Source organism: Mesoplodon bidens, assembly GCF_964165515.1.
Source record: "Mesoplodon bidens genome assembly, chromosome: 13".
In the NCBI taxonomy this organism is placed as follows: Eukaryota; Metazoa; Chordata; class Mammalia; order Artiodactyla; family Ziphiidae; genus Mesoplodon; species Mesoplodon bidens.
The window spans coordinates 71,821,656-71,893,744 of record NC_138169.1 but is presented as its reverse complement, the minus strand read 5'-3'; positions in this window follow the sequence as shown (position 1 = coordinate 71,893,744).

The window sequence follows — 72,089 nt, the reverse complement described above, 5'->3', positions numbered from 1 at the left end:
TGCTTAAATTGTACACAAGATTTTGTCCCCATTTTTGTGTCCTGATTGGATATACATATTAGATTATTTGGGAGCATCTCCCAGCATTGATTAATTCATTTGTTCATCCAGTAAATATTTCCAATAAGCATTTACTGAATGTGGAGTGCTTTTAGACACTGTAATAGATTTTAGATGCAGCAGGGATGTTATGATGTTTACAAGATGTGTGGTTTATGCATTATAGAAGTCAATATACATAAAAGTTTATATATAGGAAGAAGTGCTAAATGCTGTGAGAGAATCAGTGAATGTTCTAGGGATAGATTGTACTTGCTTGAGATAGAGATTTGAAAGGACTCCCTAGATGTGGTATCTGATGGAGGTTTTGAATGATGAAGAGGATTTGGACATCCAGATACAAGCTTTTGGGCAATGGAGGCAGAGAGAGCAGTATGACCAAGTAATAGAGCCAGACACATGCAAGGTCTACTTTACTTCCTGCTTTACTTCCTGTTTCTGTTCTGTGATCCTGTTTCTGTTATGTGATCTTTTTGCCTTCAGTATAAAGATGTTTTTAAAAGTAGAAGAGCAAGAAGGAAAGCAAAAACTTAAAATGCAAAATGTATTCACATTTATCAAGCAAAGAGCAGTACATCTGAAGCTTTCCAAAATGAAGGGTCTGACAGCCTAGACTGGAACAACTCAGTATTGCACTGAGCTCAAAATGCTCAGCTAAGATGATTAACAGTTCCTGTCTTGAGGGATGGATGAATGATTCCCTCCACGGCATCCAACCTCTCCAATAGGTACCCAAATTCTTTAGTCTATTGGATATGAGAGGCTTTCCTTGAAGAGGTAGCCAACTACACCAAACCTCAAAATCCTGAAATGAAACACACATACCATAGTAGGCACTTTCCCAAATGGTACCTTGTCTATTTTACGGCACTAGAACCAATCTATCCAACTCTGCTTGGTGTTATTTCCTAGTACAGTATTTTCTGCGTGAGTCCTATTTCCCCCGATAAATTAAAGCATCCTTGAGAACACACTCTCCCCGTTCACTCAACGTCTTGAAATATGATATTGATCAGAATCAGTACTCATCAATACTCATTTATCGATGATTTTTAAAAGAGAGCTATGGCCATGCTTCATTTTTTGGTGATGTTCTGTGTTTGTTTGCTTTTGCTTCATCTTAGAATGGTAGGTGCCTTAGGAATGAGCATCCAATGAATGTATGTGAGTTAACTCAGGCTAAATCCTACTTTAACCTTAAGTCCAGTCTGCTCTAGGTAAAAACAGAACTCTCTTTTTATTTTTTGTGAACCCCCTCCAGAAATACAAAGCTGCCACCAGAAAAGATTATCCAATTTAATCAAACTCATGGCACTTTAGTTTAAGTTAGCAAATATTGTGCATAAACCAATTAGCCAATTTGACATGACTAGGGCAGATGAGCCCTCTAAACTACCCATAAAGTCAACTGACCAGTATTAGCACTTGATTCAAGGCTTGGTCTGGGAGAAGTTAGGCATTGTGATGCCTCACATTAACCAGGCTGGCTCTGGGGAGAAGAATCGGTTCCTCTTACATGAATGGGACCAGCATCTTCTGTGACATACAGCTCACACATACCCTAGGCTTTAAAACTCTAAATGAAGGTTGGACTTGGTTAGGGCCTAATGGCTTGTGTGCCTAAAGTAACTGGGACATCCATCCAGTGATTCTCCAGGGAAATCTTGGCTGACTCTCTCTGCTCCCCAGAGGCCATCTGCTGCTTTTCTTAGAGAACTTGCTGCCAACAGCCTGTCCTGGGAGCCTTGGCAGCCAAGAAACTCCCCTTCAGTCTAAATATCTTGGATAAAGGAAAATCCCAGCCATGGATGAAGTAGACTGTCCTCCCCCTCTGAATTTTAGGAACATTTTATCAACTTACTCTAAAGGAAGTTGTGTATGTCTTTTTGCCCTCAAAGGAAAAATTTCATTCAGAAGAATCTTCCCCAAAGAAGTGGACATTGGTTGGGTACAAGCTACTCAGGAGAACTGGCAAGCATAGAGGGTCTTAAGACTGCATGTGTACTCAGAGCCTGCCAGTTCTGTGACTCATGACATGGCAGAGGCTGAGTTGGCAATGAAACCTTTTCCCAACCAAATGTCTCCTGCCCTCACAGTCGAATTCTCTACCCACTTCTGAGACAGTGAGGTCTCTGGGAGTACAAGCAGTCTCTTCCCCATTTAGTTACCTTTGTTCATTTGTAGATGTTTATATTTGCAGATGTATACGATGCATTTTAAACAGCATATGCCAAGTGTGAGCTTAACCATCACTGTCTTGTTTGATGAGAGAACCTTATTCTCGTGCATGATTGTAGCACTGTTTCACATTTGGAAAATTCTTTATTGAGGCTTCTCTTCAACTCTGGCTCTGATGCTGGAATATAAGCAAAACTAAAGTTCGATTTGAATTCTAGAATACTTCTCTTAAATCCAACCACTTTTTGACACAAACACTCTGATGATGGTAGAGTGACCCTGAGCCTTCCTTGCCCATTCCTATCCTCACGCTTGTGCTCATGCTGTTCTCCTAGCCTGGAGTTCCCTTCCTCCCCTTGACTAATCTATTCCTTCCCACCCTTAGAGGCTTCCTTGAAGTACCTGATCCCAGTTTTCCATGACCCTTCTCTTTGTGGAATCATTATCAAGTTTGGAGGTTGGGGAAACCAAGTGTAAGACTGCCAGTTGGGCCAGGCCAGTCATGGTATGTTTATCTTAGTCATGAGAGTAAATATGAGGTCAGAGTTCAGGTTGTCCAGCCAATCAGAGGACAATTTGGGGTTCAGTGTCTATACACGTGGACTAAGAATAATGTTTAGTATGCTGGGCCACTCAGAGATCAAAAGCAGCAGAGTTTGACATATGCAAAGAACTCTAGAACAAGAAAGTATTTAGAAATCAGCTTCCAGGACTTCCCTGGCAGTCCAGCGGTTAAGACTCCGCGCTTCCAGTACAGGGGGCACGTGTTCGATCCCCAGTTGGGGAAGATCCCGCATGCTGCAAAGTGTGGTCAAAAAAACAGAAACAAAAACTTGTATCTAGAAATCAACTTCCATCCTTTACAGGAGATCCAGAGGCCAGAGAAGTTAGATGGCATTCCGAAGATCACCAGATTTTGTAAGATGGAGCCAGGACCAGAGCTCAGGTAGCATGGGCTTCCAGAAATTTCATCTGTGTTTCATTCAGCTACACAGCATCAGGATATTTACAGAGTTTCTGACTCAGTAAGTTTCAAGAATCAGCACTTTTAACAAATACCACAAGTGTGGCCGATGCGTAATAAATTTTGAAAATGGCTGATCTAGGTTTTCTGGTGAATTCTCATTGTTGTGTCATATGGGACGGACTATTTGACTTGTATTTACTATTTTTAATATTTTGTGTGCTGTATATATGAGTGACACATACATACCTATAAAAGGCTAATTTTCTTTTATATATCAAGATTTGAGTGTTCAAATGGACCTTATCCTTTTTAAAATAGTTACTTTGAGAGATTCTGCAATTATCCCACTGGCTTCTATGGAACATATCTAAAAAAATTACTCTCAGAGCCTGGGGCACTTTTATCATCCATGGATCCTTCTGTTTTTTCTTCTCCCTCCCCTCCTTCTCCTGCATAGGGGATTATCCTCCATCCTGGATTAGCCTGCTTGTTTCCAGTTGGAGTGATTTATGTTGTTCTACTTCTTGAAAACTGCAGGTTACGTCTAAAGGCTTGATTAGCACAAGGTTAAACATTGTTAACAAGAAGACCTCATAGGTATTGCTGGATACTGCATATTACATCTCAGAACATCACTGAGCAGGACCCATCAATAATGATCTAATATAAGATGTCCAGAACTTTCCATTGTCAAGATTTCCCTTTTAATCTTTGCAATTAACAAGTAATCAATGGGATGGCACTTGACACCTTGGGACTAGCGTTTTCTCCTCACAACATTTTATCCAATGGTTTTGGCTCCCTGTTGATGTTCCCCGTCTGAATCAATGCTTTCATGGGTGGGGCTTCAATTGCAAAATGATTTAAAACATTTCTATCATCCCTTCTACCTTAATTAGTTGATATTCTTTTGTAAAGAGGAGCTTTCCCACAACAACTGGGAAAAAATTAAAATTTCTCCTTTAAAGATGTTAAAACGGTAAATTCTTTATGAGAAATATTCCAAGTAGATGAATCAACACACGCTTATCATGCTATTTTGAGTGGTGTTTCGAAGGAGTCAGCTCAATGGTGATCTGCAGTCGTGCATCTGCTCAAGCCAGCTATGTGCTTTGGTCAATGACCTGTACATTTCAAATTCTATTTAAGCCTTGACACCTTAGGTTAAAATGATGCAAAATTCATTAAAGATGACTGAGTCTACAATACCTGGTTTAAGAAGACTCTAATTATGTATTTAGTCAATTACTCTTGAAGATGACCAAGTTAATTCTGTGCATGTTAAGAAGTTTCTCAACTCAGTATTTATATAAATGGCCTGGAATGAGCAGAATATCAAGTAATTAGTATACATTTTTAAATGCCCAAAGTATCCATGTTTAGAAAGTTAGTTATGTATTTATGTGCTATGGGTGGGTGGGTAACTGATGGTCATTTTTATAAAGTTCACTGTTTTATATCTTTTCAGCGTATTACTACGGTTTGTCATGAGCCATAGCGGTAGACCTGTGTCACATCTCCTTTTGCAGACACAGCAAAGGGTCCCTCTTTTCGTTCTGACCAGCATCTGATAAATTTCTTATTTGGGCTTCCCTCCTTTCAAGGAACGGAGGGAAATAGACCTACAGAAGCCAACTGCTTGCTACAGGAACTGTTATGCTTTCAACTCCCTGAATTCAATGGGAAACAGTAGAAACCCAGGGTCAAGGCTGGCAAGTCTCTCTTCTAGATGAGAACATTAGAATTTGCAAGTAAGGCACATTCATGGAAATTAAAATGAGGCTATCAGTTCAGATGGGAATACCCAAGACAGGTTTTCTCACTTTCTGGATCCTCATCGTTTACTGAAAATGGACTTCTTAGGAATTTATTATTTATTTAGTTTCAGATATCTCTATGGTCTTTCATCTAGAAGCATAATATTTTTTTTTTTAATTTATTTTTTTGTGGTACGCGTGCCTCTCACTGTTGTGGCCTCTCCCGTTGCGTTGCACAGGCTCCGGACGCGCAGGCTCAGCGGCCATGGCTCACGGGCCTAGCCGCTCCGCGGCATGTGGGATCTTCCCGGACCGGGGCATGAACCCGTGTCCCCGGCATCGGCAGGCAGACTCTCAACCACTGCGCCACCAGGGAAGCCCCCATAATATTTTTTTAGAAGATTTAAAATAGAAGATCTCTGAGTACTACAGGCTATTTTTTTTTTAATGGGATCGATTAGCATCAGCTGCTAAAATCCTTGAGTGAAATAAGAGAAAAAATTATTTCTTGAGCTGATTATGTGCTCTGTGGTGTGCTGATACACTGATGATCAAATAATGAATATATTGATAGGTAACGTTATTCATCAGAAGAAATCTGATCTTTAGAACACAACTGAAAATTATTCATTACAGGACGGTTGGTTGACTTTAGGGATACAATAGAAGCCAAAAACCACAGTCCACTTCAGGAACAGTTCTTGCCACAAAATTTTAATACATAATGACTCAATCAAAATTAATTTAATTGACATTTATTGAACTATCAATATATTGGTTATGACAGGCTAGGCAATGGCTACAGAGAAAGACAACTCCAAAATCACCGTGGCTTAACCCAGTAAAAGTTGATGTCTTGCCTACAATGCGAGGTACTGTTCTCAATGTTTTACCTGTATCATCTTCTTTAATCTTTTAAATGGCTTCTGAAGCAGACGGTGTCCTCATCACCCCCATTTTATAGGTAAGGAAACTGAAGGATGGAGAGATTAAATAATTTGCCCAAGATTGCACAGCTAGACAGTGGAGGAACTGGGCATTGAACTCAGCACTCTGACCCTAGAGCCTTCTCTCTTAATCTCTGCACTCTACTTTTTCCTAGTTTAGGCATGGGAGCCAGTGAGCTGTTTGATGAGGGGGAAAGAAAACAGACTCACCAAGGAAGTATAAACAATTCAGCAAGTAGGGATAACACAAATGTGCACATGGGTACGTTGGAAACTTATCTCTGCTAGTTATTAGCTATGACCTTGACATTGCCTGTCTGGCTTTATGGAAAATGAGAATGAATAAAAGCCATCCCATTGCGTGTGTGTGTGCACGCGCATGCCCATTCATGTACACATGTGTGCTCGTGGATATGAGAGAGACAGAGACAGAGAGAGAGAGAGACAGTGCGCAAAAGCAGAAGGTCTGATACTTAATAAAGTTTTATTCCTTTGCAAAGGTTTCCTTTCAAATTTCATGCAGGGCATTTTAATTGACTTTTCCAGCTTTCAGATTATAGTTCTTGATACTTCTACGCCTCTCCTCGTTTTCCTCACCTTCCCCAAAGCAAGTTCCTTAAGTTACTGGGAGACCCAAATCAAGTCTGCTCTCTGAGAACGTGTGCTGTCACCGTGTATCACCGACGTCCTCAGGATTAATGATGGCACGAGGAATAATCTATCTATCTATCTATCTATCTATATGTATCTTTTTTTTTTTTCTTTTTTTTGCGGTACGCGGGCCTCTCACTGTTGTGGCCTCTCCCGTTGCGGAGCACAGGCTCCGGATGCGCAGGCTCAGCAGCCATGGCTCACGGGCCCAGCCGCTCCGCGGCATGTGGGATCTTCCCGGACCGGGGCACGAACCCGTGTCCCCTGCCTTGGCAGGCGGACTCTCAACCACTGTGCCACCAGGGAAGCCCTATCTATATGTATCTTACAGAAAGGGAACTTACAAAAATGGTTATATCTTGCTATGAAATAAAGACAAATTCAGTCTACAGGTATTCAGATACCTTACAAAAATGGTTATTTCCTGCTGTGAAATAAAGACAAACTCAGTCTACAGGTATTCAGATACTTGGCTATTTCAGTGACAGGGAAAAATAATCTCCAGGGAGGGATTTACATCGGAAACTCCCTTCTACTATTTCTGTCTCCAGTGCCTGTTACTGAGATAGTCTTGACTTTTACAAGCCTGGTATTTGGACCGGAGACAGAGGCAGGCAGGGAACCCTTCACATCCCCATATTTGTAAGCCCCACACTCACTTCCCACTCAGGGATCCTCCTGCCTAGAATTCCGGCTCCATCTCCTCTGGGCTAATTACAGAGATTCGGAGTGCCGGCGAGGTGGACACGACTGCCTTAGGAGCTGAGTTTCTTTCTCAGCCATACAATCCTTGTGTACCCAGAGTCTCGAAATATAGGACAGAAACCAGGCTTAGATGCCACTCGTTGTATGCAGGTGGACATCTGGTAGGAGGCAGTGGGAGATATTCTTCCCCAGAGCGGTCTCCATGCAGAGAGCAGACTGTTTGGGTCCTAACACTTTAGGAGGCAGGTTTCACTGGAAACTGGGTAATTGTGCCTATGGGGTGTATTCCTCAGATAAGAGAGCAGATCAGAGTACCATTCTGTTGTTCTCATTGTTTAAGTCAAAAATTTTAAAAAGTCTTCTCAGATCTAATTATTTGGTGAGACCATCATGAGGCTTTCCTTAACTTCTCTATCCCAACTCCTCCACTGGCACTTCACCTGGTCCAAAGGCCGGTGATGGACACCTCCTATTGGTTGTACACTGATTCTTGCTGCCCTATGGGGAAGTATTCAGTTTGAAGAGTCTTAAACATGTTTTCAAGGGGGATGAGTTTGAGTGCAAGATAGATAAGTCAGTTTAAAAGTGAAAGCTATGAGAGAGAAACTTAAATTTGGGGGAATAAACATACACTGGATGTCTTTGAATTGTATGCAATGTGTATGGTGAATATCACCCCACACCCAAACCTAGACAGGGAGGGACTGAATAGCTGTGGGTCTTTCCCTGTCACAATGATCTCTTTGAACAATGACTCTGGTGACAACTTTCTTTACCAGTAACCTGAAATGCTGAAATAGCCTGGCACCAGGATATATGGCTTAGAAATAAATTTACTTTCTGCTTGGCTTGGACTGGAACTTGAAGAGAAGTCTGTGGAAAGGAGGAGAAATGGGAGGATGTCCCAGGTAGATATATGAGCAATGGGGGAAGCAGGAACCCTCAGGCCATTTCCTCAGTGACTAGTGTTTGTAGGAAGTAGTTGAAGGTAGATTTGGAAAAGTCGGTGGGATTCCGGTTTGACTGATACTCCTAGAGATACAGGGTATCCCATGGGTTTGCACATTAGAATCCTCTTGGGAGATTAACAAAGATATCATTAGTTGGGTCCAACTTCCATAGATATAAAGTCTGTGGGTGGGCAACCCAGGCATCTGTATTTTTTTAAGCATCCCATCATGCTAATGGTAGCCTGCATTGAGAACCAGTGTCATAAGCAAAGAGAAGCCAATGAACATGGGATCAGGGTTTATGTGTGTTGTAGTTTAGGGTGAACCTGCCGATCTCCAAGTGCTATGGCGTGTGAGGGACTGATGGGGCTTGTAGATGTTAGTGTGAACAATTTTTAAAATGTTATACTCGCAGTATTTTTTTTATTACTTGTAAGGAGGTGATGAGAGATGGCTCAGTAATTGAGTTTAAGAAATTAAATGCCATGCATTTATGCATGCAAATACTTTCCATTATGAGTATGTTTGTTTATTGATGGAGCACAGTCTCACAGCCATGGGAAGAAAAAGTGCTTAACTTGGCTCTAACCTGTTGAGCTGGCTTGCTCTTCCTCTGATGTGTTTTTAGTACCACGCCTACCCATCCATCCTCATTTTCCTTTAGGAATTTGGTGTTGTGCCATGTGTCCAGGAAGGGTTCAGTAGATGTTAATTAACTTTGATTTCCAAGGAGGGAAATTCTACAGAGAATGCTGATCAGTTCCTTCTTTTTTTTGTGCTGGAAGTAAAACAAGAAAAATCGCAGCAGTAGAAAGTATCTGTTGAGTCTGAAGTGTGTGCGTGTGTGTGTGTGTGTGTGTGTGTGTGTGTGTGTAACCTGCTTCCATTAATAAGAAGAGAGGGTTGGGCCATAATTTGTGAAGCTAATGAATGATCTCCTGGATCTTAGCCTGCTTCTCCACCACCAGGGGCTGGAAAGGGGAGCCAGTTGAGGAGCAGCAGAGTAGATTTCTCAATGTGCCGTGGGTTGTATGTTACACCTCTCACCTTCCCTTCATGTCCTGACTTTTTTTTTTTTTTTTTTTTTTGCGGTACGCGGGCCTGTCACTGTTGTGGCCTCTCCTGTTGCAGAGCACAGGCTCCAGACGCGCAGGCTCAGCGGCCATGGTTCACGGGCCCAGCCGCTCCGCAGCATGTGGGATCTTCCCAGACCGGGGCACGAACCCGTGTCCCCCGCGTCGGCAGGCGAACTCTCAACCACTGCGCCACCAGGGAAACCCCCATGTCCTGACTTTTGAACCGATAATTCAAATCTCCATTTCCTTAAATTACATTCATTCTTCTTCCCAATGCAATCTGGCTTTGTCACAGAATTGCAAATTATTTTCTTCCTTACCCAGTTGTTTCTTATTTTGGAACATGACGTTGCAATCTACTGTCACCCAAGCTAAAGCCTGAAAGCCACCCTAATCTTCCTCTTCTTCACCTCCATTCCCACAGCCATTGCCAGTTCAAGGTCCTCTTTCTCACATTGCCCTGCATCTAGCCTCTCCTACCTCCAATCTGCCCCCGATTCCTCTGTGCATGACTCATTTTTCTCAAGCACCTGTAGGAAGAACTTTCTTGAAATATCTATATGCCTTCTAATCCCATCAACACCTGTCTGCCCTTCCCTTGTTGGTCTTGCAGCAGTCATGACCCCATATCAGAGACTCAGCCCTGCTACATTCCCATACAGAAAAACCTCTTGTTAGTGATCAGGACATCTGCAAACCCCACAAAGCAAAACTTCAAAAGTGGGACATCTGGAGGAGATGCAGCTGCTGTGGATGGAAAATCTCTGATTCCTCTACTGGAGTGGGGACGAGCAGAGACAGTTTGAGGTTTTCTCCCCACTGGGTATGTGACAAACCCCATTCATGGTGTGAGATTATTCAATAGTTCATTTGAATTTCTCTCCCAAGTTCATTTTTGCTGCCCCCAAGAAATTGTATTTTCCTCTAGGATCCTAGAAGAGCCTTACCTTCTTCCTCTGGACTCCAATGTGGTAGATTTAACTCAGCCATCTCTTCTCTTTTTTCTATGTTTGTTTTTGTTTCTTTGTTTTTTATCATCATCTCAGGCTCAAGATTAATAAAATAACGGTGTGTATATAGAACTAAAAGTTGTCAGTTTTAGACCACATGGAGATACAGATTTAGGGATTATGCAGTGATTAGTAATTCTTTACTGCATGAGCATTCCTTTTTTTTTTTTTTTTTTTTTAGTTTATACACTTTATTCTTCTTAGCCATCCTCCAGAAAGTTCAAGAGTTAATTAGTTCTCTCCTAAATTGCTCTCTTAAATACAATCCATGCCCCATTCATGGAAGCAAAAAAGTTTTTCTCTTAGGTTGGTGTTTCCTCCTAAGGCTCTCCTATGCCTTAGTATCAGGGAGTTCATAAAATCAACACCCTTAGATTTTAATTTGGGGGATCCTGTAGGATTCTACAGCCCTAGAGAACAGAGCAGAGGACATGGCTGTATCTTGTCTTTCCTCTCTCTTTTTTCAGGCATTTGTACATGGAAAACAACTAGGAAGAAAATCTGGGTATTCAGTGCCTATCTGCTGGCAACAGTACTGGGCAACCATTTTATTCAATTGAAAATTATTACTATTGGCCTTCAATTCATTCCTTCATCTCGGTGGGAATAAAGAAATCTGGTAAAGTATGAACATGTATATTTGTGGCCTGATTCATCCATTAAAATAGATTAGGACTTTGTACTCATGCCTTGAATCTTTTTTAGGGAGTTGGTGGCCTTCAGGACTGGACATGAGGGATAAATATTTTCAAATATTCATAACTGATGAGTGCAAAGAACTGCCTTTACATGTCCCGTGTGTTTTGATCAATTGCTTAAAGGTATGTGACTGCCTGAATGACATAATGCTCTCCCCAAGACACAGTTGCATTTTTCATGGACAACTGAGAAGTGGCACTATCCACTGGTGCCTTCTGGGGGAATTGTTTGAGGTCAGAAGTCCAGCTCTCTTATGGTAGAGACAAATAAAATTCTTTGTGGGGTTACAAAAGTGTACTGAGGACAGGGATATGGGTGGATATATCTTGAAATCCATTCATGTGCTTTTATGCAGAAGTGGGTTTCTCCAGTGTTGCACCTGAGATGAAATCTCAAGCTGGTCTCATTCAGTCTCCAACCCCCTGCCCTTTCCTCTAAGTTGAGGTGTGAAGGTACTCTCCTCTATGGAGTCAAGGTCTCACTTCCTTGAGGCTTACAAGTGTCCTAGACTTTTGAAGAGGGGGGCTGTTCCACATAGGGGAATTTGGCTGAATGGGGCAGTCTGGAGGGCTCGGCATGTTCCATTGCTGTCCAAGTGCAGGCGGTTATGCACGAGATGTCCTTGAGGGACAGCTCGAGCAGCCCCCCTGGGGAAGCAACACTGGTGTTGCTCACTCAACTGGAGACAATCAGAGGAGGCAGGATTAGCTCCCTCCAAGTTCCCTGGCTCTGGCCACTGAAGGTGCTCACTCTGAGGCTGGGTTCTCTCTCCAGGTTGAGTCCCACTTCTCCAAGTGGTCCTTTAGGTTCAGGGAGCCCCATTGGTCTCCTCACCGCCCACAAATTTTGTAGAATGCCTATCTGGGCAACACAGTGTTCTTTCTTCTACTTCTTTTTTTTTTTTAAATAAATTTATTTATTTTATTTTTTTATTTTTGGCTGCGTTGGATCTTCGTTGCTGCACATAGGCTTTCTCTAGCTGTGGTGAGCAGGGGCTACTCTTTGTTGTGGTGCATGGGTTTCTCATTGCAGTGGCTTCTCTTGTTGTGGAGCAGGGGCTCTAGTTGCATGGGCTTCAGTAGTTGTGGCTCGAGGGCTCAGTAGTTGTGGTGCACAGGCCTAGCTGCTTTGAGGCATGTGGGATCTTCCCGGACCAGGGCTCAAATCCATGTGCCCTGCATTGGCAGCAGATTCCTTACCACTGCGCCACCAGGGAAGCCCCTTCTACTTCTTTTCTATTCTCTTCTCAGTTTGTTTATGGATAAACTTTTGAGTTGCCCTGTGGGTGTATTAACACTTCTAGATTGGACCCAATCATCTCGTCCTTGTTATTTTATCATCATCTCAGAGAGACTCTAGATTGATGAAAGAATGTTGTATGGGACTAGTGAGTTATTGGTCTTAAGCCATGTGGGCGGTGGGGATAGTGATTCAGGGACTAGGCAGTAATTAGTAATTCTTTACTGTGTTCTCAAACATTCTGCCAGCTCTATCCGGGCTTTGCCTTTTGATATGCAAAAACTTTTTCTCCTCTCAAAATCTTGGTTCTTGAAAATTAAAAGCAGTGACTTTCACTAGTATTTTAGAAGTTGAAAGCTGAAATGGACTCTTTCATGTCGCTTTCTTACTACAAAAATCCTAATTCTCTCTGAAGCAGAGGGGACCTCTGATTGAGTTATCATTTCCATGCACAGGAATCTGTTCCGATTGCTCTCTGTCTTCTAACTCTTTCTAGCTCCTCAGTGTCTATAAGACAAAGTCCCAACTCCAAAGAGATTTAAAGGCATTCGTGGTCTGCATCACACTTCTTTCCAGCCTCATATCCTGCCTCCCTCCCAGGCTCCCTTTGCTGCAGTCATTTCCCAAAGATGCCTCACTTCTTCACAACATCATCCCTTTGTTCATGCTTATTTTCCACTATGGTACATTTCTGACCCTTCTCCATTTGGTGGGCTCTTACTTAGTCTTTAAGGCCCAAGTCCGATATTATTTCTCCTATGAAATATTTATGCATTCTCCATGTAGACTTAATCTCATCCCTCCGTCCTCTGAAAGCATACTATTTATCACAAAAGCATAGCATTTATCACCTGATATAATAATTAACTACATCCTTCCTCACTATATTGTCAACTCCTGAGGCAGAGACTATATCTGATTAATCCTTTCAAGTGTAGTATCTACTATGGAGACTAGTAGAGAGTTGATTCTCCATAAAAGTTTGTTGAGTTAGATACTAGAGAATTCTTTACAATAAAAATGTGTTTGGATTATGTTAATTTGGAATTTATGAGTTAGAGTGTTATTGCCATTTATAAGCAAACAACTAATCTACTAATTAAAATTAATCCCTCTATTCATTAAAGCAGGTCCCTAATGCATTTCACTTGTCAGTGTTTTGTTAACCTAGAGTTACTGTATGCATTTGAAATTTGTAAGCTTAATGTGTTTAAAAACCCCATCATTTACAAATTGGTTACTCTTCTCATTAGTACAAATTTAAGAGATTTTAAGATATTCCCACCTGGAGATATGCCATTTCCAGACCTATAATCAGTCATGAGGATCTCATGAAAACCCCATAGCTCTTCTGGCCACTGAACTGAGTTTCATTTGCTAAGCTTTCTGAAGGAGAGGGACAGATTTTTGCCACCACATTCTGCAGAAATATTCCTGATTCATCATTTGGTTAATTCACAATTCCCTTATGAAATGAATTACCAGTGTGTCCACTTGTGTGCCCAGCCCTTCCTAGGGGACTTCAAGCCAATACCATCTGAGAGGACTTTGAAGCTCTCACTTAAGGTTTGGATCTGCAGTGAGAAATCTTCCATTCCAAACATGGTCTGTATTTGGTTCAGACAAAGAGTCTTTTTGGTCATGATTCTTCAAAAATGTTGCCCTCCAAGTGGCTGTTCATTTTCATCTAGTAGTTCCTTTGAGAAAGAGATGATGAAGGAATGGGGGTTTTCATTCCTGACTTCAGGTGGTTGTTCTACTTCCTGAAGTCACATTATAGTGAAGACAATCAAAGACTACAGTGTAATCATATAGGTCTACATCAGTCATGATCATTCTGCAAAGGGAGGAACCCTCCCTCTCCAAAGATATGTGCTCTGTGCCAACGAAGGCATGCTCTGTATGGGCAGTGAATGCCAAGTGATGGGAACAGATGTAATGGAATTATTCCAGCAGTATTTTTTCCATACTTTAAAAGTCATAGAGAATAAAAAGTAATAGGACTTCAACCTCCATTTTAGAATCAGCCTGATTATTTTAATTTTAAGAGAAAAGCATTCAGTTCTAAAAGTACCTAGGAGGCATGGTTCTGTTCTCTTCCAGTCACCATTTGCTATTCCCAGAAAGAGTATGAAAGAACCTTGAGGTCACTTCTGAGTTCCAACTCCTGGGGTAATTGATTTGATCTCCATGATTTCTAGATTCTAGACCTTAGCAAGCTTGGACTCTGAGACCTGATAGCTAAGTTTTTCCTTATTTGATGTCAAAGTTTCCAGACCCTTGGAAAGTTATTGACCTTAGATAATCAGGGAAATGCTGACCTCTATCTTGACTTCCTGATCTCCTGAAACTTTTTCTCACCCTGTCCCACCTTGACTCACCATGGCCCATTGTGACTCACTTTGATGTTTTGGCAAAGGCTGTGACATTAACCATCAGGGTGCTGATTTAGAACCTGGGTTTCCTTTCTAACTTGTTCCCAAATCTGACCCATTCTTCTGATCTTCTCCTATCCTCTGGCACTTATGCTTGATGTGATGCTTTGTAAGTTGGTGGCCTCTGGAACAGATACAGAGGTAATGGCACATAACTATGATGAACAGAGGCCTTTCTTAAGGTTGCGAATTTCAGTGCAGGGAATCATATGTCTAGCTATAGCAGCAAATTAAGGAACAGCAATGTCGAGAATACATGATACTCACATTCATTTGTTGGTGCCGATTTTGTGTGTGAAACTAACTGTAAAATCTGACATTTTCTTTCAACCTCTCTATTTCACCACATCCTACTTTCAATTGCATCATAGTAGCACAACAAGTAAACTATTTAGATAAATTAAGTTTGCCCTTCAATCATAAAACTTTAAGTATTTTTTGATAGAAGCCTTTCTTTCATATATTATGCAAAACCCTGTCTTCCTAAAAAAGTTATGTTAAATGAAATTTAAGTTTTTTAAAAAAGATTCAAGTTCATCATTTCAAATGCCTCTGATATAATTGTTGCTTAGTTTTTATTGCTTTTATGTTCCCTGAAACCTTCACAGACTCACTTTTCTTTCGCTATGTAACAAACGTCCCCAAACTGAGTGGCTTATGACAATAATCATTTCACTATCTCTCATGATTTTGTGAGTTGACAGGGCTCAGCTGTGTGGTTCTTCTTTTCCATGTAATGTGATGGGGGCTGCATCCTGGGGGCTTGACTTGGCTGAACATCCAAGATAACTTCCTTCCATGGCTGGTGCTGGCTTTGCTGGGAACTCAGCTGGGGCTGTTGATCAGAGGGACTCTGTTCTCCTCCATGTGGTCTCTCTAGGTAAGTAGCGCTTCTCACAGCATGTCCACTGAGTTTCAAGAGAGCAACCTAAAAGGTAAAGGTGAAAGCTGCAAGTCTCTTAAGGCCCTGCTCCAAAGATACACAGTGTCACATCCATCAAATCGTATTGGTCAAAGTGAGTCACAAGGCCAATCCAAATTCAATTAGGGTGCCATCTTTGAGGACTTGTTATTAAAAATATCAAGCAAGTTTTCTTCTAGCAATAAAGCCCTAATTTCTGGAGGGATTACCCTAGTGGCTCAGACCTGGGTAGACTGTCTGTTGCTTCCAGTTTTAATCCCTGGTCCCTTGACTTGCTCTTGTAGCTGAATACAACCGAGATATCAGATTCAGTCATTGGCCTCTGACCTTCTGGTCTAATGCATCTAGTTGACTACAAATTAGATGCTGCTCAGCTTCTTCCATGCTAACTGCCTAAACCATCCTTAGATATTTTCCCCTTTCCCTGTCTCTCTCAATGTCAACTCCCCACTTGCTGGGCCTCCTCTTATTCACTGAAAAATCTGATTTCTCCTTCTGGGATCTATTTGACTTGGATCCAAATATCAGTCTGAACTGACTCACTACTACCTGAGTTCCACTAATGCAAGAGCTTTGCTTGGAGGCTGAACTTAGTTGCCTAGAACCTGTGTCTGCCTATGTAAGGGTGTTCACTCTATCTGATTTGTTCCTAATGCAGTTTAATTCTGAAGACAATAAAATTGTTGGCCAGGTCATATTTGCTATTTATTTATTTCAGAGTGCCCAGGTCCCCTCCCCAGGGCCCAGTTGGTCATACTGAGATAGCTACATATGTTTATGCTCCTTCCTCTGTGGCAATATTCCCCTAGTACCTTATTTATGTTGACTCTGGCATGTCAGCTTGTAAAACCAAAGAATCTTTGCAGTAAAATAATCTTGCAAAAGTCAGTCATACCTTTAACACTGGTCCTCTTTCACCAATTTAGGAATATCCACCCTCTTAAAAAACGTTAGCATTCTATAACACAGGCTTCTGGGTCATGTCTATTCATCTTATTTCATTCCCTTCCAAAAGAAACAGAACACGGGTTGGCATAAGGTGGATGTAGAATGTTTATGTAATGACATAGTTATTTTAAGATGTCTGACTAGGAAGCAGCTTGTTGCTGCTAAAATGCTTAAAAGAACACCCCAAACTGCCAGGACAGACTATTAACAAAATGTCATTTGAGCATGCATAATGCCTATGTGTATATCTTTAATTATTGAAGTCACATTTATTAATAGATTTCTTTAACCTCGTATTCTGGACAGGTCCCAATTTCAATGAGTGAATTCTTCCTGTCTAAATTTTCCTAGCACCAGATAGTGAAAGCAGAATAATACCCTAACCCTGATTTCCCATGGTCCACTCAGATAACCAATAAACATTTAATGGTGTACAAACTGAGTGTCCATTGATGAATATGTATTTTCTGCAATAGTGATTCCAAAGAGTAGATAATGTATATTTATTGATTTGATTTGAATTCTAACCCAATTCAGTGGTAACTCATCTTGTAATTTATGGCACTGTACACTAATATAGTACAATATTTCAAGTGTTAAGTATGTGTCAAACACTACTCCAAGTCTTTTACATATATTATCACTTTTGATACTCACGACAAACCCATGAGGTAGGTTAGGTACCATTATTATCCTTCCTTTATAGACAAGAAAACTGAGGCACAGGGGATTAACTAACTGTATCGTGTAGCATTGACAATGCCTCTGTCTTACCAAAATGTAATTCAACAACAAAAATCTCTGCATAAATCTCATAGGTGTCTCATCATAAGCAACTTTATTATTCTTTTCTAGTACCTAGGGAGATGTGGGTTTGAAGAAGCAGGAATGAAAAGCGCAGGGCAGGAGACATGGCTGAAGTTTACAAACTCTTCTTATGAACTCTTTCTGTAGAGGATAGAGGCTCATAAACTTATATGAGTGTGTATGTGTGATACATACACACACACATATATATATATATATATTCTTTAACACCATACACTTACAAGTGTGTATAAGTATTATGAATGGGCCAAAAAGTCTTGCCCAAAATAGGAAAATCTTTAAAGATTATAAAACATTTCTTATATAAAGGAGGCTTGCTCTAATGAATCAAATGAAGAATTATAAGGGCTTGTGTTTAAATCTAATGAGAATCATTTAAAGGGCCTTGAGAAACCATCAGATCTTGGTTTGTGCCACCATTAAGCCAGCCAGGCTGTATCTATGGTCTCTTTAACTCTGACATTTTTGTGAATGTATAACTATGAGAAAAAGTGAGAACAGCATACATACCATCTTTGCCTGCAGAGGATGTGTTTACCCTATTTGTCTGAAGCAGATTTTATGACTTTGGTGGCTTTGGAGAGCTCTAAATAGTTCTCCCACTATGGGAAAAGCCGGAAAAGTTATACTTTTGGCTACCCTCTGTTTCTATATGGGACACCTGCCAATGTATTTATATATATGGAGACATCTTTTTAATTTGTGTGCGGACTGTGTTCCAAGTAGCATCCTTTGCTACCCCTGTTCCTTGACTACTTGCAGGTCCTGGAGCTGCCCGCCCCCATCCCCCCATATTTAGGTACTTCTTTATTGTCATTGTCTGCACAGTGACCTTGTTGTCACAGCCCAGCAAGCCCTGGGTCTGGATCCCCTTCCAGTGCCACATGTGAGTGGATTATTTTGCCTTATAAATTATTCCTATAAAGATTAGTCCCATAAATGCCATTTCCATGACTGGGGAAATGGGAGAGATTTCCGAGTTAACTGTATCTTCTACGTTCTGCTGTTCAAGGTTCTTGGTAGAAATTCAGTTGATTTGATTCATCTGCTTCTGAGCAGAAGGAAGAGAAGGCCAATATATCTGTGCTATTTGCTTTGGCAATATTAGGTGTTAGTATTGTTGTTTAGCTTAAAAGTCCCCCAAAACATTAATGCCAAATTGTCAGGACATAAAAGCCTTAGAGAATGATTACATTCAGACACCAATAAATCCTCATAGATGCTCAAAATAATCATATTGTAAAGTAGATCATAATCTCACATTTTTTCCTGGCTTCCAAAGCAAAACTTCTCCAAGTCCTTTTCAAACCCTGCTTTCAAAACTTTGACCCACCCTCTGGAATCTCTTGGATTAAACAGAAAATAAACAACTCAGAGTAAAATCACACACGCTGGACTCCAAGTGCTTTCTGTGAGCAAGGTTTGATTCTATTGGATTGCTAGCAAGACGACTACAGTTCTTCTGTACTTTTAAAATAAACAAATATGTTTCATGAACGCAAAAGATCTGGAAGCACTGTTAGAAGTATTGAAGTCTAGCCTAGTGAAAGCAGTTAGAGGTCAGCTGAAGGTTGGCTTGTCGTTCCTAGGACATTTTTCTAGGCTGGGAGCCGCACAAAGAGGAAAACACAATTCCATATTTGCCGTTGGGACACAGATGGACAGCATACAAGCTATGCATTTTCATTAGCAGCCATTGGGATGCAGCTGGAAGGGCGGCAGGAAAAGACTGTCATCGGGTTTCCTCACCTGTCCTAGGACAAGGTGTATGGCTCTGCCTCGAGCGCACGGCTTGGGCAGGGATGTCAGAGATGGATGAACATCATTACGTGAGTGTGTGGTCAGCACTCCCGATATGGAAGCCTCATCCCTTTCTCTCGATTTGCTGAGGGCATTCATCAAGACCTCGGTGGGGAAAACTGCCACTGTTGACCAAAAACACCCTCATTACTGGTGGTGTTTCCTGTTGTTGAGCATGTTCTGCAATTCACATTTTATTGTTTTAGCTGAGGCAAGGCCAGGGTTGACAAAATGTGAGTTTTTCATTAGTGGTCTCATTGTCCTACCTTTCCTGTTCTGATAAAGAGGCTGATCCAAAGGCTCATATCTGACTGCTCTATAGATGCCCATCTCCCACGGGTATATCCCTGGACATTAATGGTACAGAAGCAGTGGGCTGCAAGGGTTACCCCTGGCCTCTTGCAGCGGTCCCCCTGAATTGGCTCTCCCCTTACCACCTTCTGACAGCACTCACTTAGGTGGGAGTGAGTGTACTGAGCACATTGCCAGGACGTGTATGGGGCTTACCCAGTACATATTATAAAGTTTACAAGGTTTGTTTGTTTTTGTTTTTGTTTCTCCCATCCTCCTTTTGTGGAACCTCTCACTCTGGACCCACAAAGTTTTGCTAATAACAAATGAAATCTTAAAGAAAACCCATCTCTTGTGTGAGTAGGAGGGGAATTTATTTTGAAAGTTATAGTTCATTTTCAGGAGTATTTAGTCCATTTTCAGGTGCATTTGGCCCAAATTGTCGTCCATTTTCAGGACTATTTAGTCCATTTTCAGGCATACTTAGTCCAAATTTTAGTCCAACTTCAGGAGTATTTAGTCCAAATTTTAGTCCATTTTTAGGAGTATTTATATTTTTAAGGAGGCTACTGGAAAGGGCAATGCTTATTGCAAACGATCATTCAGTAGTAATCAAATTCTGGGTATTACCAAGGAAATACATTTATTCAGGGATGGACTCCACCCATGTTAGATGGATGACTGTCTTTTTAAAAAACCAATATGGCACATAGGACTGGAAAGCGTCTTCTGCCAATTTTGTTTTTAAGTCTGCTTTTTATCTACCCTTCACAGCCATATTTCTGTTCTACTTAACAGACAAACAACCCTCCCCAAATCCCCCCAAAAAACAAAACACACTGGAAGCCAATAATTGTACAGGAGGTCCAAGAAGACAAGAAGTGAAACTATTGAAGAAAGATATTAAGTGGCTAAAGCATGAGGGTGGCTTGTATTTATTTAGGGACGATCTGGATGCTTTACACCTGGAGCAGAAAGCATTCAATTAATAGGACTTGTCCAAATGATGAAAAAAAATTTATAATGTGGTCCTAACTCCACTTTCCTGATGAGGAAAATTTAACAGAACTTATCCCTAAGGGCTTACCTTTCAGCTATTTGTACCACTTATTTCATTTAAATACTTCCAAGGTATGTAAAAAAAGACATGATCTATTTCAAAAAGTGCAATTTACACTCCCAAGGTGTCCCATATTAGCTAGCACTTTGGCAAAAAATAAGCAGACCAGTAGGAAAGGAAATGACAGTGAAAAAAGAGTGAGTGTGGGCATAGATAGTAAATGGGTCAGGTTAAAATTAAATTAATTCACTGTCTTTATGCTCTATGTTAAACCAGGAATCCATGAAAATTAGATGCACAGAAATAATGTTCAATGTCTTTCATTCAAAGTTTCCACAGTATTTTTTCTGGTTAAAGATGTTAAACTTCATATGTGGAATTTTTTCAAAGGAAAAAAGACTGAGCTTAAGGTAAATGTTTGTTTTGTTTTTCTGATTATGAAATAATGCATGCGTTTTATAAAAAACGAATTACAATATAAAAAACAATTAAAATGACAATAATCTCACTACCAAGAAATAAGAACTGCTAATATTTTGATATATTTCCTTGTAAACATTTTCTTGCATGCATGTGCACATAAAAACACACACATATATGTTTCACAGAAGTAAATATTCTGTATTTCATTTTGAAGCCTTTTTTGAATATAATTAGAATATTAGAATATATTAAATAATTAGAATATCCCCATACCATTTTACATATTCTTTAAACAGAGTCCACTTAATGTTCTTTTATTACACATTGAGATCAGTCTTTATTTTTTTATACCATAATAAAAGTTATGATGAACATCCTAGTACAACAACTGTTGTACATTTATTTATTACTTTATTGAACTTTTAAAAATATATATTCTGTGCAACATCAATTTTATCTTTTTCTGATCTAAGGTGTATGTTTTTCTTATTATGTTGTAATTGTTCTTTATACATTTATGATATCAACATTTGGTTAATATTTGTTGCAAATGTTTCCCCCATTTGTCATGTATCTTTTACATTTTGATGCTTTTACTGACATACAGAATTTGTGCCAAATTTATTGATTTTTCTTTTGGTGTTTCTTCCATTGCTTTTAAGTTTTGAAAGTCATCACTCCAAGATCAATAAAATATTCACTTACATTTTCTCCTCATTTTGAAAATTATGCATGAACTTGTTGCTTACTGTTTTTAAAAAGACAATGGAGAAATCTAATATAAAAACAGAGGTACTTTTGTTTCCCACCCTCTCCCTTCTATCAATCCTGATCCACAGACGCTCCTCCAATTTTTACTTTTTATGTTTCATTAATTAACATCAGCTGGAATTTATTTTGTTGTGTGGTCTGAGGTGAAAACCTTATTTGAACATTTTTTTGTTCTTCCAGATAATGAGCCAATTTTCCCAACACCATTGTTGAATAATTCATTCCTTCCTCCTTGGCTTGTAAGGCCCATATTTTTTGAGTTACAAAGACAGGAAACTCACAATGACATTATGCAACAGAAATAACCTGCCTTTGGTGCTTGAATACATGACTAGCTAAGCACGTGGTTGCTTATACAGCTACACTCTGTATAGAGGCAGACCATGTCGCTGTAGGGCAAGCAATTGGATTGTCCATTTTTAACAGAATGTTCTAATTTGCTGAACCACACAAGTCTTTCATTTTTCAGTTCAGTTCAGTTCAATTCAACTGACTTAATTTCAACCAGTGTTTATTAAATGCTTATTATATGCATTCACTGTATTATGTGAATTATGGTTGATCCAGTTTTGGATTTCAACCCAACCCATTAGTAACTTGTCTAATAACTCAGGCAAAAGCCAAATAAAATTCCCCAGACAGTTCTGGAAGAAAAGGAGGAGGCTTTGCTGAAATAATTTTAAATGAAGATCTCCAGGATTTGAACTGATAGCTTTTAGGGCTGCAGGGTGCCTTTGTGTTCTCATCTCAAAAGCCAACAATGACAAATAATCCAAGTCATTTTGATTATGCCAGGGGAGCAGACTGAAAGCTTATAAGCACTATTGAGCTAAATAAATAAATAAAGCAACATATGTAAGTCAAGGAAACACATTCCTTTCCCCATATAAAAACATAGGAAGACAAAGCTGCCTGCTATGCTCGGATAACTACCCATAGTTCATCAAGTACAGAGGAGCGGGCAGAAACAACATTCTTATCACAGATGCCACATGAATATCTAAAATAATCATGTCCACAAATATTCTATTTTATTTGTATTTCTATTGCTTATCTTTTCTTTTCATCATGTTAGTATTCATCTTTTCATAGAATGGTATAAAAACAACCTGATGAGGTTATATATTTTTTGGTTCCTATTAGAGAAAACAAAATTATTCATATGATCCCATTAGAGTATGACAGAAAACTGCTGACAGGATGGAAATGTAACAAAGGTGTGTTTCTTCTGTTTGTAGTTACACTGCCTTTTTTCTTTATCACTCCTGACATGTTGCCTATCACACCAGGCAAAGTACAGGAGACTGGGCGATGTTATCTGAAAATTTCATTCCTCCAGGGAGTTCAGGAGCACCTGCTAATTGCCCAACACCACTGCGTTTGCCTTCACCCACTTCCTCCTGGGATCTCCATGGGGCAAAAGTTCCCACAATCCACATGATGATTTTTTTCAGTTTACTCAACATCATTGTTTTTAAATTCAGTTACAAGAGTATTTTTTAAACACAATGTATTTTTACTACCTAATATTCAGCATGATTGCAACTTTATGTTTATTTGTGTGAATAGTGTCAGTTTTATTGTGTAAATTCAGTATGGAGAATTTTGTGTATTCTGGTGTTTAAAACAGTGCCCATAATGGGAACTCAATAATTATTTATTGACTGAATGTTGAATGAACCAATTATAGGAAAGACAGTTTGCTGGAGATAGGGAGACACAAAGATGTGTGACATATTGTTTCTATTCTCAGAGTACTTACAGTAGAACTGGGAGCCATGACAGACACAAAATGAAATAGGAGGAGAAGCCAATAATACAAGAGATGTCTTTCAAAAGCATACAAAGTATCCAATTAAAGGTACCACAGTCTGTGCTTGTATCAGAGACAGTGTTTAACAAATGAAACACTCCTACACATTTTTCATCCCCCTCATAGTTAACAGGACCAAGACAGTAGTGCTAGCTCCATTCCATGGAACGTGAATGCAGTTTTGTGTGGATCTTCAGGATGGAGGTCAGTATGACCCTTCCATCTTGCTCTTCCTCTGCTGGGGCAAACTTAGAGACCATGGCATAGCTATGATATGCAAGCAGCCTGGATCCCTGAGTCACCACTTGGAGGACTGGTGCCCTGTGAAGTCACTCAATCCACCACATCTTATGATGTGAACCAGAGATAAACCTTTATATTAAGCCATTGATTTGCTTGTGTGACAGCTAGAGTGAAATATCCTAATAAAATATCATTTTCAGGAGGTTGAAAGGTCATAGAAGGCTTCTGAAAGTGGTGGATTAAGGCTGGACTTTACTCAGTGTTTAAAAATTGCTAAAATTAAGGAAGATCCAATGGCTTTTTTTTGGGGGGGGAGAAATAGACAAAAATCCATCTTAAATTTCATATGGAATCTGAAGGGACCCTGAATAGCCAAAACAATCTAAAAAGGACAAAGCTGTATTTCTCACATTTCCTGATTTCAAAACTTAATTCAAAGCTAGAGTAATCAAAACAGTATGGTAGTGGCATAAAGACAGACATAGACATCAATGGAATAAGACTGAGAACCCACAAATATACTCTCACGTATGTGCTCAAATGATTTTTGACAAGGATGCCACAATGATTCAGTGGGGAAAGAACTGTCTTTTCGACAAATGGTGCTGGCAAAAGTAAATATCCACATGCAAAAGAATGAACTCAGTCCCTTACCTTGCATCATATACAAAAATGGATGTAAAATGGGTCAAAGACCTAAATGTTAAGAGCTAAAACTATAAAACTTAGAAGAAAAAATTTGAGAAAAGTGTTATGACATTGGATTTGGCAATGATTCCTTAGATATGACACCAAAAGCACAGGCAACAAGGAAAATAATAAATTGGACTGTATAACAATTTTAAAACTTCTATACATCAAAGGAAGCTATCAACAGAGTGAAAGGACAACTTACAAAGTGGGAGAAAACATTTGCAAATCATATATCTGATTAGGCGTTAATATCCAGAGTACGTAAAGATCTCATACAAATAACAACAAAAACACATACACACACGTAACAACAGCAGCAACCCATTAAAAAATGAGCAAAAGATTTGAATAGACACTTCTCCAACAAAGATGTACAAATGGCCAATAAGTACATGAAAAGATGCTTAACACCACTAATCATTAGGGAAATGCAAATCAAAACCACAGTGAGATATCCCCTGACACCCATTAGGATGGATACCATTCAAGAACGAAAAACAGAAAATAACAGTGTAGACAAGAATGTGGATAAATTGTATCCCTTCTCCACTGTTTGTGGGAATGAAAAATGGTGTAGCTGCTGTTGGAAACATATGGAGTTTCCTCAGAAAAATTTAAAATGGAACTATTATATGATAGAACAATTCCACTTCTGGGTATATACCCTCAAAGAATTAAAAGCAGGGTCTCGAAGAGATATTTGTATACCTATGTTATAGCAGCATTATTCACAATAGCCAAGAGTTGGGGGCAGCACAAATGTCCATTGACAGGTAAATGGATAAACACAATGTGGTCTCTACACACAATGGAATATTATTCAGCCTTCAAAAGGAAGGAAATTCTTGGCTTCCCTGGTGGCGCAGTGGTTGAGAGTCTACCTGCCGTTGCAGGGGACACGGGTTTGTGCTCCAGTCCGGGAAGATCCCGCATGCTGTGGAGCGGCTAGGCCCGTGAGCCATGGCTGCTGAGCCTGCGCGTCCGGAGCCTGTGCTCCGCAACAGGAGAGGCCACAACAGTGAGAGGCCTGCATACTGCAAAAAAAAAAGAAAGAAATTCTGACACATGCTACAACATGGATGAAACTTGAGGCTATTATGCTAAGTGAAATAAGCTAATTACAAAATACTGTATGATTCCACTTATACAAGGTATTTAGAATAGTCAAATTCAGAAACAAAAAGTAGAATGGTGATTGCCAGCATCATCGGTAGAAGGAAATGTGGTGTTTTTCAATGGGTACAGAGATTCAGTTTTGCAAGATGAAAAGACTTCTCGACATGTGTTGTACAACAATGTGAATGTACTTAACACTATTGAATTGTACACTTAAAAATGGTTAATGATAAATTTTATGTGTATCTTACCCAATTAAAAAATTTAAAATTAAGACAATAAATACAGATGGCAAATAAGCATATGAAAAGATGCTCCACATTATATGTCATCAGGGAAATGCATATTAAAATAGTAGTGAGATACTACAACACTCCTATTAGAGTGGACCAAATCTGGAACACTGACAACACCAAACGCTGGCAAAGATGCGGAGCAACAGGAACTCTCATTCACTGCTAATGGGAATGCAAATTTGTACAGCCACTTTGGAACACAGTTTGGCGGTTTCTTACAAAATTAAACATACTCTTACCATACGATCCAGCAATCTCCCTCCTTGGTATTTACCCAAAGGAGTTGAAAACTTATGTCCACACAAAAATTTGCACATGGATGTTTATTGCAGTTTTATTCATAATTGCCTAAACTTGGAAGCAACCAAGATATACTTCAGTAGGTGAGTGGATAAATAAACTGTAGGACATTCAGACAATGGAATATTATTCAGTGCTAAAAAGAAATGAGCTATCAAGCCATGAAAGTGTATAGAGGAAACTTAAATGCATATTACTGGGCTTCCCTGGTGGTGCAGTGGTTGAGAGTCCGCCTGCCGATGCAGGAAACACGGGTTCGTGCCCCGGTCCGCAAAGATCCCACATGCCACGGAGCGGCTGGGCCCATGAGCCATGGCTGCTGAGCCTGCGCGTCCAGAGCCTGTGCTCCGCAACGGGAGAGGCCACAACAGTGGGAGGCCCGCGTACCGCAAAAAAAAAGAAAAAGCATATTACTAAGTGAAAGAAGCCAATCTGAAAAGGCTTCTAGTAGGTGTGATTCCTACTATATGACATTCTGGAAAAGGCAAAACTATGGAGCAAGTAAAATTATCAGTGGTTGTCAAGGACTGGTGTGGGGACAAGTGAATAGGGGGAGCCCAGAGGATTTTACGGCAATGAAAATACTCTTACAATACTATAATGATGGGACTTTCCTGGTGGCGCAGTGGTTAAGAACCCGCCTGCCAGTGCAGGGGACACGGGTTCTAGTCCTGGTCCAGGAAGATCCCACATGTCGCGGAGCAACTAAACCTGTGAGCCACAACTAGTGAGCCTGCGCTCTACAGCCCGCAAGCCACAAATACTGAAGCCTGCGTGCCTAGAGCCCATGCTCTGCAACAAGAGAAGCCACCGCAGTGCAACGAAGAGTAGCCCCTGTTCGCTGCAACTAGAGAAAGCCCGCGTGCAGCAATGAAGACACAATGCAGCCAAAAATAAATAAATAAAATTTAAAAAATACTATAATGATGGATATATGTCATTATACACTTAGCTAAACCCATAGAAAATACACCACCAAAAGTGAACCCTAAGGTAAACTATGGACTTTGGGTGATTACGATTTGACAACATAGGTTCATCAGTTGTACCAAATATACTCTCTAGTGAGTGATGCTGATAATAGGGAGGCTGTGTATATTGGGGTCATGAGATATATGGGAACTCTCTGTACTTCCCTCTCAATTTTGCTGTGAACTTAGCACTGCTCTAAACAAATAAAGTCTTAAGAAAAAATTAAGGGGATGAGTTTTATTTCTTCCTATGTTTCAGCTATGAAATTAATTTTAGCAGAGAGAGGAAAAGAAATATTTCTATTCCTAGGAAAAGAGGCTCTCTGGATACATACTAGTCGCACTTTCAGTTCACTGCTGAATTTGGATAACTCTCGCCTGTAAACATTGTATTGGGTTGGCCAAAAGTTTCGTTTATTTTTTTCTGTAAGTTGGCTCTTGTAGCACTCAGTTGTCTTTAACTTCATTTGAAACAATTTTGTTTGATTGTATGTGACAGCTGTCATGTCAGCGTGCATTTAAAAAACGACTTATCAAAATTGGTGAATTTTTGTGTAGCCATTTTAATATTGAAGATGGAAGAAAAAAGCAACATTTTTGGCATATTATGCTTTATTATTTCTAGAAAGGTAAAAACACAACTGAAACACAGAAAAAGATTTGTGCAGTGTATGGAGAAGGTGCTGTGAATGATAGAACGTATCAAAAATGGTTTGCGAAGTTTCATGCTGGCGATTTCTTGCTGCACGATGCTCCATGGTTGGGTAGACCAGTTGAAGTTGATAGCAATCAGACTGAGACATTAACTGAGAACAATCAACGTTATACCACATGGGAGACAGCAGATATACCCAAAATATCCAAATCAAACGTCGAAAATCATTTGCACCAACTTGGTTATGTTAATCGCTTTGATGCTTGGGTTCCACATAAGTTAAGCAAAAAAACCCTTCTTGACTGTATTTCTGAATGTAGTTCTCTACTTAAATGTAATGAAAACATTCTATTTATAAAAGAAATTGTGATGGGAGATGAAAAGTGTATACTGTACAACAATGGAGACTGGAAGAGATCATAGGGCAAGTGAAATGAATCACCACCAACCACACCAAAGGCCAGTCTTCATCTAAAGAAGGTGATATTGTGTATATGGTGGGATTGGAAGGGAGTCCTCTATTATGAGCTTCTTCCAGAAAATGAAACGATTAATTCCAACAAGTACTGCTCCCAGTTAGACCAACTGAAAGCAGTACTCAACGAAAAGCGACCAGAATTAGTCAACAGAAAACACATAACCTTCCATCAGGATAATGCAAGACCGCATGTCTCTTTGATGACCAGGCAAAAACTGTTACAGCTTGGCTGAGAAGTTCTGATTCATCCACCATATTCACCAGATATTGCACCTTCAGATTTCCATTTATTTAGGTCTTTACAAAATTCTCTTAATAGAAAAAAATTTCAATTCCCTGGAAGACTGTAAAAGTCACCTGGGACAGTTCTTTGCCCAAAAAGATAAAGTGTTTTGGGAAGATGGAATTATAAAGTTGCCTGGAAAATGGCAGAAGGTAGTGGAACAAAAGGGTGAATATGTTGTTCAATAAAGTTCTTGGTGAAAATGAAAAATGTGTCTTATTTTTACTTAAAAACTGAAGGCATTTTTTGGCCAACCCATAGCTTGTTAGTAACCTTTAGTCAGTGGAACAATGACAAACAAAGGCTCTAATGCTCATGCTATCAAGAAACTTACCTGAATTCTCCATTGTGCTATGTGCTCATGCTTTTAATAAACAAGGTCCCATCAACGAGAACTAGAGGAGATCTGAGTTCTTACAATGGTGCCACTCCTAAGGCCATATGTGCCTGCCCATTCCTGACCTCAAGTTCCTCACTTCTAAGTAAAGGTAGTGAGCTCATTCTTGTTGCTATGTTCCTTCACAGCATAACTGGCTTATACTTGCTGCAAAGATATATATTTCTCTATATGTGTTTGTGGGGAAGTCTTTCTATTTTATTATTATATTATCATCATTACTTGTTTTCTAAATTATCAATATTCAAACACTTTTAAATTTTGGAATGAATAAAATTCTATCAGTGAGAATCCAAAGAGAGACCAAGACAGGTATAGAAATGGAGGGAATTTAATAAAGGGGATTCACTATAGAGTAGTTGGAAGAGCTGAAAATAGTGAGTTGCTGCTACTCTTAGGGTGATAGGATAAGGGGAAGAGATGGAGGTCCAGATACCAACACGTGGGAGCTGGAACCATGGAGAATGTCTTGTGGGAGCTGGGACCATGCCAGGAGCTGGAATGACATGGGAGCTGCTGGAGGACCTCCTGAGGTGTCATGAAGTGGACTTCTTCCCTCCTCCCACCCTCCAGTTTCCACCAGTGCTGCCATTGATATAACCTTAATGGAAGTCAATGAGCAAGGGAGCCTGGGAAATGTAACTTACAGAGACCAGCTCTCCAGAGAGCCAAAGAGGGGAAGGATGGAAGATGGACCTAAGAGCCACAGACAAATGACCAGTACAAATATAAAACCTCAAATACATGTCTACATATCAAGCCTACAGTGAGGTACACCACTTCCCCTATAGATGAGTAATTATTTGAGACAGGGATTGGAGGTCATTGGAAGACTTTTTGGCAAATACTTAAGGTGTGTGTCCTTTGAGCCCCAAACCTCTTCACATGGTCATATCAATTGTTCTTGGGTGAGGTCGTGGAAATGCAAGGACACTGAGAAATTCAGAACCACAAATTAATTGGGGTGGGAGGAGGGGACAGCATGGCAACCCCCTAAAGGAAATGGTCCTCAGTGTGGAAACATTTTATTTGGGACACAAGATGCTAGATTCAGAAGTGGAAACCTCTCAGTGTCCTTGGAGAATGAAAACACCCTGGCAATCAGAACCTTTCCTTCAGCCAGCAATAAACTCTTTTCTTAGAAGACAGAAGCTGTAAGGCACGTCTTCCTATTCTCCATGGATGAGTTTTCTGGTGGGACACTCTGAACCTCTTAAAAAATTCAGATCAAGTTTTCTCAGCTTTCACAACGTGATTTCAATCGCATGAACAGTGTAAAACACACCAACTCAACACAGCAACATAAAAGCTTTTGAAGTTGACTGAAAACGTTGTGGTTGCTTTTGTCTGTGAATGAAAAAAATGAAAGAATTGGACATTAGGCTCTTATCTCAGAGGAAACAAAGGAGAAGAAAGTGAAAAACTGAATATTCAGAGAGAGGAATGGAATTAGGCCACCTTTCATAATATTAGTGGAAATTGTTAAATCTTTATAAATCTCTCTTCAGAAACTGCCCTATCTGAATCATGTGGGCAACTTTTAGTCCAATGGGTCTCCTCTCTGGATGTCCTCAACCCCTAGTCCATCAAAGACTTTAGTTTTCCTCTTTATAATTTTGCCTCTTATTAATTCTAGAGATTAGTGGAAAAGAGAAAATGTCTGTTTCCTATGTGGTAAGATTTCTAAGGAATAATACCAACACTTCTGATAATGCCCCACTCTGCTGTGTGTGTGTGTGTATGTGTAGGTTAGTGAGAGCTACAAAATAGACATAGAACTTGCGAATTTCTTTCAGAAGTGTCACACTGGAACCATCCAGCCCCATCCAGGCTGCCCCATGTACTTCAAGCGATCGTCCAACTGAGTCTTAGATCACATATAACCTGGAAAAGCATTTCAGCCTCAGAATAATTTTAGGTCAAATGAGGCCTGGGGAGCTGCAGCTTAATTTGATCCATTGCAGCAGGGAAACAACAAAAGTCTTTTAGATATTTGGGGGCACTGGTCCCACCAGAAAGTAATATTTAGCACTCTGGGTCAATTCCATATTTAATTATATCAGTTAAGCAGGGAACTTATCTAATACAGGCTTTGTCTAAACGCTCTTTCTATATTTAACTCTGCATGCCATGAACTTGCTAGATAGGAAATTCTGAGTTTAATAATATTTAAAACCTTCTGAATAGAAGCACCACCTATACCTTGACTTGTGTTCTAAGAAACAGAAGCGTTCTCTCTAGATGTCTTGGTGGGAGCTGAGCTGAGCTGCCCAGGGTCTGGACACAGGCGATGCTCTGTGGGGATGAGAATGGTAACTGCCAGCGAGTGGTTGTGAAGGAGATGAGGCTCACAGGTACACGGGTAATTAGCCTGTGTACCTCTCCTCATCTTTAGGGAGGCAAAGTGGGAGCAAAGGTTCTATTGTAATTCACTCTCTCTGAGTTGCGCTTCCCTTTTCCACCTTTAAGTCTGCTCACAATGCTCATTGTAATCCAATTTTCCTTGCAGGGGAAGAGGAACACAACTCCCCAGGGATGCCCCAGTTTCCTGATTCCCTTTGGGTATCTTCCTGCTTCATCCTCCCCTCAAATCTGCCAGAGACTTGATTAGGACTTTAAAGTTTTAGTTTTTTTTTTATTTCCAGACAGGCAAAACCTTATCAGTCGGTTGGAATATTGCTGTAAAACCTTGTTTTGAATGGGTGTGTTCTGTCAGATTGATTGGAAATTTCTGCCTGGAATGTATAATTATCACCTAATTAAGACAGGCTTGCATTAGTCTCTTTCTTTATATGCCTTGAGACGTGCCAGTGGCAGGGTAAGTCTTGCTTGACTGACAGCTGTCAGTGGCCCATATGGAAATGACAAATAATGTGACAGGCTGAAGGTAAAAAGTTTCACCCTGACAGTGACCTGTGCCAGTGTTCCTTTTCTCTATTCTAGGTTTCTAAGGCAGATGCCTTGGCCATGTGGTGCATTGACTTGTCCATGAGAAGGTTGTGTTCTGGGCAATGACTGTGGAGACCTGTCAGGCTATCCATCATAACTCAGATGTTGAGCTGTCTGGGTTGGACAGACCACACCACTGAATGATCCACTGCTCTGCTCTGAACCACTCAGATGCCTGAAAACAACTGATTCTACTCAGTAGCGCTGAATCAATGCCCACTGAAGCCACACCCAGTGTATTTAAAATGATGTAGCCATCTTTATAAAACCAACATGGAAGATGTTATAGGTAATAGCTCCTTACGGTCTTATTTTTTAAATCTGGTGTGTGAAGTCTAATGGTGTTTCTACAGCCCCCAGGAGGGAGAGTTCCCATTTCTTTTTTATTTCATTCATCTTGAACAGCACCCCAAATTGATTTCTTGGAAACATCAGCTTTTTAATTTATTTATTTATTTTGTAAATTGTTAGTAGTGTCTTTTTAATACATGTAGTCAAAGCACAGTTATTTGTACAGATGAAAGTAGAAATACCTTGCCAATAATTCTTCACTCATTTTTATCTGGGCTCACATATATAGATATTTTGTTGGTATTTATTTCAAAGATCAATCATTTTATGAAAAGTGTAAAGCCACAATGCTTTGCTTCTGTGGACTAGCCTTCAGAGATTATGCAGAAACTCATATGTGGGTAGAATTAAAACATTTTTCAAAATGTATAGATGGCTCTATTCAAGGAAACATCAGCTTTTGTCACACTACTCACCCACTCAGAGGCCTCCACTGAGTGGAAGACAGCCCGTTGCTGACAATAGAAGTCCAAACTCAACTTGGATTCAAGGCTGTGCAGGGACCACCATCAACCCATCAGTCCAAACACATCTCCTGCTCCCGGGAGCTCCACTTCACCAAATTCTCTCCTCCCAGTTCCCTGAACCCACCTCTCCCATTCTTAATTCCAGCCTTGACTTGGGCTTTCTTCTATTTCCTCCTCCTCTAAGTGGATGTCTCCCAGGAATCCTCACTAGACTTCTTGCCTTGACTGAAACTGGCTTTCTCTGGGGCCACAGAGTCTCCTGAAGCTCAAAAGAGCAAAGGTTGTTCATTCCCTATGCTCCACGTGACCCAGGGCAAGAGAGGGGAAGGGAGGACTCGGGCATGTTCCTTGACCCCCATGGCCACTCTGCCTTCACTGTGCTTCCACCCTGGTAGAAAGTCTCCATCTATTTGGATACTTATGGCAGCACCTCTCCAGACTACCCTCTAGTGCATAGCTTATTTTCTCTCTCATCTGTGGAGTCCATGCCACTCTATGCCCCAAACCATGATTTTGCTTTCTGACCTGCGATTCAAATTTCTGCCAGCCATCATAATAAGCATCTTCAATGTATGTTCAAGTAATCTGTCTAACCCCCCCTCATTTTTTCCCTTGAAATTGTCAGCTCCAAAGACCTTTACACCATATCTGTTGCAGTAGCGTACTTTTCTGGCCATACTCAGAATGGTTCCACCTTTGGAACCTCTAATTATATCTCTCTGTCCTCCCAACTCAGTCTTTTACCACCATTAGATGTGTTCATTAGCCTCACGGAGTCCTCCAGATTTTGGACCGCTTAATTTTCACTTATGTATCTAGCTTTGATCTCAATGATATGTCATTTCAATTGTTCACTGGCTGATCGTCTCCCTTATCTCTTTGGTCTTTAGGTACATTTACCCTGTAAGACACAGCTTCCTGATCATCCAACCACATGTTTCCTCTGCTCTTAGAAATGAATTTCTGAGCTAATGAAGGAAAAGAAAATGTTGTGGTCAAATAGTGCTTCATAACTTGAAACAGGAACACTGTGGTCATGTCTGAAGAGTGTTTCCTTTTAGAATCTTTAACAGGAAGTTCCAATGTGGTGTAGAGGAATGAACAGAGCTGGGAACCTGGAGGTTCTGTCTTTAATACCACAGTAATATCAATGTCACTTTAGACACCTTCCTTCCCTCCTTCCTTCTTTCCTTCCTCTTTCCATTAATAACTACTTTTTTCCTTTATCTTCTCCTTTTCCTTTCAAAAACATTGATTAATCATCTATATTTGTGTCTCTGGGGACACAAGAACAAACAGGACATAGGTCCTGTCCTCAAGGAGCTCACATGACGGTAGGTTAGGAAATTGTTTACTCTGGTGCTGTGCAATAGGAGAGTTGTAGTGGTGGAGACACAGAGAGGGGAGAAGCCAACTCTGCCTGGGAGAATTGTTTAAGGTTCCAGAGAGAAGATGGTTTTGATCTAGGTCTAATTCATCTTCTGAAGGCATTGATCCATACAGGTAGACTAACTATGCCTCAAGTTCAAGAGCCTGTGTCAATTTTAGTTTTCTGGGTTATTTCCTTTGGTGATCAACAGAGTGTAAACTTGCATCCTTTACTTGTGATGTGTAGGCCCATTGAAACATCCCAGTTATGACTCTTCATTCAGCCACCTTCTCTAGAACCGAGCCCTCAGAGGAGCTTATCAATGTACACAGCTTCCTCTAGAACACAGTGTCCAATATGGTAGCCACTGGACACATGTGGCTATTTAATTTTGAATCTAAATTAATTAAATTTAAACAATATTAAGATTCAATTCTGTGGTTGCACTAGCCACATGCCAAGTGTTCAATAGCCACATGTGGCTGGTGGCTACCGTAATGGACACAGGGATACAGACCACTTCCATCATTGCAGAAAGCTCTATTGAACTGCTCTGGTCTAAAAGCTACTTCTTCCATTATTCTTTTTATCTTATTTTCCAACAGATCTAACTGTGCTAGCCAGGCTAGACCATGAGTCAGGTCCCTTCCTTGCCATATCCCTAGCAGCCGGCCTAGCTCCTTGCCAGAGGGCAACAGGAACGGAGAAGGATGTCTTGGAGACACTTTATCTCATTCAATTTCATAACTGTGGCAACAGGCAGGTCCATCCTATGGTAAATATTGTCACTAGAAATTATTTACTGTACTCTTACTACATGCCAGGCACTCTGTTAAGTGTTTTATATGTAATATCTCATTTAATCCTCATAACAAATGTTTGAGAAGGGTATAATTAGTCCTATTGTGTAAATGAGGAAACCAAAGCTTAGAAAAGTTAAGCAACTTGTCAAAGGCCACACAACTAATAAGTGGCAGATCCCAACTCAACTCACACATGTCTAACTCCAAAGCTCCTGCACTTCTGAAACACATAACCTGCCACCAGGTTATATCAAAATTTCCTGGGGAGCTTTTAAACCAGCAGATGCCTGGGCTTCATCACAGACTTACAGACCAGTTCATGGGTTTTCAATTTTCTATGAATCTACTAGGTACTTAGCATAGGTAGGATAGGCAGCCTAAGTCATGCTCCCCCCTCCCCAGAAAGACCACGCACCTGGTCTGTTCTTGTGGATGTTCATGCCACTTGGGAATGCCCAGATCCAGGTAGGGCTGTCTATTGTTGCCTGAGCAGCTGGAATGAGACTGAAAAGCTACCCTTCTCTCACTACTCTTTAGGTAACTTCTTTGAGTCTCAGGTCACACGCAGCACCAGGCTGCCTCCTCTCCCTTGTTCTTTACATCCTGTACTATTTGGGTGACATATCTTTCTGCACCATCATCAGGTTCTGAGCTCAGCTGTCTTTGCACCAGCCCTACCTGACCCTCTCCTATCCACATACTCATTAATGTCTAGCATTGTGTTCTGCATAGAGTGACAGTTCAAAATAACTCTATTACAGTAATGAGAGATAGTGTTGTTAGAAATACATGCAAGTAATCAATGAGTATGGCTTTCCATTTTTTTATTTGTAAATTTCAGTAGTTGGACCAAGGTGCCTCAAGGTTACAAACAAGAAAGTATTTCCTAACAAACAATGATGATTTAAGTGTTTTGAGGACCACGTTTATTATTTTCATCCATATTACATGTTACATAATACATAATATAATGTTTCATTTTAATAAAAATCTGCTACCGACCTTTAAAAAAATTCTGTTAAATGGAGTCAAAGAGGAAATAGTTAAGCATCATTTTAGGTGGTGTTGATTCTAAGTAAGGGCAATAGCAGCTCAGAAAAGTGAAAGAGCAAAGTGACTGATCAGTCAGGAAGGGTTCCAAGGAGGAAGAGAAAATCTGGTACCCAAGTGGTATAAGTTTTGAAACTCATTGCATGGAAACAATAACTTCAATAAGTGTATTCTTTAGTGATATACCCATCCAGAGGTCTTTACTACATTATCATTTAAATTTAGTAATTTTTCCTGTTACAATTTGAATTAACAGTGGCAGATTTTGAGACTCTTCTATTTCATCCTATTTATACAATAGATTTATGTCACAAAATGTATTGCATCTAATATCCACTTTAATCTGTATGAGGTAATTTAGGACCATATAGTCCAATGACTACAAATATAATTGTAGTTTCAAAATCTGCTAAGGTCATTCGTTGAGGGCATATTCAATACTAGAATGATGTTTTAAACTTACTTTGCTTTTCATTAACACAACAGCTAGTCCATTTCTACAAACTTATGTAATAAAAATTTTTTCTGCAATTTGAGCTAGTGCTTGAAGATGAAAGTAACTCAATGTTTTAACTCAGTGAATCCTACCTGGGCTTTTAATTTATAAAATGAAAGGGAAAATAGATAAATCAAATATTGTAGTTGGAGGCTCTATTGAATGTCTCTCAGAAACTAAGATCAAGAAGAGTAAATCGGTATAGGGAAATAAATTATGAAATGAATAAAGTTTTGATTAGATATAGATATAGATATAGATATGTACAGTCAGCACTCCATATCCACAGGTGCCACATCCATGAATTCAACCAAACACAGATCAAAGAGATTCGGAAGAAAAAAATTCCAGAAAGCTCTAAAAGTAAAACCTGAATTTGCCTCACTCTGGCAACTATTTACATAGCATTTACATTGTATTTACAATATTTATTTAAAGATGATTTAAAATATATGTGAAGATATGCAGAGGTTATGTGCATATACTACACCATTTTATATGAGGGACTTGAGAGCATCCATGGATTTTGGTACCTGTGGGTATCTAGGGACACGTATATGTATGTGTGTATGTATATGTATATATCTTCAAGAAATTGAGAGAACACATTTTTTTCTGAGTACACATGGAACATTTACAAAAACAGACCATGATTTAGGCCTCACAGGAAGTCTAAATTTAGGCTCAGTGACGTCAGCAACATGGTGGCGTAAGATGTTCCTTCTTTTAATCCCCCTTTTTAGTCAACAAATCAGACATCCAAGCATGAACAAAAGCGCTTTAGTGTGTCTTTTGGATCTTAGGACCTTACTCCAAGGGACGCAAGAGGAATCTCGCCCACCAGTGCAGCTGGTAAGGAAGTCTAAGTTTAAAACAACATTTAGAGGAAAATTTATATATTTAAATCAATAACACTTGCCCAGATTATCCCATTTAAAAATTCAGTCTGCACCCTGACAGTCCTGATCTCCATTACCCTGCTTCGTGTTTTTCTCCCTAGGCCTACTCCTCCTAATGTAATTCACCTCTTTATTATATCTATTGATTATGACATGTCTTTCCCAGTTAGAATGTAAGTTGCAGAAAGGCAGTGCTTTTTGTTTGTTTATTCATTGATGTGCTGCCAGCTACTAAAACAGTACCTGGCAAATAGTGAGCACTCAATAAAATTTGTTGAATGAATGGATGAATGAGGAAAGGTTTTTTTTAAACAAAGCATAAACCCAAAAAACCCTGTAAATAAAGGTGTTTACATCAATATTAAGGATATCTCTTCAACACTACGAAAAGTCAACAGACTGATGACAGGTTGGGAGAATATATTTGCAATATCTAAATCAGACAAGAAACAGATATTTAGACTATATGGAGAGTTGCTGAAAAGCAATAAGAATAAGGCACAATCCAAATAGAATAATGGGTAGTCTGGAAAATACAACTAACCCCAAAACATAAAGTGGACAAAAAATAGGGAGATGGATGATGCCAAGGGTTCGTGGGATACAGGGAACCTTTAAGCAGTTCTAATGGAATGTAGACTGATCCAACCATTTTGGACAGCAAATTGGTAGTATTTATTCAAATTATAAATACAGATATCAACTCCACTCCTGGCTCTTAATCTCAGAGAAATTCTCATATAAGGGCCCATGTATGAGGATATTCATTGAAACATCCTTTGTCATGCCAAGACAGGGAGGATGTCTGGTGACCATCACAGGAGAGTTTGGAGAACGGGAATACAAAAAGGGGGTAAAAGGAAGTAAATAAATAAATAAAGCAAGCAAAATGCCTTGTACAATAATTGTATGCTATGAACTGAGAAGTATAATGAACTGAACCTTCTGAAACTAAGACCCAGATGAAAATAAATAAAATTAAATTAAAAAGTAGCTGTCCAAGGTGATTTCTAAGTTTCTTTACTTACTCAAATGATTATTCTATTTTCATACATAATTAATCTTAAATATTTTTTACAGTTAAGTGACAGCTTTATCAAAATATAATCAACCACAATAGAATACCATAAAATTCATCCTTTTGAAGTGTACGATTCAGTGGTTCTTAGTATATTTACAGATAAATTTTTTAATAGTTTGAAAATGTTTTGCAAATTCATTTTGGTGTAAATAGTGTACTCTCAATCAGCATATACTTTGCATTTAAATCATTTTGCTTTAAAATCTGCTTTCAATCATCATCTTTCCTATAAACCTCTCTAGTTGCCTTAAGTGAAATGTTCTTTCCCTTTTTTATCCCCTTAAATATCTTCTTTCTAATAACAATTATTGCTGATAATGATAAAAATTATACTCTTCATTGAGACCCAGTCCCCATATTGCATCAGGGATGTTGTAGGATATAGAATAGAAACATCAAGTTCTTAGTGTTGCATTTGGCAGGGACCAGATATCAGATGCTTGGGGCTTAGATGCTAGTATAACATCCATCAACTAGTCTCCACTTTTCACTGACGATATCTCTAAGGGAAACTGACAAGAAGTAACCCTGAATATTAATGTTCCAATGATAGAAGAATATCAGAACACTCTAAAGTGAAAGGCTAAATAACAAGTAAAACTCATAAAGAAGGGTGTGGGATTACTTTCTCATATGGTTTTTAGAAAAATACAATGGTTTCTCTTTACATACCATGATATAAAGAGTCACAATTTGTTGAGAGCAAAATATTTGTGTTTCAAAATCATTTCATTTAGTACTCACAGTATGAATACATGTTTGTATAAAGCCTAAATGGGATCATGGAATAGTTTTGTTCACTACTCATTTTGCTCAGTACCCATTGAAGAAAGATCTTTCCATAATTCTGCCCAAAGGAAAAAAGATGGATATTTGATGATTTTCCAGGGCACCTTTTCATGCTCAGTTTCTGAGATAAAGAGTTAGTAAGTACACTGGAGGCAAAGGTTGCATTTATAATCACCCTTTTTGAACAGATGTCCTCAGTCTGTTGAGGCTACGAAAGATTCGAGCCTGTGGTTTTCTTCATGAGCTCTCTGAGGTGGGAGAAGCAGAGGGTAGGGTTTCGAGCAAGTGGCTGAAAGGAAAAGCAGAAGCAGAAGTCAATTGTGTGTTTCCCTCTGCTCCCCTGCAGGAAATGATTTTCTCCTCAGGCCAACTCCTGTGGCGGGGACTGCTTTTCACTTTCTTATTTGTACTTAGAGGTGTGTGGTCCTCTGCATTTTTTAATGCTCTTAAAGCTCTTTCAAATTCAATATCTTACTTGATACTCACAACCACCCCATGAGATAAGTAGAACTATATTTTCACTTTACTCATGAGGTACGAAGGTTCAGAGAAGATAAGGCAGAGCCAGAACTCAAACTCTTTTGCCAGCTTTGAAGGTAGTGTTATTTCTTTGAACCAAAATGAGTATTATGCTTCCTTCCTCTCTTGTCACTGCGTAAACCTCTCACCCCATGATTCCCTTACCCCATATCACCACCACCACTGTGTTCAAAAACCAGGTTTTAACATTTATTTTAAAATTAAATACCACCATGATTCTCATACAAAGTTATTATTTAAAAGAAAAGAGAGAGAGAGAGAGGATAGCAGAAAAAGCAATGGGACAGAAGAGATCCTAAAAACTATAATTTGAGAAAATATTCCTGAAGTGAAAGAAGTCTCAAAACTGTATATTGAAAGGGAACACCTCAGGGGAAATATTTCTGAGAACATCAACTTAGAACAGCCAACACCAAGATGTATGCTAGTAAAATTAGTTAGTGGACCTTGAATAAAAAGGAAAAATAAAATCATTTGGACATCTAGGAACCACCATCCCAACAAACAGAACAAAACAAATATAAATTAAAAAGTTACTTATAAAGGAAAAAAATCACATTTTCATTAGACTTTTTGATTGTGATGGTTTATGGTAGATGATAATGTAGTAAGTTACTTTCATTTAGAGACAGAAGGGGAAAAAGGAGTCAGTGATTTTATACCCAGCTAAAAGAACTTCCAAACATAAAGGCTATGGACAAACTGTTATGAATATGCAAGAAAGAATCCAAGGAATATTCTTTCCATGAACATTCCTTAAAGACTTTATTTGTAAACATGCTTTGGATAAAATAAGTTGAAAGACATTGACCAAAAAAAGAAAAAAATTAACCCTATGTTACCCACAAAAATATACCTAAAGTCAAGAGACTCAGAAAGGTTTAAAAAAAAAAAAAGATAGACAAAACTATATCAAAGCAGGAGCTGCAATCTTATTTCCTGACAAGGTTGAAATCAGATCAAAATGCAGTAGAAGTAACAAATAAGTTTTAACATAAAAGCTAAAGTTTCAGTGAAGATAGAACAGTTATTAATATGTACCCAACGACTCATTAACAGTTTTTATACATCAACAACTTTAGGAGATTCAAGGAGGAATACCCAGGAATATTACAACTCAAAATGTAAACGATACAACCATCTCTTTTATGAGTACCAATGGAAAACATATAGGGAATATTAGTAATCAGAATCCAGAGCACATTAAAACAATAATATACCATGACTAAATGAGATTGTTTGCAAAAAGTTTCAATATTTTTAAAAATTTGATTATTATAATTCATATTTATAGTGCTAGAAATAAAGTTCATATAATCTCTCTGCAGATAAACAAAAAATATTTGAAAAATTTAATACCCATTCACAGTAAGACATACTCAGTAATGTAGGAATGGGTGGCTACTTGGTTAAAGAATGATGGTAGGTAAAGCTAGCTTCTTAATAATTAGAGAAACACCAAAGTCTTGTCTGCTAAGCCTTGGAACAAGTAAAGGATGCCGACTATAATCATTATTATCTAATAATGAATTAGAAGTATTAGTTGACATATAATTATACGAAAAAAGCTCTAAAGGCAAAAGAACTGGTGTACAAGAAGTAAATACTATCTCTTTTTGTGAATGATATGATTATAAATCTGGAGAAACTGAGAGTCAATGGGAAAACTGCAAAATTGTTATAAACATGTTATAAAACAAACCTTTAAAAGAATAGATTATACAAATATTCCAAAAGAAGATATAAAGGAAGACTTCATTGTAGACCCACCTTTTTCATGAATAGGAAAATTCAATACGGCAGAGATAAATTTAATCTAATATCAGTAAAAATACCGTACTTCTTTTCCTTCAGCAAAACATGTTGGTTATAAAGTTTACTTGAAAGACACAGAGCAAAAATAGCCATTGAAATTCTGAAAAGAAGAACTCTGGGAAACACTTCCTTAAATATTTAAATTTTTCAATGAATTTTGAAGGGTGAAGAAAATAAGACAATTATCTTTCAACAGTACAAATACTAGACAGAATATTTAGCTACATTTTTCTTTTTGTCTATCTCCAATTCTTTCTCAAAGATGGAACTTTTATTTATAAGCAGATTTAGGTTTCAAAATATCTTCTAACATTCAGGAAGACTTTATTAAGTAGATGAATCTATGCCTTTTTTTCCATGACCCTCCAGTTTGAAGAGACTTCTCATATTTGAACTAGGCCTAAATGTATTTTAAAAATAAACACAGACACAAATCAAATACGTTGATGTTGTCTCTGTACATATTAATCATGTGAGCTTTGCATAGAAAGTAAGCATAATATTGATGAAATAATGTTCCTCTTGGAAAATCTGTGTAACTGTAATATTAAGGCAGGACGAAGAATAAGAGCTCCTTTAATATGTGGCTGGATTTACCCAATATCAAACATCTAAATAAATGACCCAAAGTTCAATTTATCATCTGTATCTCTATGACTAGAATTTTTACTTTCATCTGTTTATATTAAGATACTAATGACTATAGACACTTTGCAAGGCCTTCTAATTTCAGGTACTTTTGAAATTTGCATTCTGATTTTTTTTTCCCCTTTAGGTTTTAAATCCTCTTTTGCATCCTCAGATTAATGTATGACTAATGCTACATTTCTGCCTTTCATACCATTTTACTGGTTGGCCATTGCTGTCTTTTAAAGTGGCAGGACTTTAATTGCTTTGGATTTGAATATTCTCTTATTCATTGCTGGGGGTTTGTTTGTTTGTTTGTTTGTTTTCCAGGGCTTGTCTTTAGTACCAGACTTATGGGACCCAACATCGTAAGATCCAAAGACACAAATGAGATAAGCTCCCCTGACTGTCCCCATCACAGGCAAAGGTCAAATTCACCAACCCACGTGGGACTTTCCTATGAAGCAAATGACAATTTGCAATTAGAGAAATAAATAACAAAATATTAACAATAATCATTTCTTGGTGGTTGCCACGGTAACTTGTCTTTTTAAACATTTCATCCCAGGACTTGTTTATTTTATAGCTGGAAGTTTATACATTTTGACCACTTTCACCCGTTTCTCCCACCTCCCCCTTTTAAAAAAATGTTTTGTGTTTTCCATGTTTTCTAATATTTCCACAAATATTACTTCATCAGAAAAAGTGGGTGAATGTCACTGGTCTTTTGAGGACAGTATGACAAAATTTCTTACCTTCAGAAGGCAGAAAACACTTCATTTTCCTCTAGCTCTTCCTGGCCACTCGTCTTCCCTGCTGTGTCTCTTGCAGTATTTCTAAGTGTTGACAACACTTTCATTTAAATTACAGTATATCCAATTATTTCTTATTAAGAACCTACAAGGTATTCTTGGTTTTCTAGGAGGATCAGATGGAGTAGAAGTATTCAAAATAAAGTATTCTCCACATTCAAGATATTTATAACTCCCCAGAGAAGACATAAGTGAAATAATTATAGAATATTATACAGCAGTAAAAATTGTGGACAGAAATGTGTGGTAAATGCTATAATTGCTTAGGCATTCAGAGAACATGGCCCATGCCCTCTCCCAGTATGCTTTTAGAACTTCCTTGATGTTATAAATTGCCTAGGTTGCTTGTTAAACATACAGATTCCTGGGCCCCATTCCAGATTGATTAATTCAGAATCTTTAGAGAAGAGGCCTGGGGAAACGTTCTTTCCCAGATGATTTCTGTTATCACAGAAGTTTGGGAAACTCTGAGCTAGAATGATCAGGGGAGATATTGGGAGTTGCCAGAACATGAGAAAAGCATTAAGAGATGGGCAAAAATTAGGCAGAAAGTTCACAGGACAAGTATTCAGGAAGGCTTCTTGGACGAAACATATCGGCAGGAAAAGGGAAACATACAAATAAATGAGTCCCTGGGTAAGTTGCAAAAGTGTATTTTATAGAGGTGCTTAACACTCGAAGTCCCAGTTTTTCTGAGTAATGAAAGTAATGTAACCTTAAGTACTCTCTCTCTCTCTCTCTTTCTCTCTAACTTGCTTACCCAGATTTTTGAAATGAATACTGGAGACAGGAGGAAGTGTTCAATTCATTGGCAGAACTGCGAGAAGCTATCACATACTTTTATCCATTCACATTAAATCCAAATCATCCATCCTCATACAATTTTTCTCTGCCTCCCTGATAGGATGAATATAAATCATGAGAGATAATTTGCAAAGAAGGCTATTTAAAATTGCGGCCGAGCAGTTCATGCATTACGATAATTCACTTCGGTGTAAAATTCAATTATTACTGACAAATAAAAGTTAGTAACTTAACCGTTATAAAGAACAGAGGAACAAGTAAATTAGGGGCTTCCCAAGTCTTTTACTCTCCACCCCCCAGTGATTCCAGAAGATTCTCAAACCTTGTAAGAGCTTTAAAAAGACTCTCATCCTTATTATCCTGGGATAGAATTCCTCCCATCAGTTTATTTTAAAAGTAACAAATGTGTAACTACATGCTGTAAGTTTATAGACTGGCACAATTCTGTAGCATTTTTTAATCCAGCCTAACTGTTCTGAAAATTTGTTCTTAATTTTTCCCCGTCTGGCACAGACCAAAGAGAGAACCACAGCCCATTTGTTGAAGGCCCTGACATCTGCTGATTTGTCAGTTTTGTTTAGTTAAAATGGATTTACGTTTGTGAGGAAGGGGCCCTTTAGAGGAGCTAGCACTGGGGAAAATTAGTTCTACTTTTACCAACATTAACTCCCCTGAATTTGCATTAATTGTGATATGCTTTGTGACTGGGGAAACCAGTTCACACAAGGATTTGGTGAATTGGGGATGTTTTCATAAATCAAAATGAATTCTAAAAGGGAAGGTGGGTGTGACAGAGGGCGCAGTGTGGGATGCCGTACACTTGGGGCAAACGAGGCAGCCCTGTTGCCTGCCCGGCTGGCTCTGAGTCCTGGTTCTGATGAACAAGCAGAAATTCTAAAGAGCTGGAATGTGTCCTTCCTCTCATTATAGTTTCCCACTCTGGGTAGTTAGTATGCATTTAATCCATTCATATTTGTATTGGAGTCCACTGCTCTATCCAGACCCCAAAGGAGTTGCTACTCAACGGTCTTCACAGCTCAGCATTTTTTTTGCATTAAGGAAGAAAGCTGGTCAACCAGTTTATAAAATGCTGACAGAAATACACAGTACTTTAGAGAGCCTCTATGCGCAGTCTTCAAGATGAACTGCCCTACGTCTCTTGTTGTTTCAACTCATCCTTCAGAAATGGTTGGCCACGTAGAGAGAAGCTGTAAAGATATGGTGAGCAATGAATTATTTGCAAACAGTATAAAAACGGTGAAAAACCTTTTAAAACTTGTATCTATAGAGCGGGCATTTCAGAAAGTAAATAGGTATTATAACACATCTTGGGGGTCCCCCCCCACTCTTACATGTATTTCTTTTCAAAGGGAAGAAAGCCTGACTAGGTAGCTGGCCTTTAAGCCTTCAATTAATTGAACAAAGATTTTAAAATTGTTCAATTGGTTTCATTAGGAAGTGTACAATGAAATAATAAAGTAAAACAAATGATATAAAGCAGAGCCACTAATTAGCTCTACATGATTGATATAGCTTTGGACCAGGCATTTGATCTCAAACAAAATGCAGTTCCTTGTTAAGAGGATTTTTAATTGATGTGCAGAGAGGTATTAGATGATGTTGGAAAATAATTACTCCAAAGCTATTCATGCATTTGGCTGAACATAACAAATGAAGTTTGGGCACTGGATCTGGCGAAGTGGACACATGCTAATTAATAATGAGAAGAACAAGCATCTTCCAGGCGTTTTTAACCCAGTATTTGCTAGGAGATTGCTTAGCAATTATGTACCATAATGAGGTTGTCATATAAACAAGATTAACATTACTCAGATGTCAGATGAGATTTCAAATTCATGCAACCCATATGTATTTTCTGGGTGTTATAGATTGTAATGCAGAGCTAACCAATCAGGATTGCTGCTCTAAGTTCAGGTATGATTAAGGAAACATCCTAAGGAGATGGCGAATCTTTGCTAGTTTCCGATGGCCTGAAGAAGACGGTCCTCTTAGAATAAATAAGCACATTCGCTTGAGCTTCTGTCAAAGCACCAATACATAAGAAAAAAAGAAAAAAGAGCTTTTTTCAAAGAAATGAATATTGACTAGGGTAAATATGCTCTTCATCTCTAAAAACTTGATGAGCATATGCACCGAGTTACACATAATTTGTTAAATCTGACAGGAACGTTAAATTAGCATTTGGTTGGTTTTGGCCAAATTCTTTGCTCAGAAAAATGTGTGCATGTTGACATGAAATTAGAGGGACTTATGGGTGAATATCTGAAGGAGGAATTTGTCTTTCTTTGTTTTATATAAGGCTGATTTGCCACACTCCCAAAACTGGTAGAAGACAAAGCTAGCAGGATATGTCTATTTTTCCTTTTAAACACTTTTATTGGAGTATAATCACTTTACAGTGGTGTGTTAGTTTCTGCTTTATAACAAAGTGAATCAGCTATACATATACATATATCCCCATATCCCCTCTCTCGTATCTCCATCCCACCCTCCCTATCCCACCCCGCTAGGTGGGCACAAAGCACCAAGCTGATGTCCCTGTGTTATGCAGCTGCTTCCCACTAGCTATCTATTTTACATTTGGTAGTGTATATAAGTCCATGTCACTCTCTCACTTCGTCCCAGCTTAACCCTCCCCTTCCCCATGTCCTCAAGTACATTCTCAATGTCTGCATCTTTATTCCTGTCCTGCCCCTAGGTTCTTCAGAACCATTTTTTTTTAGATTCCATATATATGTGTTACCATACGGTATTTGTTTTTCTTTCTGACGTACTTCGCTCTGTATGACAGACTCTAGGTCCATCCACCTCATTACAAATAACTCAATTTTGTTTCTTTTTATGGCTGAGTAATATTCCATTGTATATATGTGCCACATCTTCTTTATCCATTCATCTGTCAATGGACACTTAGATTGCTTCCATGTCCTGGCTATTGTAAATAGAGCTGCAATGAACATTGTGATACATGACTCTTTTTGAATTATGGTTTTCTCAGGGTATATGCCCAGCAGTGGGATTGCTGGGTCGTATGGTAGTTCTATTTTCAGTTTTTTAAGGAACCTCCATACAGCTCTCCATAGTGGCTGTATCAATTTACATTCCCACCAACAGTGCAAGAGGGTTCCCTTTTCTCCACACCCTCTCCAGCATTTATTGTTTGTAGATTTTTTGATGATGGCCATTCTGACCAGTGTAAAGTGATACCTCATTGTAGTATTGATTTGCAATTCTTTAATGATAACTGATGCTGAGCATCCTTTCATGTGCTTGCTGGCAATCTATATACTTCTTCGGAGAAATGTCTATTTAGGTTGTCTGCCCATTTCTGGATTGGGTTTTTTGATATTGAGCTGCATGAGCAGCTTGTAAATTTTGGAGATTAATCCTTTGTCAGTTGCTTCATTTGCAAATATTTTCTCCCATTCTGAGTGTTGTCTTTTGGTCTTATTTATGGTTTCCTTTGCTGTGCAAAAGCTTTTAAGTTTCATTAGGTCCCATTTGTTTATTTTTGTTTTTATTTCCATTTCTTTGGAGGTGGGTCAAGAAGGATCTTGCTGAGATTTATGTCATAGAGTGTTCTGCCCATGTTTTCCTCTAAGAGTTTTATAGTGTCTGGCCTCACATTTAGGTCTTTAATCCATTTTGAGTTTATTTTTGTGTATGGTGTTAGGAGTGTTTTAATTTCATTCTTTTACATGTAGCTGTCCAGTTTTTCCAGCACCACTTATTGAAGAAGCTGTCTTGTTTCCATTGTATACTCTTGCCTCCTTTATCAAAGATAGGTGACCATATGTCCGTGGGTTTATCTCTGGGCTTTCTATCCTGTTCCACTGATCTATATTTCTGTTTTTGTGCCAGTACCATACTGTCTTGATTACTGTAGCTTTGTAGTATAGTCTGAAGCCTGGGAGCCTGATTCCTCCAGCTCCATTTTTCTTTCTCAAGATTGCTTTGGCTATTCGGGGTCGTATGTGTGTCCACACAAATTGTGAAATTTTTTGTTCTAGTTCTGTGAAAAATGCATTTGGTAGTTTGATAAGGGTTGCATTGAATCTGTAGATTGCTTTGGGTAGTATTGTCATTTTCACAATGTCGATTCTTCCAATCCAAGAACATGGTATAACTCTCCATCTGTTTGTATCATCTTTAATTTCTTTCATCAGTGCCTTATAGTTCTTTGCATGCAGGTCTTTTGTCTCCTTAGGTAGGTTTATTCCTAGGTATTTTATTCTTTTTGTTGCAATGGTACATGGGAGTGTTTCCTTAATTTCTCTTTCAGATTTTTCATCATTAATGTATAGGAATGCAAGAGATTTCTGTGCATTAATTTCTTATCCTGCTACTTTACCAAATTTATTGATTAGCTCTAGTAGTTTTCTGGTAGCATCTTTAGGATTCTCTATATATAGTAGCATGTCATCTGCAAACAGTGACAGTTTTACTTCTTCTTTTCCGATTTGGATTCCTTTATTTCTTTTTCTTCTCTGACTGCTGTGGCTAAAACTTCCAAAACTTTGTTGAATAATAGTGGTGAGAGTGGACAACCTTGTCTTGTTCCTGATCTTAGAGGAAATAGTTTCAGTTTTTCACCATTGAGAAGATATTGGCTGTGGATTAGTCATATATGGCCTTTATTATGTAGAGGTAAGTTCCCTCTATGCCTACTTTCTGGAGGGTTTTTATCATAAGTAGGTGTTGAATTTTTTCAAAAGCTTTTTTTGCATCTATGGAAATGATCATATGGTTTTTCTCCTTCAATTTGTTAATATGGTTTACCACAATGATTGATATCTGTACATTGAATAATCCTTGCATTCCTGGGATAAACCCCACCCAATCATGGTGCATGATACTTTTAATGTGCAGTCGGATTCTTTTTGCTAGTATTTTATTGAGGACTTTGGGACCTCTGTTCATCAGTCACATTGGCCTGTAGTTTTCTTTCTTTGTGACGTCTTTGTCTGGTTCTGGTATCAGGGGGATGATGGCCTCATACAATGAGTTTGGGAGTGTTCCTCCCTCTGCTATATTTCGGAAGACTTTGAGAACGATAGGTGTTAACTCTTCTCTAAATGTTTGATATAATTCGCCTGTGAGGCCACCTGGTCCTGGGCTTTTGTTTGTTGGAAGATTTTTTGTTTGTTTGTTTGTTTGTTTGTTTGTTTTTGGCTGTGTTGGGTCTTCGTTTCTGTGCAAGGGCTTTCTCTAGTTGCGGCGAGCGGGGGCCACTCTTCATCGGGGTGCACGGGCCTCTCAGTGTCGCAGCCTCTCTTGTTGCGGAGCACAGGCTCCAGACGCGCAGGCTCAGTAGTTGTGGCTCACGGGCCCAGTTGCTCCACGGCATGTGGGATCTTCCCAGACCAGGGCTTGAACCCGTGTCCCCTGCATTGGCAGGCAGATTCTCAACCACTGCACCACCAGGGAAGCGCCTGTTGGAAGATTTTTAATCACAGTCTCAATGTCAGTGCTTGTGATTGGTCTGATTATATTTTCTGTTAATTCCTGGTTCAGTCTTGGATGGTTGTGCTTTTCTAAGAATTGTCCATTTCTTCCAGGTTGTCCATTTTATTGGCATATAGTTGCTTGTAGTAATCTCTCATGATCTTTTGTATTTCTACAGTGTCAGTTGTTACTCTTCCTTTTTCATTTCTAATTCTGTTGATTTCAGTCTTCTCCCTTTTTTTCTTGATGAGTCTGGCTAATGGTTTACCAATTTTGTTTATCTTCTCAAAGAACTAGCTTTTAGTTTTATTGATCTTTGCTATTGTTTCCTTCATTTCTTTTTATTTCTGATCTGATCTTTATGATTTCTCTCCTTCTGCCTTCTTTGGGATTATTTTGTTCTTTTTTTCTCTAATTGCTTTAGGTGTAAGGTTAGGTTGTTTATTTGAGATTTTTCTTGTTTCTTATGGTAGGATTGTATTACTATAAACTTCCCTCTTAGAAATGCTTTTGCTGCATCCCATAGGTTTTGGGTCGTGGTGATTTCATTGTCATTTGTTTCTAGGTATTTTTTTAATTTCCTCTTTGATCTCTTCAGTGATCTCTTGGTTATTTACTAGCGTATTGATTAGCCTACATGTGTTTGTATTTTTTACAGATTTTTTTCCTGTAATCGATATCTAGTCTCATAACATTGTGGTCAGAAAAGATACTTGATATGATTTCAATTTTCTTAAATTTACCAAGGGTTGATTTGTGACCCATGATATGATCTATCCTGGAGAATGTTTCATGAACACTTGAGAAGAAAGTGTATTCTGTTGTTTTTGGATGGAATGTCCTGTAAGTATCAATTAAGTCCATCTTGTCTAATGTATCATTTAAAGCTTATGTTTCCTTATTTATTTTCATTTTGGATGATCTGTCCATTGGGGAAAGTGGGTGTTAAAGTTCCCTACTATGATTGTGTTACTGTCAATTTCCCCTTTTATGGCTATTAGTGTTTGCCTTATATATTGAGGTGCTACTATGTTGGGTGCATAAAGATTTACAATTGTTATGTCTTCTTCTTGGATGGATCCCTTGATCATTATGTAGTGTCCTTCTTTGTCTCTTGTAATAGTCTTTATTTTAAAGTCTATTTTGTCTAATATGAGAATTGTTACTCCAGCTTTCTTTTGATTTCCATTTGCATAGAATATCTTTTTCCATCCCCTTACTTTCAGTCTGTATGTGCCCCTAAGTCTGAAGTGGGTCTCTTGTAGACAGCATATATACGGGTCTTATTTTTGTATCTATTCAGCCAGTCTGTGTCTTTTGGTGGGAGCATTTAATCCATTTACATTTAAGGTAATTATCGATATGTATGTTCCTATTACCATATTCTTAATTGTTTTGGGTTTGTTACTGTAGGTCTTTTCCTTCTCTTATGTTTCCTGCCTAGAGAAGTTCCTTTAGCATTTGTTGTAAAGCTGGTTTGGTGGTGCTGATTTCTCTTAGCTGTTGCTTGTCTGTAAAGGTTTTAATTTCTCCATTGAATCTGAATGAGATCCTTGCTGGATAGAGTAATCTTGGTTGTAGGTCTTTCTCCTTCATCACTTTAAATATGTCCTGCCACTCCCTTCTGGCTTGCAGAGTTTCTGCTGGAAGATCAGCTGTTAACCTTATGGGGATTCCCTTGTGTGTTATTTGTTGTTTTTCCCTTGCTGCTTTTAGTATTTTTTCTTTGTGTTTAATTTTTGGTAGTTTGATTAATATGTGCCTTGGTCTGTTTCTCCTTGGATTTATCCTGTATGGGACTCTGTGGTTCCTGGACTTGATTGACTATTACCTTTCCCATATTAGGGAAGTTTTCAACTATAATCTCTTCAAATATTTTCTCAGTCCCTTTTTTTTACCCTTCTTCTTCTGGGAGTCCTATAATTTGAATGTTGGTGCATTTAATATTGTCCCAGAGGTCTCTGAGACTGTCCTCAATTCTTTTCATTCTTTTTTCTTTGTTCTGCCTGCAGTAGTTAATTCCACTATTTTATCTTCCAGGTCACTTATCTGTTGTTTTGCCTCAGTTATTCTGGTATTGATTCCTTCTAGAGAATCTTTTATTTCATTTATTGTGTTGTTCATCATTGTTTGTTTGCTCTTTAGTTCTTCTAGGTCCTTGTTAAATTTTTCTTATATTTTCTCCATTCTGTTTCCAAGACTTTGGATCATCTTTACCATCATTACTCTGAATTCTTTTTCAGGTAGACTGCCTAGTTCCTCTTCATTTGTTTGGTCTGGAGTGTTTTTACCTTGCTCCTTCATCTGCTGTGTGTTTCTCTGTCTTCTCATTTTGCTTAACTTACTGTGTTTGGGGTCTCCTTTTAACAGGCTGCAGGTTTGTAGTTCCTGTTGTTTTTGTGTCTGTCCCCAATGGCTAAGGTTGGTTCAGTGGGTTGTGTAGTCTTCCTGGTGGAGGGTACTTGTGCCTGTGTTCTGGTGGATGAGGCTGGATCTTGTCTTTCTGGTGGGCAGGTCCATGTCTGGTGGTATGTTTTGGGATGTCTGTGGCCTTATTATGATTTTAGGCAGCCTCTCTGCTAATGGGTGGGGTTGTGTTCCTGTCTTGCTGGTTGTTTGGCATAGGGTATGCAGCACTGTAGTTTGCTGTTTGTTGAGTGGATCTGCGTCTTAGTGTTGAGATGGAGATCTCTGGGAGAGCTTTCGCCATTTGATATTACATGGAGCTGGGAGGTCTCTCGTGGACCAATGTCCTAAACTCAGCTCTCCCACCTCCAAGGCACAAGCCTGACACCTGGCTGGAGCACCAAGCACCTGCCAGGCACACAGATCAGAAGAAAAGGGAGAAAAAAGCAAGCAAGCAAGAAAGAAAGAAAGGAAGGAAGGAAGGAAGCAAGGAAGGAAGAAAGGAAGGAAGGAAGGGAGGGAGAAAGAAAGAAAGAGAAAAGTTATTAAAATAAAAAATTATTAAAAATTAAAAACTAATAAAATGAAAAAGAATGAAAGAAGGGAGCAACCAAACCAAAAAACAAATCCACCAATGAAAACAAGTGTTAAAAACGATACTAAAAAAAAAAAAAAGGAGAGGGGCTTCCCTGGTGGTGCAGTGGTTGAGAGTCTGCCTGCCGATGCAGGGGACACGGGTTCGCGCCCCGGTCCCGGAAGATCCCACATGCTGCGGAGTGGCTGGGCCTGTGAGCCATGGCCGCTGAGCCTGTGCGTCTGGAGCCTGTGCTCTGCAACGGGAGAGGCCACAGCGGTGAGAGGCTTGTGTGCCGAAAAAAAAAAAAATCATCTGACTCAAATATTCTCCACAGATTCTTAAAGTACTGAAAACTTGATGTTTTCCCATTAAATGATGATATACATGTACTAAAGACTTCCTGATTTTTGCCAGACTAAAAAATGTATGTATGTGTTGTGTATATTTATGTGTAGATTGTGTATGTTTGTGTGCCTGTAGGGTATGTGTGTATAGAATGAGAGAGGGATCAGAGTCAGAGTTGGGGGAGACCTTCCATACTACTAACAAGTTTCTCAGTTTCTTCATGAAGCATTAGTGCTCACTCTAGCTCCTACACAGTTCTCTTTACCTGGAGTGGTACCTCGATAAGTGTGAGTGCGTGCTTGTGTGTTTGTACCCGAGTTTTATTTACAAAGGTTCTTTTTCTAAAAGAATAGTTTTAAAGGCTCTCTCCTGTGATTATTCTTTGTTAAAGTTACCCTTGATTATCTTGATCATGAAAATTTATTTCTTTGCTACTCAATATTTGATTTTTAAAACCTAATAAATTAATTTTCTAATAGAAAACCTCAGAAAATGGACAGTGATTATTGCAGGACACTGCATGCCTTGATCATGTCTCATTTCAGTCCTGATCCCTGTTTTGGGGTTTACTGCACAGTTTCTGCAGCACAATGCAGAGACTGGAGGACGAAAGCACTGAGCCCAGGGGCTGTCCAGTCTCCGCGGGGACAATAGAGCCTATAGTAAGAGCAGGAGCACAGGGCAGGTTAGTGTGCTGTGAGAGGTCGCAATCTTGTTTGAATGGGTTATATGCAGATCACATCACTGTGGCCTGTAGGATTGGTAGGGTTTAGGTAGGTGAATAGGAATGTAAAGGAATTCTGGTGGAAAAGGGTGCTTCTTTCCCCAAATAAAAGAAGGAAGCATTCATTATGAAGATAGTAATGATCAATTGCTTGGCTGCCCAGTACTATGGAGACTGTAACAGAAGTGAAGGAGTGAAATGTGAAACCCAAGGAGTAAGCTGGCTTCCAACCAAAGGACAGGTCTCTAATTATGCTCTGTGAACTTGGAGATATCTAAGTAGGGCTTGAGAAGGCCCTTTCCTCTTGGGTTAAGCATTGAACCATCTGAATAAATACTACAGAGCAAAAATGAACAAACAGAAAAATCCCTGGAATCCAAGTGAAAGGTTGAGCCTGTCTTAAGTATGACTGTTGATTATATCCTAACAGTGTCTGGAGGAAATGCTGAGGATGTTTAAAGACTCTTCTGTATTTAAAATCGAAGTAATTACATGGATTATTATACTTTATAATGTAAAGTGACAGGAGATTTATGACAACATAATTACAAATTACGGCCACATTAAATAATATGAATAGAAGTAAGACCAGAAGGAAATAAACCACAATGTCAGTATCAGTTTTGTTAGAGTGATGAGATTGAGTCACTTACCCCTTCTTTTACAAACTGCCCATAAATTTTTAAAATTATTTGTATAATGAACACATAAAAAAGAGAATTTACTGCACTAACCAGACCAAAGTGAGGAAGCTTCCAGAAAAGCATTGGTAATTCTCATTGTTCTGTGTAACTGGAAACTCCAAGCTGACTGCTATTGTTCAACAATCTTCTGTGGTCTCAAAGAATTTCAAAGTGAATTGTCATCTTTACTTGTGAGAGTACGTGATATTTTTCACTGGAGTTGTTGGATGATAAGCGCACAGGTTGGTTTCTACACCTCCACATAGATGCCATGACGTTAATAGGTAACTGATATCTTTATAAGACCTAGTCTTGGCAGCACTGAGCAAATCTGGCTGCCCAAGAAAGGAGCAATTGTCACAAAGTCACTGCCTGTGGGACAAGGGACAGCTTTTGCTCCCCATCACCCATGAAAGGCAGCATCAAATGAGATTTAAAAGCAGCTCTGAAACATGCTTGAAGATTTAAAGAAAACTATTTGCTGGCAGGTATCTTTCTTTCATGCAAAGACGATCACAACGATAAGAATCCTTTCTTTGGGCAAGAAAGAGCATTGGGAAGATGAAGTTTCTTTCTGCGATTCACTTAACATCAGACTTTAAATTACTACATAGTCAGAGGCTCTCAGAGTACGTGGACCTGGACCAGTAGCATCAGCATCACCTGGGAACCTGTAAGAAGTGCAGAATCTCAGACTTAATGGATCTGAAACTCTGGAATGGGACCCAACAATCCATTTTTATAAGACATCCACGTGATTCTGGATTCGGCTTCCTAAAATTTAAGAACCATTGATATAAGTGTAATGGCAAAGGGCACGACTTTTGAATCAACACTTGGGTTTAGATCCCGACACTATCCCTTCCTAATTGGGTGAACTTAGTGCCAGAGGGAAGTGGCTGGGAGGAAGGCATGGAATTGCAAGAATATCAACAGGCGTCATCATCGTTGTTGAATAGGAAAAACACAAGTAAAGAATTTGAATTATTATGAACTTTATTTCTTATTAATGGGGTCTATTTCTTTAATCAGTCAAGCTAGAGTTTTAGGGTGATAGCTTTGTAAGTGTTATTTATTAAAAGTTAAAAAAATAAAAAGAGTTGAGGAGTATATTTTTTGAGAGAAAACTATGTCATGATTTTCCACGAGTAGTTATGTTCCAATGACACAGGAGCCCTAGAAAGAGAAAACTCCACAGGTAAAATAGTTCATAAAAGGTGAGAAAACAGAAGGAAACAAGATCTGGCCTTGGGATCTATAAAAAATGTAGGTCATCATCTCAGAATGGAATGAAATGGAAAGATTACCAGAGAGATACCTGTGTCCTGACAAAAATTCAGCACACAACTGAGAAGCATGGGTTTTAAACTAATCATTTTCTAACGCATCTTCCACAGCTTTTGCCTGGACGTGTGGTAGCAGGGGCAGCTACATAATTTGCAGGACACAGTGCAAAATAAAAATGCAAGACTTTTAGTTCCAAAAGTAGAAACAATTTGCCATTAAAGGTATTAAAATATGTTTTTTTCCTTTCTTCTGTTCTCTCAACTTGTCAAGGTGTTTTTTAATTCGCTATTTAATGTTGTTCTAAGTAAAGAAAAATTAAGTCTGTATTATTAATGAGGATTTTCTTGTTCATCTTTATATTGTACAATGTCCGTTTAAAATGCAAGTATCAAAACATTTATTTCCCACGTGGGATCACTGAACTTACACAATATTTTTTCACGGCTTGTCTCTGGACGGTGCCTCAAATCGGCCAGAAAAGACAAAAGCCATCCAGATTCAGGATTGTTGGAGGGAGGAGTCTCTCTCAAGGCACAACGGGGACCTGAAAGAATGCTTCTTCCTGCGGGTACTCTTGGTGTGAGCACGGACTCTCCAGGCACCTGGAGGATCCCTTGCAACTCAGGGAAACTGAGTCCACTCCGGCCTGACAACTGCTGGTTCCCTGCTCCAGCCAGGGACTGGATTTATAAACTGGGCCCCAGCCACGGTGGGAAGATAAGGGATCTCCCCTTCCCATAGATTCGCTGCCCCAGCCCACGGCAGATGACCATCTCCAAGCACGGGGGAGCACCAAGTACCTGGATGGAGATGAGCATCCCTGCCGAGTTGCCCATAGAATGTGCTACGACACTATCTTGCCCAACCTTGACCTTCCTAGGCCCCCGGGTGTGTGTGTGTGTGTACAGAAGTGGGTGGAAGGCAGCAATGGTCTTACCTGGCAGGGGGTGGGGACAGTGAGGCCAATTGGGGCCGGGTACCCAAGGAGGTGGGGCCCATGCAGAGGGGGAGGGCTGCAAAAAAAGGTGGGATGCGCATGCGCAAGGCCCCGCGTTGCTTCTCCCCCTCCCCCATCTCATCTTCTGGGACTTCACCTACAAAAACATATTCTAAGATAAAATTAAGAATTTCAAAGAAACAACTGCAGAGTACTAAATCGCAAGCACAGGGGCTTTCTGAACACTGTCAGTTGCCCACAAGTCCAGTTCTGAGTGATGGAAGTGGTGAGCTCCCAGGTGGGCCAGATAGCAAGATACCTTGGAGAGGGTGACTCGACCTGCGTTATTTGTATTTGGAATCTATTCTCTATTTGTGAAGGATTAGAGACTTATAAAATGAATTTTTATTTAATTAAACGTGGCCTGACGATTTGGTCAAGCATCTTATTGAAGCGATTCACTGCGTTGTTTCATCAGATCAAGGGGATTGTTCAGAATCAAGGGCTCTAAAATGTGGAACTTTTCAAACTCTCTGTGGCGCATAAGAGTGCAATTTCTTACTGATATGGAAAAACATACTGAACTTGAAGTTATAGGGGAAAACACATAAACCTCACTGATCTAAGAAAGTGTAGGGAGTCAGAATTCCATTGGATTGGATAGTAGCAACCGAATTTTACACTCTACATTTATTTCTCATTGCTGACCTTAGAATCGATGAAATCACCAATTACATTTGCGTGTGAGTGTGTGTCCACTTGTGTGTAACTCTTTGTTTAAAGTAGATTTATTTCAAAGACATTCACGAATGGTCATACATATGAATCTTGTTTTAAGTGTTTCCGGCTGCCTTTGCAGAACCCACTTCCAGGCTTAGAGCTGTCCACGGCATACAGTAAGTGCCTACCCGGTATTGTCAAATGAAGTTTCAGGAAGCCGTCCTATTGACATGGTTCAGTGTATCAAGGCTCACCAGGGATACATTGCAAGGATCCCAGAGCCATCTTGGTATTTCTGGCTCTGTGGGCAAACTCAGGCCAACATTTGGACCATAGTCTTTTTAATGAAGCAGCTAAAATCAAAGCCAGGTGCTTCCCTCTGAGATTCAAACCTGGAGTCTGAAGCAAGATGTACAAAGATCAAAGCCCAAACTGTCACAGTGGATGATAAGTTGGGAGTAGGACCCCTGAGCCTTCTCTTTTGATTTAAATTGTTGTAACATTCTCTCCAACCCCATCTTTTTTTTTTTTTTTCATTCTTCACAGGTGCTTCATCTGTGCAAGTGAATTTCAGATTTCAGTGTTTCCATGTCGAGTCCAAACTTTTCAAATGCTTTGCTGGCAGCCCTATACATTTTGGTGTAAAGTTTATTTCAATGACTAGAAAAGTCAAACTATATTCTGCAGGACTTTTGATGACAGAGAATAATTCAGTTTGCCAAATACTATTATTTTATGGATTTATTCCCCAGAGTGACTCTTGCCTAACAAGTATACTTTAAGTATAATCATACCTGTATATAAAATTGATTCAATGACTTTTGAAATATGCACATTTTAAATAAGAGGCTATATTTCACCAATAGTTATCAGTGAAAAATTCATGGATATTTAACAATTTCTGATCCTGTGGTCCTCTCCTGAAAAAAACTTCCGAGAGAGAGAGAGAGAGAATTGTGGCTATTTTTCTTTTGCAGCTTTCCACAAAACATCCAGATTATATGGTTTATGTTACAGAATTTTTTTGAGTGCCAGAAACATTACAGGCGATCTCTCGTGTACCCCTCATCACAGCCCTGTGACAGACAAGACGTTATCGCCCCCAAAGTTCCCAGAGACACAAGAAGTTGAACTAGAGTTAATTACACAGCCAATGTGAAGCTGAAGGAGGATGTAAACAGCAGTCCCCGGACTCGAAAACTCTGCTATTGTCACTGTGTTCTCTCATCCTAATGACTAACTTTTCCCTAGAGAACCAGCTTTATGCTTCCTTTTTCACCAAGAAAAAGGATGCCTCCCCAACTCTCCTAAGCCCTGGGATAATACCTCCCTTTGGATTTCTCAAGCTCTTCCAGTCCCAGGACCATCCCTCCCATTTACATTCTTCTTGGTGATGTCATCTTCCTATTAGAATATCTGTTAGGCTGAAAGGTGGGGAGAGAGCCCCAAGGGTTAATTCACCCCAGCGAATCTTGTCTCTCCTCCAGGCTCTTTCCTCCTTCCTCTTCAGTGAGTCATTTACTTTGAATAAATGGCTTCTTTGCTGAGCAAGGCTGCAGCAATGTTTACCGCGTTATACTTTTTTTATTGTTAAACACAGCTAGATTCTTTCTTTTCCGGATGAGTTTAGATTTATTGTGAACATAAAACAGTGCTAGATTCTCGACTTTTTGTCTGGATAAAAGAACTAGTGCCTAGAGAATCAGCCTGTCAGGCTCTAAGGTTAAATCTCCTACAGGGGTCTTTACATGGTTTTTTAAAGTATGTTCTCCTTATCTACGAAACAGAAACAGACTCACAGACATAAAGAACAGACTTGTGGTTGCCAAGGGGGAAAGGGAGTGAGGGAGGGATGGATTTGGGACTAGTAGATGCAACCTATTATATGGAAAACGGATAAACCACAAGGTCCTACTGTATAGCACAGGGAACTATATTAAATATCCTGTAATAAACCATGGAAAATAATATGAAAAAGAAAAAAATATATATATATATAACTGAATTACTTTGCTGAACACCAGAAACTAATGCAACATTGTAAATCAACTATACTTCAATAAAAAAATAAACTATGTTCTCACCTATTGCCTCTTTTTTTTGTTTTGTTTTGTTTAGTTTTGTGGTACGTGGGCCTCTCACTGTTGTGGCCTTCCCGTTGCGGAGCACAGGCTCTGGACGCACAGGCTCAGCGGCCATGGCTCACGGGCCCAGCTGCTCCGTGACATGTGGGATCTTTCCGGACCGGGGCACGAACCTGTGTCTCCTGTATCGGCAGGCGGACTCTCAACCACTGCGCCACCAGGGAAGCCCTTTTGCTTCTTTTATGCTTGTTCCATTCTCATCTCTGCTCCAGAGATCAGCCATAATGATTCTCTTAAAATTGCAAATTAGATCTCAAGTTTCACTCAAATCACTGTGCTGATCTCCTGTTGCACAGAGAACACAGTTCGATTCTTCTCATGACTCTTGGTTGTCTTGCACCACTTTCCTGGCCACTTTCTACTGGGTAAAGCCCTTCCCCAGTTCTCTAAGTCTCCAACCTCTTTCTGACTTCAGGGTCTTTTCCAAAGCTGTTCCCTTTCCCCCAAATGCCCTTCCCTTCTTCTCCCCACTCTCACCCAGCTTATCTACTTATCCTTTAAGTCTGGATATAAATGTCACTTATCCTTCACCTACTTATCCTTTGAGTCTGGAAGTAAATGTCATTTTTTTAGTGAACATCCCCAGAACCCTCAGTCTGCATCAAGTCACTCCTCTCATTTTTCCTCATAACACACTGTAATTTTCTTTCTCATAAGTTTTCACACCTTGTGACCATATATATTTATGTGTTAGTCTGCCATCTTTCCTGCTTGATGATAAGCTCCATGAGGGTGTTCATGGGAAAGCTATGGCTACGTTAGATGAGGAAAATTCTAAATGATGACAATACCAAGTATCGAGAAAGATATGGAGCAACAGAAACTCATATTTGGCTGGTAGGAATGTAAATTTGTACAACCTCTTTGGAAAGCAGTGGACATCATGAAATAAAAGTGAAAACACACATACAACACTGTGATCCTCTAACTATACTGTTAGGTACATACACTCAACAGAAATATGTACTTATGGGCATCAGGATACAGTTACAAGAAAGTTTGTGAACATTCTCTATACATCCCCAGTGTGCAGCAATGAAAATGAATAAACTGTAGCTTCACACAATAACAAAAAAAAAAAGAAAAAAAAATCTATGGCATAGAATGAGTCATAAGGGAAGTTTTTCTTTTATCAGTATTTCTCAGTCCATTTATCCAGCTTTTTTTTTTTCATCTCCTTAGGGTTTGCCAAATATTCTGTGGTGTTCAACTTTTTGCAGAGAAAGGATCAGATCATGAGCAACCTCACTGTTTGGTTAAATGTATTTATTAAAACTATAGATGTGAGGTCAGCCATATGGTCCACATCTATAATCACAAGACGTGAAAATTAATTTGAGTCAAGGGAGTCAATTACTTGGTTAATTCGATCTCCTTCTCTTGATGTTTGTGGAATGGGTATCTTTGGGAAGCAAAGGCAGTTTTTAACTTCCATGTCCCTTCACTTGTCAATTCACAAACATTTTAAAAGTAGAGAAGAGGGCTTCCCTGGTGGCGCAGTGGTTGAGAGTCCGCCTGCCGATGCAGGGGACACGGGTTCGTGCCCCGGTCTGGGAGGATCCCACATGCCGCGGAGCGGTTGGGCCCGTGAGCCATGGCCGTTGGGCCTGCGCGTCCGGAGCCTGTGCTCCGCAACGGGAGAGGCCACAACAGTGAGAGGCCCGCATACAGAAAAAAAAAAAAAAAAAAAAAAAAAGTAGAGAAGAAACAAATCTCACCACCTCATGATCATCAAGATTTTGACTTTGACCACATTCACTTCTACGCCATTTTTCCCTCCAGGCTGGTTTGTCAGGGTTCTTTCTCTGGGTATCTCCCCTGATGGTCATTTCATGGATTCGGATCTGCAATTGAATTGACAGGAAGCATAAAATTAATAAAAACCTTCTGGAAACCCCACCTCCCAAGCCTCTTGGTAAACAGATGTGGTATCTTCCTAAACAGAATACTCAGGGGTATTGGAAACTAAGAGTGTGTGGAGGGCAGATGTTTAAGTGTTATAACCGTATCACCTGGGGAAAGTTATAGAACCTCTGTAAACAGGGAAGAATAATAAGATCTACCACAAAGGGTTATTGGGAGAATTAAATGAGTTTAAAAATACAAGGTACATTTTTAACATACTTAGAACAATGCCTGGCACATACTAAATATTCAATAAAAAGATATTCTTTTTCTTTCTTTCTTTCTTTCTTTCTTCCTTCCTTCTTTCCTTGCTTCATTCCTCTCTCATCCCTCCCTCCCACCTCTTTCTGCCTTTTTGTATTTCTTTCTGTTTTTCTTTCTCTTTCTCTCCCTCTCTCTCCCTCCCTCCCTCCTTCCCTGCCTCTCTCTCTCTCTCTCTCTCCTTTCTTTTATTTCTTAATCCTCAAGTTCCACCAGGTTCTACAGTTATCACCAAACTCAGGTAAGTGAAAACAAGCAAGTAAATGTTTTCAGACTGTAGAAATACCTATTCAATCAACATTTAATTTCCTTGAGATGTGTTATTTTTGTTACCAAAACCCATTTTGACACAAGGATTTGCATAAGTGTACATTTGGAGGCACAGTTTTAAGTTTTATTTGTACTTTTGTTGTTATATATTATAGAAGCAATTCATGTTTATTGTTAAAAATGATTGCAGAATACATACAATGGAATATTAGCCTTAAAAAGAAAGGAAAATTTGACACATGCTAAACATGGATGAACCTTGAAGATCTTATGCTAAATAAAATGTCAGTTACAACAGGACAACTATTTTATAATTCCACTTATATAAGGTTGTAGGAGAGGAAAATGATCTTTTTCTTCTATCCTTCAAAGCTCTCAGCCAGGAACCCTATAACAAAAGACAGGTTGGCAAGAGAAAAGCATACGAATCTATTTTTGTGTGACACAGGAGCCTTCATAAGGAAATGAGGACACAAAGAAGTGGTTAAACCTGAGTGTTTTTATGCTAAGTTTAATGAAGAGTGGAGAACCATGGGAAAATGTGATAGGACATTGTGATAAGTATGAGCTAAGTGTAGTAAAGTGGGAAACAGCAAAACCTGTCGCTTCAGATTCCTCTTGGTTTTCCTCTGTCTTTGGAGATAATGAAGTGCCTTTCCTCTGGGTATGGGGAGGGCACCTCTCACATGAGGGTCTTGTAACATGTTTCAGAAGATGGGCAGGAAATCCTTCTGCAACCCACATTCCTTCAGCTTGAAATAGTCAATATAGCAAGGTGCCCTATTTGGGGGCAGAACTCTGTCAAGGTACCAAGAGTAGTCAAATTCATAGACACAGAAGGTAGAATGGTGGTTTCCAGGGGCTGGGGTGAGAGGGAAATGGGGAGTTAATGTTTAATGGGTACAGAGTTTCGGTTTGGGAAGATGAAAAAAGTTATATAGATGATGGTGGTGATGGTTGCACAACAATGTGAATGTATTTAATGCCACTGAACTGTACACTTTAAAATGGTTAAAATGGGAAATTTTATGTTATTCTAGCATAGTTTAATTCTTTAAAAATTGATTGCAAATTAAACAAAGGAAAAATCAAAAGTCTCCCTTCCCATGCTCCCTCTGTTCCTTTATCTCACTCTCCTCTTAAGAAGTAATTCCTGTAACAGTTTGCTTTACTTCACAGTTAATATATCTTGGTGCTTTTAAAAATGGTTCTGTACAGGGGCTTCCCTGGTGGCGCAGTGGTTGAGAGTCCGCCTGCTGATGCAGGGGATATGGGTTCGTGCCCCGGTCCGGGAGGATCCCACATGCCGCGGAGCGGCTGGGCCCGTGAGCCATGGCTGCTGGGCCTGCATGTCTGGAGCCTGTGCTCCGCAACGGGAGAGTCCACAACAGTGAGAGGCCCACGCACCACACACACACACACAAAAAAGTTCTGTATACTCTACATTCTACATAAACCACCATTTCTTTAGCTATTCCATTCCTGAGGGGCATTTAGATTGTTTTCAATTTTCCATCATTACAAAATTCCACAGTGTACATCTTTGTACATGAATCTTTGGACAAGTATGTTATATTTCTGAAGTATAGATTCCTAGATGTTGAATTCCTGGATCAAAAGCCAAAAACATTTCAAACTATGGAAGATGATGCAAAAATTTCTTTAAAAATACTATCCATTTGTATCAACAATGTATGAGTGAGCCCATATCTGACACAACTGAATATTTTTAATCTTTAAAATTTTTGTCACTCTGATGGGTGAAAGTAGTATTATTCTTCTTCTAATGAAAATGTCACTAAATACTAGTGAAACGATCATATTTTCGTATGTGCTTTATTTCGTATTGGCTTTATCTCTTTCCTGTACATGCTTTTGTCTGCTTTTTCTCTTGTTGCTTACCTTTTCTTTATTGATTTACAGGAATTTCTTACATATTAAGGATGTAAAATATTTGTCTACTATAGTATTTGCATATGCTTTCTTCCAGCTTGCTGCTTATCTTAACTTTGCTTATCAAGTTTTCTGTCAAAAATTTATATTGTGAACACAACATTGTAAATCAGCTATACTTCAAGTTTAAAAATTTATATTGCTTTACAGAGTCAAATCTGTTGGTGATCCAGGTACTGTGCTTTTTTGGGGAATTCTTCACTACCCCTCATAATGAAAATTTTCTTTTATAATTTATATAATTTGTTTTAATGATATTTAAGTTTTTAATTAATTTGAATATATATATATATCATGAGATAGCATCCAATAATTGTGTAATTCCTTCCATTTCTCTCTTTATTATGATGTTTCAAATTTGGTCTTATCATGTGCTCAGAAAAGGATCATTCAGAATAGTCTTCATTTTGGGGCTTTTCTCCACTTAGGATCTTGTGTCTGCATTTTCCCCTTGAGTGTCTATTTAACTAAGCACCTATTGAAATAACCTTCTGTGGTATGTTCATTTCTTCTCCTGCTACTTGAGGGTGTGTTTGTGCTTTTTGTTTTGTTTTTATTTTTAGAAATCATTCAGGGGGGAAAAAAAAGATGCTGTATTATCCTAGCAGAGATCAGGAGAACACAGTGTTTCTAAAAACAGCCTTTGTGCTGGTGACTGCTTTATGAAGAAATTTCATAACCAAAGGCCCGTTAACGGGACTGATTATTTAAGACAACTGTGGTTCCTGTGTAGATTTCTCGTGCAATGTGTGAACCACACTACTAATTTACTCTTTGACCAAATGCTTCTCCTCGGTAATATGCCGTACTCCCCTGAAGCTTGGGAAAACAGCTTTAGGCTTCTCACTTCTTTAGTAAAGAACTTCTCAGTTGATTTCAAGTGAAATGCCAACAGTCTCACTTTTTTTTCAAACACACTTCACAGCCATGCCTGTATATCCACTTTAAAAGTGTATGTTTTGTGGGTTGGGGTGTGGTGTGCTTTGAGCAGTTGTCAGATGTTTTATTTTTGGAAAATTCTAAATAGCATTTTGGAAGATAATTAAGGGTTGCTCAAGTTTCTTTCAGAATTAAAAAAAAGGTATATTTTACCTTCTTTGTGCAGTTTTGCACTCAATACTTCATTTGTCACCTCCTCCTCTATTTTATAACTCTTTTAATTAATGGTGTTTATTCTCCTCTCAGTCTGGACTGAGTCTTGTTTTCATGATCATATTATTAGGAAGTGATAACATGTGTGGATTTTTTTTCTGTATCTGGGCTTGCCAATCACTATGGAAACAAGCAAATATTTACATAGCCCAGATACTGATTAATACTTACTGGTTATTTTGACATTATAAAGTTACTGTTTGAATGTAAGGAATTTCTCCTGAATAGTAAAGTGGTCTATTCTCATTTACTTACATTTATAATTTGCCCATTAGAAATTAATCTGGTAGCAAAAGCTCCATCAAATTACAGCCATTTCCAAAAGAGTCATTTTTGCCAAAAGATGACTCAAAATCAAGCGCTAGGGGTTTAAAAATGGTTGTTTTACATTTTAACAGGGACAATTTTTGTAAAACAAAATTCACCTGACATTAGTAACACAGATATGTTAAGATAACATCAGTACTGCACTAAGTACAAGATGATGAATCTCAAAGGGACTCTTTAAGGAGACATTTTATTAGGACCCCAAAGGAATATTTAGCTACAAATATAAGTCCCGGAATTCAGCCTCTTGGGGACACTTGATAATTCCCTCTGAGAACAAAATTACCTCACACTTTCTCTCATTCTTTCTCTGTTTGGGTTTTCTTCTTTAACTAAGGGAGATCTTTATAAATTTAATTAATTTTTTTATTAATTTTTTTCTAGCTTAGGATCCAAAAAAATTGTAGTCTACACTGTAGAACAGTGGCTCTCAAACTTGAATGGACGTTAGTATCACCCGGAGGGCTTGGTAGATAAAACACAGATTTCTGAGTTCCACTTCCCAGTCTCTGATTCAGTAGGTCTGGGTGTGGCCACAGAAATTGTTTTGAACAAGTTCCCAGGTAATAATGTTGGTCCAGGTGTCACTCTTTAAGAAACCTTACCCTAGACAGGAATAAAGACACAGACGTAGAGAATGGACTTGAGGACATGGGGAGGGGGAAGGGTAAGCTGGGACAAAGGGAGAGAGTGGCATGGACATATATACACTACCAAGTATAAAATAGATAGCTAGTGGGAAACAGCCTCATAGCACAGGGAGATCAGCTTGGTGCTTTGTGACCACCTAGAGGGGTGGGATAGGGAGGGTGGGGGGCAGACGCAAGAGAGAGTAGACATGGGGATATATGTATATGTAGAGCCGATTCACTTTGTTATAAAGCACAAACTAACACACCATTGTAAAGCAATTATACTCCAATAAAGATGCTTTAAAAATAAATAAATAAATAAATAAGAAGGCATTCCAAAAAAATAAAAATAAAAATAAACACTACCCTAGAGTCTAATATTTTTTCTTTTTGTTAACCAAGTTGGGAAGAGTTTACAGATATTGCAGAATGTTTTGAAACAATCTCCAAAATGACTCTGCAGCATATTTAGCAGCAGAGTTGGAGCTTCAGGAAATCCAAACAATATGGGAATATTACTCCAATGAAGCTAGAAAGTGGTACTCTAGAGGTCCAAGCTTCAGGATGAGTCAGGAGCCCAATGCTGTTACAGCCATAATTTCTCAAAGGAAAGTATTTCTCAGAAACTATGGGACTATCTCATCTTATTAATCAATTCAACTGAACTCTTAAATCACACAAACTGGGGATATGGGAACATATGTATATGTATAACTGATTAAATTTGTTATAAAGCAAAAAAGAAAAAAAGAAAAGAAAAAAAAATCACACAAACCCATAGATCAGTGGTGCATGGGCTGGACAAATGGAGGCTGAATCTGTGGAGACCGCCTATTCTTACATTTTTCATGAATATTGGCTCACATTCTTCAAAAAGACTGATTAGAGTTTACCATATTACTCATTTCTATAGAATCGAGTGTGAATCTTAGCATCTCATCTTAGCCAGCAAAATCGTTAGGATGGCAAATCTTGGAGCAACATGTTCCAGAAAAAAAGACTAAGATTTGGAATCAGAAGATCTACATGATTCTTAGACACATTCTTTATTTTCTCTAGATATAAGTATCCTCACCTATAAAGTGAAGCTAATAATATTTATTCCATTGAGTCCGCAAATACTTATTGAATGTTTCCTATGTGCTTTGCTGTGGTGACAGTAAAGAGAGTCAGACATGTTTCTTACCTTCAAGGCATTCATAGAATTTATTTTAATAAATAAATGACAGCATGGGCATGAAGAGTTCAGGAAACTACAAAGGCCTAATGTAAAGTATTACTGCTCCTTGCATAGCAGCTGGCCCTGAACTTGGATTGAATGAGCCTAATCTATTCATGGAAAGAAGGAAGACAGAAGGCAACTCCATGCTAAATGGAATCATCCCTGGTGAAAAGTTGCTACCATTGATTTTGGCATCAAACTCGTGGGTTGCAATTACAACAGGTATTTTTCCTCAAAATACTTTTGATGTCTGGAGAAGTCAAATTATACTTTCATTTCAAGAAAATATTGATTTAGCTGCAAACCAGAGAATCTAAAAAGAATGGTTGGAATTTTTGCTCAACGAACAGCATTCAGGTGTGTGGTGTGAAAAACAAATTTAATAAAATTTAACATAGAAAAAAGTGTTGAAGAAATACTCTTTTTAAAGTTTTTTTTTAAATATCAAATGATTTGGAGTCTTATAAAAAGTAGTTGGGTTTTGTTTTGGTTTGTTTTGCTTTGCTTTTTAATGAATAGCACTCTTTTTAAACTCCAGCTTGGAACAGAAGGCAGATTTCTTCATCTCTCAGGAAGTTGGGTACCGTGGTAGCATTGAAGGCGCTGGGTTTCAAATCTTATTGAATTTTGTTCCAGTAAAGCAATTTCATTCTCAAATTGGACATGCCGCTTCTTCTTTATTAAATTTCCCAGTTATTCTTTCACCTCAGGTTTTTATGTTGCTTCCTATTTATTTTTGGACTTGTTCACTCAAAATGTGGGAAGACACAAAGGTTTATATCAAGCCCCACGTATCCTGCAGCTCTCAGTTAGAACCCAACATGAAAGGACAGAACTCAGAGCCAAAATGACTCTTGTTGGTGAACCCAGGTGAGGCTCTGAGGGAGAACTGACATTTGGCAAAGAGAAATTCCATCCAGGGGTTACTCCGTCTTTTGACAGGTTTCCATTTCAGTGGGTTCCAGGGAGAGGATGATGCAAATGTGGCATCACTCTACCAACACTTCCTGAAAGATGCCCAGTGTCTTCCTGTGAAACACCAAACTAACTTGAAACCTAAAAAAGAAAATTGGTTGAACTATGTGTTCCATGTGCTCCAGGTTTTGAAGCAGTTCAATTATGTTTCCATATTTTTTTGCAATGTAAATTTTCTTTAAGATCCAGTTTAAGTAGTTAAATATCTATTTTTCTCTGTTTGAAATAATCTAGTCCTTTCCCCTTTGCCCCCACTACTCTGGCTGGAATCCTGCCATCATATCCAACTTTCTCCTGAATTTGTGGATAATTTCCCAACGTACAGTCAATTCTCAATACCTGTAAAGAAGTAATCTTTGATACCATTATTTTATCCCTCAAAACACTCCATCAAGCTAACAATCCTCACTGTGGACTTCAAGGCTGGCTATTTATTCTCCCACATGACTGTCTCATTTTCCCACTGGTCCCTGGTCAGTACTCTCTTTTGGTTTACCTAGTTTGCTTCCTAAAATTGCTCTCCACTGGCTAATTTCCATCTTATTCATGCTATCCATTTCTAATCAGTTAACCACTTTCAGCTTTCTAAATCCAGCATGTCAACTGCTTCTTCTAGAAAATGTTTAGGAGGTAGGTAGATATTTAGACAGTCTTCTGTAGATAATGTGCAATATATCAGTTCAGGGAAATACTGATGAGTGGGGTTTGATTATCCAATTGCATAGAATCATCTGACATTGTATTTTTGCTTTGATTCCCTTCCTCCCTCCTTTCTTTCTTCTTTCTTCCCCTTCTCTCCCTCCCTCCCTCCTTCCCTCCTTTCCTTCTTCCTTCCTTCCTACCTTTTCTTCCCATTCTTCCTTTCTTTCTTTTTGTTCCCCTCCCTCCCCTTCTCTGTCTCTGCCTATCTATCTTTCTCTATCTGATACTTACTTTTCTTTAAGGTAGACCCCTTCACCCCCCAACCCCTGTCAAATATGGATGAGGGAAAGGAAGAGGAAGCAAGATTCATAAGTCTATTGTTTTGATAATTTTATTAACACTATGGCTTAAACATTGTTAGGAGATTTTTTTTTTAATGACTAAAATGAGCTGTATTATTCAGAATACCTGAATTTGTTGCAGACTGTGAGGGTTTGATCTATTTTAATACCTCTCCATTTAGAACAAAGACTTACTTAATCATATTATATAATTAATAAACTGCTAGTTATATCGTATCTTCAAATGCAAAAACTAAACAATAAAACTAATAGTAATAATGAAATTCTAGGTCTAGTCTTTTCTTCATCAAGAGAAGATGGGCAGTGAATACAACTCCATCAGGACAATACTATCCACACTTTAGATAAACAATCCCAAATGAATTTCTGCTCAATGTCATCATCATGCACAGGCGTGTATGCCTTGACACTCTCCCACTGATTCAAGGCAACTTCTTAGCTTCTCAATCATAAGGCATTTTTCATTCATTAAACAAAATTTCATTGATGTCTACTAGGGTCAGGCACTGTGCTAAGCATTGAGGATACAGAAATAAAAGATGTTTAGATTCCTTAGTTTAATGGTTAGATAAGTTGCAGGGGTGGGCAGAGAGAGAGAAGAAAGCAAATGCATAATTGCAATACAAGATGATAAGTGCCATCATAATATAATTTCAGAGAAGTGAAACTTTCCTTATTATAAGCTTAAAAATGATCAGTACTTACAAAACAGAAAATGCATAAAACCACAATGAAAGGAATTAGCATGAACTATATGAAAACGATGTTTTTGTAGGGCAAAATGGTAGGCGGTCAGCAATTTCATATAGTTCAACATACTGAAATTCACAGTTTCAACTCAGAGTTAACATCTAATAATATATTGGAATATAGATCTCTCAAATGCTTTCTGTGATATCCTTATATCTTCCCAGAAAATATGCACGTATATTATATTTAAAGTGTTTTGTTCTTTTTTTTTAAAGAAAAAAAATACTATACTCTAAATTTGTTGTGTAACTTTCTTTCACTAAAGAATATTATAAACACCTAATAAAATATAGGTCTATATAATTTTTAGTGACTGAATATTTTTTAAAATTTTTATTGGAGTATAGTTGATCTACAATGTTGTGTTACTTTGTGGCTGAATATAATTGCACAGGATGAAGGAGCAGTAATTTATTTATTACATCCCGCTGTTGGATGTTTATGCTATTTTCCAGTCTTCACTATACATACTATAATCACTATATGCATAATGCTGAAATGAGCATGAAGACATGGCTCTAAATTGTTCTTCCTTAATGATTGCTAGAACATCACCATAAATTTAAATAATGAGTAATTGAATAAAGTAAGATTTGGTCACCAAATCCATATTTTGTCCCTGCTATTTACATATTATGGAGCATGTCTTAGAATGTTTAATAAAACCTCTGTACCTTGTTCACTCACTTTCAAACTTAGTGATTTTTTTTTTTTTAACAGGGAAAGAGACATAGACATGAAGGGTGAGGCTCCTGAAGGCAGGTCCAGGGTGAATAACCACTCTAAGAAAGGAACCAGATAAACACTACTTCCCAATAAACAAATAGCATCATGTTCCGGTAACAATTGCCTGGGCCTTCCCCTGAGAAGAACGAGGCACATACAATTGTTTGGCTCTCTTTCTGCTTCCACGTTATTGATTTAGAACATGACATGTCTGTACGATCGCAACTCAGTCACCAAATGGGAAATGTCTAAATCAAGCTGCAATTAATGCAGCATAAAGCGCTGGGTAATAAGCCACATATTACCTCCAGGAATGACATGTTTTTAGAACTCAACCTCGGTATAAGTCTGAAGCAGCAGAAGAAGCCTGGAAAGAAAACAAAACAATCCTTGCTAGGTTATTGTGGGGTGTGAGAGCCACGCTGCTGTGAAGAGGCAGTGTAAATCCATATTATGCAGAAATCAATGGCAGCCCAATCTTTGCCGACTGTACCAGGAGCCCTGTGACAAGGGCACAGCGATTCTCCTAATCAAGCAGGTTGTGTGAAAGCAAAGAGTCCAGCTGAGCTTGATATATCCTGCTGGACTTTGTTTGCTACTTTGTGGAGCAGGTCAGAGTGATAACACCCCAAAGAAATCAACCAGTTTTGGCTGGAGGAGCCCATGGAAAGTGCAGCAACTCCAGCAGATCTACATTAAATCACTTCTATAGGTCATCTGCAGAGAAAGAACTCGAGAAATAATAAAGGTGCATCATTCTGCTGTCTGTGTTTATGATTTTCCCCCAGGGAAGGGGGTTGGGTGGGGAGGGAAGGCCATGTGGCTGGAGAAACATTTCATCTTTTTTGTTCTATGCATTATAAAGCTCTTGGCAGGGCATCGGGCCCTGAACTTAGCTTCCCCTCTCTGAAAGCCACACGTTACAGGGGTTTATAAGCCATAGTGACAGTGATAAAAGGCCAATTCATGGCTTGGGGACAATTTTTCCTAACAACGTGCTTTTGCCTCTTTGCCTTCTTAAACACCTGCTGCTTTGCCCAGCACACTCCAGCATAGTCTTCTGGGCAGCTCTGTCTCTGAGCTGGGATGATGAAGTTCAAAGTGAATGTCCCTCTCTACTGTCGCTGCCAGTAGACACTGAAAGACTAGCGTCACTGCCCTCAGCCTGGCCTGAACAAAGCCACTCAGAATCCATATGAAAGTCAGGAGGGTAAGACAAGATTCTTTAACAGGCATTCACACCCTCTCCCATTCTCAAAAGAGGCCTTAAGAAGCTCTTGAGGTTAAAGTACGCAGTACAAAAGATGCCCAATAAATCGATAATGGATTCGATAAGGAAGTGACAAGTTTTCTGAATACAGGTATGTCAAGGTCCACCAAGCAGGGGAAATGGGTGCTCTATCTATCTGAACATGAACCCCATCTCCTCTTCTCCCTCTGGGGGACCATCATCACCCACTGTGGGAGAGCTGGGCATGGGCCATGGCAGGGTGTTAGCCACTGCAATTTGGTGGAGTCTGGATGATTAGGGCTCGGGCTCCAGAGTCAGGTGACAAAAGTGATATAATGATAGACGCAGAGTGGGAGTGATGTGGCCACAAACCAAGGTATACTGAGAGCCTCTGGAAACTTGAAGAAGCACAGAACAGATTCTCTCTTGGAGTCTCCAGAAGAAACCAGTCCTACCTGTTTGATTTTAGCCTGTAAGACTTATTTCTGACTCTGACTTTGGGGCTGTAAGATAATAAATTTTGTTGTTTTAATCAAGCCACTAAGTTTGTGGTAATTTGTTAGCAGCAATAGGAAACT